At 35.2% G+C, this 72,089-nt stretch overlaps 1 protein-coding gene across 1 annotated transcript; it reads left to right on the top strand.

Moving 5' to 3' along the window:
- Positions 1 to 37,211: 37,211 nt before the first annotated feature.
- LOC143613281 (WUSCHEL-related homeobox 9-like) lies at positions 37,212 to 39,658 on the top strand. The gene is made up of 3 exons (XM_077087035.1): positions 37,212 to 38,189; positions 38,406 to 39,200; positions 39,312 to 39,658. The coding sequence occupies exons 1-3, from the start codon at positions 38,069 to 38,071 to the stop codon at positions 39,632 to 39,634; spliced, it is 1,239 nt and encodes a 412-aa protein (XP_076943150.1). The 5' UTR covers positions 37,212 to 38,068; the 3' UTR covers positions 39,635 to 39,658.
- The last annotated feature ends 32,431 nt before the right edge of the window (positions 39,659 to 72,089 follow it).

The following is a 72,089-nucleotide window of genomic DNA, read 5'->3' as shown; positions in this document are numbered from 1 at the left end:
GTGTACGAGAAGGAGTTCATGCTTAAAGATGAAGATACAAGATTGTTCAAGATTACAAGACACGTGTTTGAAGATAAAGATATGAAGCTACTGCCAAGGGGGAGTCTGTTGGTGCATGATGTCAGTAGTTCAGTATATAGTGTATGTAATCGAGTCGTTTGGATTAGTATTTTGTATTAAGCGAAGTTAGCTAACAAGTTCGCTGATATAGGCGAACTTGTTAGATAAGCGAAGTTAGTAACAACTTCGCCTGAACATGCCAGGCGAAGTTGTCGTGTTATATATAGATTAGGTTACGGCTGAGTTAATGAGTTAATCATTGTATCGAGTTTACGAGTCCTGTAATCGGTGATTGATATCACGTGTTTCCAGTTGCAATACAACGTGTCTTTGTTCATTGTAACGTGTGTTTAATCGTGTTAGCTCGTATCGTCTTCTACACTCGTAACGTCTTACGTAGGGATTCCGCACCTACGTAGAACGAGATATTCCGTGTAGATCCGGCTGGGAACCTACAGATCCGAGTTAAGGTATTAATCGTATTAACACAGATCCGAGATCTGTTATAGTTATAGATTGATTACAAGTGTTCTAACAAGTGGTATCAGAGCTTTTTGGGATCAATTACACTTGATTTGTTGGTTAATTTAGAGTATTGAACGTTTAATTGGTATTGGATATTGATAGTGTTCTGTTTGGGTGAATTTGGATCAATTTGAGGTGAATTGATTGAATTATGGTAGGTTTGGACTGGATTTGAGTTGGTTAAGGTATTGGAAAGGTATTGTGAATCGGAATTGATGTGTGGTTTGGTATTGGTTTGGTTTGTGGCAGAAACAGGGTTTGGGTTTTGGTATAATTGGACTGATATTCGGGGTTAATTGGTTACGAGTTTAGGTGTATCGGATTCGCGATCGAATTACGAGTCTTTTGGTAGGTTATTTGTACGTTTTGATTAAGAATTGATAGTGTATTACGGATTTTAAGTTTCTGGGTTTCTGGGTTTCATGTTCTTTATTTCCTGAAAATCTGGAAGTCTTCTTTGAAGATTTGAAGATGAACATGATTCGCTATCTTGTTCACTTTGATTCGTTATCTAAGTTATTCAATTCGTTATAAATTTCAAGTAATTCGTTAACCAGTTCGCTTCAATATTTGATTCGTGTTACCTAATTTATTATTTGGGTCAACAGATTCGTGTGACACGCGTTTACTTTGGGATTTGTGTCATAACAACCTTTGCCACGTGGCAAAGGCATCAGAGTTTGTTACAAACCGTTGTAACAACCTGATTCGCTATTAGTTGATTCGCTATCAACTGTAGCTGGTTCGTCATCTATTTCGCTAAGTCTTTCTTAGCGATTCGTTACTGAAAAACTTTCTAATTCGCTAAAGTTACACTTCGCAATTTGCTAGGTTGAATTATTGTTTCTAATTCTGATTCGTTGACTACGTGATTCGTTGGATTGATTCGTTAATATCAATCTTGATTCGCTATCTGATCAATCTTAGCTTCTTTAAGATTTGATTTGTTAATTTACTGTTCACAGTTCGCTACAACTGTTTACAGTTCGTTACATTCACTGTTCACAGTTCGTTATTTTCACAATACACCCTTGAATTTTTGAAACTTGTCAAAAATAGCCGGCATGTATTCATTAGCTTCTCAAAACATGTTGATGCAACAAATGTTACAACTTGATACCGAGATAGGTTCACATTCGAAGTGTCCTAGGTTGATGAAATTTAGCGATTTTGCTAAATGGGAACCTCGGTTTCGTGCTCATTTGGGTTCTGTTCATCCTGATTGCTCATATTGTCTAGATGAGGTTTATATGGCACCAATGATTGGTGATGATACTATTGGGTATACTCCTAAATCCGTTTCTCAATACTCGCAAGAAGAGAAGAAAGCTTTAGAAATCGAGATAAAAGCTTATTCTACCCTTACTGTGGCATTACCCAAAAATATCTTTCATCAAGTGGGTAGCATAAAGAGATGTGCTTCTTTATTTCAACATCTACGTATGAGAAGTATGGGAAACACAGCTGAGAGTAAGAAAGTGACGCTCAAGTTTCAGTTTTGAAATTTTAATCTATTGAAGGGAGAAACAGTTGAAGAGATGATTACACGGTTTAATCATTTATTTGCTGAAATGGACAAAATGTAATTGGAAATTTCTGAGGCTGATAAAATTGACACTATTAAGAGTGTGCTTCCAAGTTCTTACTCGACATTTCTAATGGTTTTGAAAGAGAATGACTATTTCTTAAATGAAGACTTGACTGCACTTGAATTTTTACAAAAGATTGAAGCCAGATAATATGATCATAAGTGTCAAAAATCCTCCAAGGAAAGTCAAGATCCTGCTTTCTATGGTGGAAGTATGCCTCTCGGTTCAACGATCTCTCCAATAAATTCTTTTCTTACTCAAGCTGCAAGTGAAAAAGAATCAACTATTTTTAATGATCCAAAAGTATGTTTTTACTCTGCCGGTAATTCTGGATTGTCTGGTGGTTCTGGAAGTTCAACTACTACTAATACTTTTGCTTCACCACCTAATGTTAATATGAAGGAAGCTGAGCAAAACTTTGCTTTTCTGACAGCTTTCATGTCTTCATATGAAAACTTGGTGAGTAGTAAGATTGCCACAAGTGATTTAAATGATGAGGACTATGATCAGATAGATCCAGATGATTTGGAAATCATGGATTTAAAGTGGAACATGGCTATGATTGTCCGTAAAGTTAAAAGATTCATGCAGAGAACTGGAAAAGATCTTCCGGCTTTAAACAAGAAATTGGGTTTTAACAACTTGAAAGTAAAATGCTATAATTGTCAAGAATTTGGGCATTTTGCAAAAGAATGTGACAAACCAAAGAAAGAATACACTGGTTCTCATGGTTAACATCAAAATTCTTCTACACCACAAGGTAGTGATGCTGAAAGAAACCTTCTACTTCTACATCACAAGCAATGTTGGCAGATGGAAATGATTGGTCACAACGATTACTATGTAATGATGCTCAAGCAAATTTGGCTATGTTTGTGTTACATAAAAATTGTCAAGATGCAAGTGGAAGTGAGATGTCTTCTGATAATGATTCTGGATCTGATTCTGACGACTCTTGCGACAAGCCTCCAACAGTATTTGCTTGCATGGCCAAGATCAATGAGGTTAGTCATTCTATTTCTGCTACTTCATCTGTTAAAGTATCATGCGTTGATTGTGAATCTAACAAACCTAAGTTACAAGCCTTGAAAAATCACAATGATAATCTTGTAAGAGAAATTGCTTCTCTGAAGGATACTTAACGACAATCTCTTGAATCTCAAATGAGATCTAGAGAAAAGATTGAAGCATTATTGACAAGTAACCACGATCTCAAAGCTGAGTTATCTGTAAAATAACGATTAATGACCAAAAGTTTCAAGAAATTCTGAAACATCGTTCAAAGATAACCGAACTTGAGAATGAGGTTCTTGAGTTGAAGAACAAACTGGGAAAGTTTAGAAATTCTTCTTTTCTGTTGAATGAAATTATTGAAGTATCTGGTAAACAAAAGGATTCAAAGAAAGGGATCGGTTTTGTTGAAATTCCGCCACCTTTTCACAATGATTACAAAATTAATCCTTTTGCTAGAAAAGAAGGGGATTTGATTGAAAAAGAATCTGTGATTTCTGAAAAATCTAAACCAGCTGTTAAGCCCCAAGTTGCTCCTCAAAAACCTCATGTTCAAAGTAACAAAGTCTTTGTTGAGAACGTTGACAAAGTAATTATCGAGGACGTGTTTGAACCTGAGATAATACACAATAATAAGAACATCCCAAGTTCTAATCATATTCTTTGCGAACCTCAAGAATTTGAGGAAGCTGTGTATGGTTCATTCAAGCCTCAAATGAAAAAGGAAGAACCTATGAAAACTAAACCAGTAAAGGCAAAGAAGTCAGATAAACCAAAGATTTCTGATAAGGACTTAATGCGGTTTGTTAATCCTCCTAGTTCTAAGCCTTCATCTGTTAGTGTTTTCAAGTTGAAAGGAATTGACACAATGTTTTCTGAGAAAGACATTCCAATTAGTATTATTAAACCAGAACTGATTGAGAGTGTGTTTCAAAATGAAACATCACAGATTCAAGAGCTTGAACGTCTTTATGCTCAAGCAAAAACATCAGATTCTTCTGATCCATTGACCAAGGCCAAGCAAGTGTTATCACATGCTAAAAAAGTTAAATTTGTAAAGTCAACGGGAACAGATACTCTTAAAAGTTTTTCAAATTGCTCTAACTTAGATTTTTATTTGAAAAAGAAATCTGAATTAGCTGATGAGTTTGCTAAGAGCATGACCAAAAATGTGAGCCATCATCAATCTTCTGCATACTCTGCTTCAACTAATTCTCAACATCATCGTCTAGACATGCGAAATTGTTTTGTTTGCGGTCAGCATGGTCATGTAGTGAGAAATTGTAGTCAGAAGAACTATCAGAATCTTCATCCTTTTATCAAAGACCATTCCAAACCGGTTCCGTTGGTAAAGGAGTCTGAAACGACCTGTGTCGTATGCTGATGATACTCATATTATGTTCTCTAATGTAAATCCTCGAAAGGTTATTCATGTTAATGAGACACATGGTCAGGTTAAACCAAAGTTTGATCCATATGAGCCAATTTGTAGGAACACGAATTCAAACATTGTTCAAGCGGATTACTTAAGACAAAAATCTAGAAAGCCGGTAACTTATTCACAAGTGGCTGAACAAAAGTTGAAGTCTGTTCAAGTTAATGATCAAAGAGAAAACCAAAAGGTGCCCAAGACTGAGGCCTGGGCTGCCTTTTTGAACTAATCATCGTTACTTTGTGTGTAGGGTTCATCCAAGAATGTGTCTGGTGAAAACTGGATAATGGATAGTGGATGTTCTTATCATATCACTGGGAATCTCAATCTATTAACCAACGTGAGAAATATTCAAGGGGGTTATGTGGCATTTGCTGGGAATTATGGGGGTATGATCACACAAGAGGGTGAAGTTTCAAATGGTCATATTACTTTTGAGAAAGTAAATTATTGTGACAAGGTGGATCATAACTTATTAAGTCTGTCGCAGATTTGTGATAAAAAGTACACAACGATATTTACTGACAAAGAATGTCTTATCTTGAAACCAGGTTACGTTATTCCCGAGGACATGGTTGTCATGCGATCACCACGATCGAATGATATTTATGTCTTAAACATGAGCTCTAAAGTATCCACATCGATCGAAACATGTTTTGTCTCGAAGGCAACCGAGAAAGATTCGATTCTATGGCATCGTAGAATGGGTCACATACATGTCAGAAAAATGAATTATTTGATGGCTAATGATTTAGTGGAAGGTGTCTCTTTGAAGAATTTTAAATTATCCGATCACTGCGTTGCATGCAAAAAGGGCAAGCAGAAGAAGAAGACACATCCTTCTAAGTTATTGAATTCCATTAATACTCCTCTTGAACGACTTCATATGGATTTGTTTGGTCCTGTGAATCGTGCGAGTATTTCTGGGGATTGGTATTGTCTTGTGGTGACTGATGATTATTCAAGATACTCATGGGTGTTATTTATGAGTTCGAAAGATCAAACACCGGTTTTGGTACAAAACCTTATCACCAAGATGGAATCACTATACAAACAAAAGGTGAGGAGAATCCGAAGTGATAATGGTACTGAATTCAAAAACACTGTATTGGATTTCTTTTGCGTTCAAAAAGGAATTCATCGATAATACAGTGCACCTTATGTACCTCAACAAAATGGTGTTGCTAAACGAAAGAATCGAACCTTGATTGAAGCTGCACGTACAATGCTCGCTAATTCTAAGTTTCCCGTCCAATTCTGGAATGAGGCGGTGAATACAGCTTGCTATACTCTTAATCGGGTTCTAACCATTAAAATACTCAAAAAGACAAGTTATGAGTTGTTGAATAATCGAAAACCTAATTTAGAGTATCTGGAACCGTTTGGGTGTCCGTGTACAATGTTGAAGAAGGATGCGGGTAAATTTGAAGAAAAAGCTATCGAAGGGTATTTCTTGGGATATGCATCTCTAAAGAAAAGGGTATTCAACTTTACATCTGGTTGCGTTGAAGAATGGTACCATGTGGATTGTCAAAAGTACACAACTCCTCCTCAAGGGAAAGGTCCCGACTGGATGTTTGACTATGATAGTTTATTTAATTCATTTACTCCATCAACTGAACACATAGACGAAGACCTGGTTCGAGCATACTTTGAAGATCATTTGGCAATTCCAAAATTTTCAAGTTCTAATGATGTTGAAGCACCACCTATTGCTCCAACTGAGGAACCTCATGTTGCTTCCCCAGCTTCCTTTGATAATGTATCCACTTCTTCTGATGATGATCAAGCTGAAGATCAAGTTATTGAACTTGACAGTGATAATATTTCATCTCCTGAACTTGGTGAACATTACACTAATTTATTTGATAATGTTGTTGATCCCGAGGATCCTACTCTTCGGATTCATGGATATCATCCACAGGAAAACATCATTGGAGAACTTGATGTGGGCGTTCGTACACGTCATCAAGTTGCTTCGTCAAGTGATAATAACGTATTGTGTGCATATGCCGATTTACATTCATCGGGAATTGTAAATCTTGAAAAATTCACTTGCTTTCTATCTCAAGTTGAGCCAACGACGGCTCGTAAGGCACTTGAAGATCCTTCTTGGGTAGAAGCTATGCAAGAAGAATTACAACAATTTGCACGTTTGGGTTTTTGGGATTTAATTGACAAACCTGCTAGAGTCAAGAAAGCGATTCCGACTAAGTGGGTATTTAAGTGTAAGAAAGACGATCGAGGGGAGATTGTCAGAAACAAAGAACGTCTAGTGGTGCAAGGTTTTCATCAGCAAGAGGGTATTGATTACACAGAAGTATATGCTCCAGTTGCAAGATTAGAGTCGATTCGAATCTTCCTGTCATATGTTGCTTATAAGAATATCAAGGTCTATCAAATGGATGTTAAAAGTGATTTTCTCAATGGTGAACTACACGAGCAAGTGTTTGTTTTACAGCCTCCTAGTTTTGAAGATCCTGATTATCCGGACCGAGTTTACCGATTAAACAAGGCCCTGTATGGTCTACATCAAGCCCCGAGAGCTTGGTATGGCACGCTCGCCGACCATCTAACTGATAACGGCTTCAAACGAGGAACTGTCGACTGCACTTTATTTCATAAAACTGTTGGTGATGATCTTCTCCTAGTTCAGACTTATGTCGACGTCATTATATTTGGGTCTACAAACGACACGTTGTGTAAGGAGTTCGAGAATCCATGCAAACAAAGTTCGAGATGAGTTCGATGGGAGAGATGAATTTCTTCTTAGGGTTGCAGGTTCACCAGTCTGCTAATTGATTCTTTATTCACCAGACCAAGTATGTGAACGACGTCTTGAGCCGATTCAAGATATCTGCCGGAAAAATCACTTCTACTCCTCTTCCCGTGGGTCACAATTTATCACCGGATGAATTGGAGGATACCGTTGATCCTACCCTCTATCGTGCCATGATTGGTTCTTTAATGTATCTAACGACTTCTCGCCCTGACATTATGTTTGCTGTTTGACTTTGTGCTAGGTTTCAAGCAAGTCCACGAGTGACTCACCTAGCTGCGGTTAAGAGAATACTTCAGTATTTGAGGGGAAATCCAGACATCGGGTTGTGGTACCCCAAGGATTATACTTTTGATTTTACTGCTTACTCAGACTCAGACTATGGAGGTTACAAGATCAACTTCAAATCAACGACTGCAGGATGTCAATTTTTAGGAAACCGGCTTGTTTCCTGACAGTGTAAGAAGCAGACAACGGTCTCCACTTCAATCGCCGAAGCTGAGTATGTTGCAGCCTCGAGTTGCTGTTCCCAGGTTTTGTGGATACAACAAATCTTCGCGACTACGGTTTGAAGTTTCTTACTACTCCTATTTTGATTGATAATTCTGCTGCAATTTCTATCACAAAGAATCCCGTACAACATTCGAAAACAAAACATATCGAAATTCGATATCACTTTATATGGGATTGCTTTGAGAAAAAGTTGATTGTCCTTGAGAAAGTACATACTGACTTTCAGAAAGCCAATATGTTTACCAAAGCTTTTGACAAAACGCGTTTTCAATTTTTGTTTGGTTTAAACGGATTGAAGACCCTCGCTGATATTCTTAAACAAGGATGACTATCGTTATTTTCTGGCTTTTTCTTTTAAAATTTATTTTGGTTTTAGGGGGTGAAAATTTAGAAAATACAAAAAGATTGTGCTTTTCGTTTGTATAGATAAAATCCAAAAACATTTGAAAATTTAGAAAATTCAAAAATATTATGATTTCTTTTCTTAATGTTTTCCTTTAAATATTTTGAAATATCAAAAACATTTTAAAGTTTGAAAAGAAAAAAAGATTGTAATTTAAGTTTGTACAGAAAAATCCGAAAATCCAGAAAGACTATGAAGTTTATTTTGTTTATAAGAAAAGTGAAAAAGACAAAAATATAGTGTTTCTAAAGTATATATAGAGAAAAACCAAAAAGATTTTTTTTTGCATGCGTTTGCTGAAAATTATGTCAATTATCTACATTTGAAGGACATGTACGTGTATATGTTTGGTCCTGACATTTACTTGTAAATGATCAGGTTAGCCATTCACCTAATAATGGAAAATAGTTGGGGCATTCGTTATGCGGTTTTAGATTATTTTCTCGCTGAAAATTATGTCGTTTATTTAAGTTTGTGAAGCATGCTTACATGTCTTGGTCCTATTATTCACTTGTTGAATTGATAGAATAGCCATTTATTTATAGACTTAAGTTAACTGGGGCGATTAAATTTATCTTTATTTTGTTTTATGCTCCTCAAAATTATTGAGTTTTTGAAGCAAAAAGAGAAAATGATAGTACATTGACTATCTTGACTCCAAATCCAGCAAGAAGTAAGCCTAAAAGACTGTGTGCTTAATTGCATTGGTGCATTGGTAGGTCTTAAAACAAACAAGTAAAGTAAAGTATGTGATATAAACATAAAGAAACGCCAAATTGAAAGGGGTGTTAGTTTCTAGAAAAAGTCTCGGTGAGGATGGCAGAAATGTAATAACCTGTCATACTCAAGCCTTATATTTGTTTGATCAACCAAAAATAAAATAAAGCAAATAACAAGCTTTGAGTTTCTGGACACTGTGAGTCTTTATGCGGCTTAATCATCTGGGTATTCATATGCATGAATATTTTATTCGCTTTTAGAGCAAACCCAAAGTCATTAAACTTGATCACTGCTGTACTTCATACAAATTTCCAAATTACTGACTTGATCAAAATTCGCTGTTAGTCATACATTGTTCCTCCCCTGCGCGCGTCTTAATACCATTAAGAAATGGACCCCAGGGGATACAATGTATGTAAGCCGACAGATGGACTCGTGCATATTCACTCATAGTAAAAGAAAATCAATGCATTGCTCATAAACTTCTATAAAAACAAATTTTGATCAACAATATAATGGTTTAAGTCAAGTTGGGGTGATATGGCAAAAATCAAATAAGCTTGAACCGAGATTAGAGGCTGATAGTTTCTGATATTCTGTGCTATAATTGAACCAATTAATTATATCACAAAAACACTTGAAAGTTTGTTATTAGGTTTAAGTGGATAACAATACCAATGACCGACTTAACGCCAGTCATAATATCGCTGAAATATAAAACTGTGATGGAATGGCAATGTTGGTGCATAATGTCAGTAGTTCATAGTCTAGTGTCTGTAATCGAGTCTGTAATGTTAATTATGTTTTATATATGTCTTAAGCGAAGTTACTGACAAGTTTGCTGTTTAGGCGAACTTGTTAGTCAAGCGAAGTTATGGACAACTTCGCCTAAACATGCCAGGCGAAGTTGTCGTGTATTTATATACCTAGGTTACGGCTTGGTTTAGTGTCGAGTTCCAGTTAGTTGTTCGTGTTAGTTTGTTCGAGTTGTTACGAGAGCTGTAACGTGAGTCTGTAATAGTGATATTGTATCACGTGTTTGAGTTATAATATAACGTGTTCGTTTATCGTATCGTGTGTTCGTGTGATTCGTGTTCAAGAGCTTGAACGTCTTTATGCTCAAGCAAAAACATCAGATTCTTCTGATCCATTGACCAAGGCCAAGCAAGTGTTATCACATGCTAAAAAAGTTAAATTTGTAAAGTCAACGGGAACAGATACTCTTAAAAGTTTTTCAAATTGCTCTAACTTAGATTTTTATTTGAAAAAGAAATCTGAATTAGCTGATGAGTTTGCTAAGAGCATGACCAAAAATGTGAGCCATCATCAATCTTCTGCATACTCTGCTTCAACTAATTCTCAACATCATCGTCTAGACATGCGAAATTGTTTTGTTTGCGGTCAGCATGGTCATGTAGTGAGAAATTGTAGTCAGAAGAACTATCAGAATCTTCATCCTTTTATCAAAGACCATTCCAAACCGGTTCCGTTGGTAAAGGAGTCTGAAACGACCTGTGTCGTATGCTGATGATACTCATATTATGTTCTCTAATGTAAATCCTCGAAAGGTTATTCATGTTAATGAGACACATGGTCAGGTTAAACCAAAGTTTGATCCATATGAGCCAATTTGTAGGAACACGAATTCAAACATTGTTCAAGCGGATTACTTAAGACAAAAATCTAGAAAGCCGGTAACTTATTCACAAGTGGCTGAACAAAAGTTGAAGTCTGTTCAAGTTAATGATCAAAGAGAAAACCAAAAGGTGCCCAAGACTGAGGCCTGGGCTGCCTTTTTGAACTAATCATCGTTACTTTGTGTGTAGGGTTCATCCAAGAATGTGTCTGGTGAAAACTGGATAATGGATAGTGGATGTTCTTATCATATCACTGGGAATCTCAATCTATTAACCAACGTGAGAAATATTCAAGGGGGTTATGTGGCATTTGCTGGGAATTATGGGGGTATGATCACACAAGAGGGTGAAGTTTCAAATGGTCATATTACTTTTGAGAAAGTAAATTATTGTGACAAGGTGGATCATAACTTATTAAGTCTGTCGCAGATTTGTGATAAAAAGTACACAACGATATTTACTGACAAAGAATGTCTTATCTTGAAACCAGGTTACGTTATTCCCGAGGACATGGTTGTCATGCGATCACCACGATCGAATGATATTTATGTCTTAAACATGAGCTCTAAAGTATCCACATCGATCGAAACATGTTTTGTCTCGAAGGCAACCGAGAAAGATTCGATTCTATGGCATCGTAGAATGGGTCACATACATGTCAGAAAAATGAATTATTTGATGGCTAATGATTTAGTGGAAGGTGTCTCTTTGAAGAATTTTAAATTATCCGATCACTGCGTTGCATGCAAAAAGGGCAAGCAGAAGAAGAAGACACATCCTTCTAAGTTATTGAATTCCATTAATACTCCTCTTGAACGACTTCATATGGATTTGTTTGGTCCTGTGAATCGTGCGAGTATTTCTGGGGATTGGTATTGTCTTGTGGTGACTGATGATTATTCAAGATACTCATGGGTGTTATTTATGAGTTCGAAAGATCAAACACCGGTTTTGGTACAAAACCTTATCACCAAGATGGAATCACTATACAAACAAAAGGTGAGGAGAATCCGAAGTGATAATGGTACTGAATTCAAAAACACTGTATTGGATTTCTTTTGCGTTCAAAAAGGAATTCATCGATAATACAGTGCACCTTATGTACCTCAACAAAATGGTGTTGCTAAACGAAAGAATCGAACCTTGATTGAAGCTGCACGTACAATGCTCGCTAATTCTAAGTTTCCCGTCCAATTCTGGAATGAGGCGGTGAATACAGCTTGCTATACTCTTAATCGGGTTCTAACCATTAAAATACTCAAAAAGACAAGTTATGAGTTGTTGAATAATCGAAAACCTAATTTAGAGTATCTGGAACCGTTTGGGTGTCCGTGTACAATGTTGAAGAAGGATGCGGGTAAATTTGAAGAAAAAGCTATCGAAGGGTATTTCTTGGGATATGCATCTCTAAAGAAAAGGGTATTCAACTTTACATCTGGTTGCGTTGAAGAATGGTACCATGTGGATTGTCAAAAGTACACAACTCCTCCTCAAGGGAAAGGTCCCGACTGGATGTTTGACTATGATAGTTTATTTAATTCATTTACTCCATCAACTGAACACATAGACGAAGACCTGGTTCGAGCATACTTTGAAGATCATTTGGCAATTCCAAAATTTTCAAGTTCTAATGATGTTGAAGCACCACCTATTGCTCCAACTGAGGAACCTCATGTTGCTTCCCCAGCTTCCTTTGATAATGTATCCACTTCTTCTGATGATGATCAAGCTGAAGATCAAGTTATTGAACTTGACAGTGATAATATTTCATCTCCTGAACTTGGTGAACATTACACTAATTTATTTGATAATGTTGTTGATCCCGAGGATCCTACTCTTCGGATTCATGGATATCATCCACAGGAAAACATCATTGGAGAACTTGATGTGGGCGTTCGTACACGTCATCAAGTTGCTTCGTCAAGTGATAATAACGTATTGTGTGCATATGCCGATTTACATTCATCGGGAATTGTAAATCTTGAAAAATTCACTTGCTTTCTATCTCAAGTTGAGCCAACGACGGCTCGTAAGGCACTTGAAGATCCTTCTTGGGTAGAAGCTATGCAAGAAGAATTACAACAATTTGCACGTTTGGGTTTTTGGGATTTAATTGACAAACCTGCTAGAGTCAAGAAAGCGATTCCGACTAAGTGGGTATTTAAGTGTAAGAAAGACGATCGAGGGGTGATTGTCAGAAACAAAGAACGTCTAGTGGTGCAAGGTTTTCATCAGCAAGAGGGTATTGATTACACAGAAGTATATGCTCCAGTTGCAAGATTAGAGTCGATTCGAATCTTCCTGTCATATGTTGCTTATAAGAATATCAAGGTCTATCAAATGGATGTTAAAAGTGATTTTCTCAATGGTGAACTACACGAGCAAGTGTTTGTTTTACAGCCTCCTAGTTTTGAAGATCCTGATTATCCGGACCGAGTTTACCGATTAAACAAGGCCCTGTATGGTCTACATCAAGCCCCGAGAGCTTGGTATGGCACGCTCGCCGACCATCTAACTGATAACGGCTTCAAACGAGGAACTGTCGACTGCACTTTATTTCATAAAACTGTTGGTGATGATCTTCTCCTAGTTCAGACTTATGTCGACGTCATTATATTTGGGTCTACAAACGACACGTTGTGTAAGGAGTTCGAGAAGTCCATGCAAACAAAGTTCGAGATGAGTTCGATGGGAGAGATGAATTTCTTCTTAGGGTTGCAGGTTCACCAGTTTGCTAACTGATTCTTTATTCACCAGACCAAGTATGTGAACGACGTCTTGAGCCGATTCAAGATATCTGCCGGAAAAATCACTTCTACTCCTCTTCCCGTGGGTCACAATTTATCACCGGATGAATTGGAGGATACCGTTGATCCTACCCTCTATCGTGCCATGATTGGTTCTTTAATGTATCTAACGACTTCTCGCCCTGACATTATGTTTGCTGTTTGACTTTGTGCTAGGTTTCAAGCAAGTCCACGAGTGACTCACCTAGCTGCGGTTAAGAGAATACTTCAGTATTTGAGGGGAAATCCAGACATCGGGTTGTGGTACCCCAAGGATTATACTTTTGATTTTACTGCTTACTCAGACTCAGACTATGGAGGTTACAAGATCAACTTCAAATCAACGACTGCAGGATGTCAATTTTTAGGAAACCGGCTTGTTTCCTGACAGTGTAAGAAGCAGACAACGGTCTCCACTTCAATCGCCGAAGCTGAGTATGTTGCAGCCTCGAGTTGCTGTTCCCAGGTTTTGTGGATACAACAAATCTTCGCGACTACGGTTTGAAGTTTCTTACTACTCCTATTTTGATTGATAATTCTGCTGCAATTTCTATCACAAAGAATCCCGTACAACATTCGAAAACAAAACATATCGAAATTCGATATCACTTTATATGGGATTGCTTTGAGAAAAAGTTGATTGTCCTTGAGAAAGTACATACTGACTTTCAGAAAGCCAATATGTTTACCAAAGCTTTTGACAAAACGCGTTTTCAATTTTTGTTTGGTTTAAACGGATTGAAGACCCTCGCTGATATTCTTAAACAAGGATGACTATCGTTATTTTCTGGCTTTTTCTTTTAAAATTTATTTTGGTTTTAGGGGGTGAAAATTTAGAAAATACAAAAAGATTGTGCTTTTCGTTTGTATAGATAAAATCCAAAAACATTTGAAAATTTAGAAAATTCAAAAATATTATGATTTCTTTTCTTAATGTTTTCCTTTAAATATTTTGAAATATCAAAAACATTTTAAAGTTTGAAAAGAAAAAAAGATTGTAATTTAAGTTTGTACAGAAAAATCCGAAAATCCAGAAAGACTATGAAGTTTATTTTGTTTATAAGAAAAGTGAAAAAGACAAAAATATAGTGTTTCTAAAGTATATATAGAGAAAAACCAAAAAGATTTTTTTTTGCATGCGTTTGCTGAAAATTATGTCAATTATCTACATTTGAAGGACATGTACGTGTATATGTTTGGTCCTGACATTTACTTGTAAATGATCAGGTTAGCCATTCACCTAATAATGGAAAATAGTTGGGGCATTCGTTATGCGGTTTTAGATTATTTCTCGCTGAAAATTATGTCGTTTATTTAAGTTTGTGAAGCATGCTTACATGTCTTGGTCCTATTATTCACTTGTTGAACTGATAGAATAGCCATTTATTTATAGACTTAAGTTAACTGGGGCGATTAAATTTATCTTTATTTTGTTTTATGCTCCTCAAAATTATTGAGTTTTTGAAGCAAAAAGAGAAAATGATAGTATATTGACTATCTTGACTCCAAATCCAGCAAGAAGTAAGCCTAAAAGACTGTGTGCTTAATTGCATTGGTGCATTGGTAGGTCTTAAAACAAACAAGTAAAGTAAAGTATGTGATATAAACATAAAGAAACGCCAAATTGAAAGGGGTGTTAGTTTCTAGAAAAAGTCTCGGTGAGGATGGCAGAAATGTAATAACCTGTCATACTCAAGCCTTATATTTGTTTGATCAACCAAAAATAAAATAAAGCAAATAACAAGCTTTGAGTTTCTGGACACTGTGAGTCTTTATGCGGCTTAATCATCTGGGTATTCATATGCATGAATATTTTATTCGCTTTTAGAGCAAACCCAAAGTCATTAAACTTGATCACTGCTGTACTTCATACAAATTTCCAAATTACTGACTTGATCAAAATTCGCTGTTAGTCATACATTGTTCCTCCCCTGCGCGCGTCTTAATACCATTAAGAAATGGACCCCAGGGGATACAATGTATGTAAGCCGACAGATGGACTCGTGCATATTCACTCATAGTAAAAGAAAATCAATGCATTGCTCATAAACTTCTATAAAAACAAATTTTGATCAACAATATAATGGTTTAAGTCAAGTTGGGGTGATATGGCAAAAATCAAATAAGCTTGAACCGAGATTAGAGGCTGATAGTTTCTGATATTCTGTGCTATAATTGAACCAATTAATTATATCACAAAAACACTTGAAAGTTTGTTATTAGGTTTAAGTGGATAACAATACCAATGACCGACTTAACGCCAGTCATAATATCGCTGAAATATAAAACTGTGATGGAATGGCAATGTTGGTGCATAATGTCAGTAGTTCATAGTCTAGTATCTGTAATCGAGTCTGTAATGTTAATTATGTTTTATATATGTCTTAAGCGAAGTTACTGACAAGTTTGCTGTTTAGGCGAACTTGTTAGTCAAGCGAAGTTATGGACAACTTCGCCTGAACATGCCAGGCGAAGTTGTCGTGTATTTATATACCTAGGTTACGGCTTGGTTTAGTGTCGAGTTCCAGTTAGTTGTTCGTGTTAGTTTGTTCGAGTTGTTACGAGAGCTGTAACGTGTGTCTGTAATAGTGATATTGTATCACGTGTTTGAGTTATAATATAACGTGTTCGTTTATCGTATCGTGTGTTCGTGTGATTCGTGTTCTACGCTCGTAACGATCTACGCAGGGATTCCGCACCTGAGTTGATCGAGATATCTCGTGAGATCCGTCCAGGGAACCTACAGGCAATTTGGTTAATATGATTCTCTGCTCAAACTCAGCAAAAATACAAAAATATGTTCTACTTTTGAAAAATATATAAAAACACAAAAAGATTTTATTTGTTAAAGTTTCGGATATCTTTCTTGTATATACATTCTTTTATATTTATAAAATTCCAAAAATATTTTATTTTTCATTTTTATAAATTACTCAACCATTTTTTAAGTAATATTTCGAAAATGTGAAACGATTTTAAGGTATTCGAATATCGGGATAAAAGGTTTCGGTAATTCCTTTAAGTTAATCATTCATTTATTTTATTCATTTAATTATTTAAAGTTAAAATTAAATAAATCTTAATTCGCTACGTATGGATAACGAATTAGATGGTTTCACTAGCGAACTACGTTCCAATTCGCTATTCTATTTCACTTCCGCACTCTGTAACGAACCAGTTCTAAGTCGTTATACATATATAACGAATCAAGACATAATCTGAAATTAATTCGTTAAATCACAATAACGAATTGGGTGATTCGTTATTTAAATTTTTTTCAAACGAATCTTTTGATTCGTACATAGGGTACATTGGGTAGCGTGTAAGGCTACATAGAAACAAATTACACGAACCGTCCTTTCACTATTCACCATCTTCCTTATACCTAAAGCAACCTTTTCAAATTTTTCTCTGAATTTTCGACCTTCAAATTTCGACTTTTCAAGACTATCATTGTGTTGCTAAGGTATAGATGATCACATCTATGTGATTTTTGTCAAAAATGATGTTGTATTAATAGACTAATTGTGTATTTTTCTAGTCTAAGGGTTTTCCGAATGTAAGACCATGATTTATGTATGCTTTAGTGTGTTAATGTAGCTTATTTATGATTCATTGTAACCGGTATGTAATTCCGAGACCTTGGGTAGACTTTAATCAACGATCGATTATCGTTTGCTGGTTTGATTGAACGATGATACTGTTGGGATTTTAGACTCTGTTTAACTTACCGAGTATTATTATTTATGTCACGGTGTTAAGCCTCAATCTTAATACCATGTGCTTCGTATTGCGATTCCGAGTTGGATAAACCTGTGGTTTTGATTACTCAACGATAAGCATGAGCTAATTGAACCTGGTTTTGTCCTGTTGACCGTCGGTGTTCATATTTTTTTTGACTTTGACTATGAGAGTCAAACATTCAGTCTAAATTATTGGCCATTCGTTAACCTTAGCGAACTGGAACTGCTTCGTGTCCAATTCGTTAAGGATACATACGAATTAGATCAGCGAATCATTTTATCAGCGAGTCAAATGAGGATTCATTAAATTTGAAACGAACTGGGATTTAGTTCGACAATATTTATAGTTAATTCGATTAGTCTAATTCGTTAACTTATTTACATGATAGCGAATCACTTGATTCGTTACAGATTGGTAACAAATCAGGGTGATTATCATACGAATGACATTACCTTATTGATTTAATTAAAATTAATTACCTTTTGAAATTTAATAACTCATTCCAACCGTCTAAACGCGTTAATATATTAATTACACACGTCATATAAAATTAAACATAACATCTAAAAATAAACATATATATATATATATATATATATAAATGTTAACTATATATTATATCTACACATTACTTATGCTCGTTTAAATTCTAATCAGTTAAATGGCCGATCAAATGGATCAAGATCCACCCGTTGCTCCTCAAGAACAAGATCAGGAACAACCCCAAGATCAAGAACAACCTCAGGACCAGGAGGAAGTTCAATTGTTGTCTTTTGACAAGAAGCACAACATATGTGCCTATGTTGATTCAGACGTTGCTGATGAAGCTCTGTTTGGGGCTATGTTAGCTTTTCTACGTCGTTCGGTGATACATTATGCTATAACTGCCAAACCTGAGGTTTATCTGAGCATTATTAGGCAGTTTTGGGATACTGCTGAGTATGTTGAGATGGAGAATCACATTCGAGCCATGATCAATCAAACTGTTATTACAATTGATGTGGAAGTGATTCGCCGTGTGCTTCATTTTGGTGACAATGATAACTACCCAAGTGACTTTGACAAGCAGCTAATAAAGGGTTTGTTTACTCGTTTACGTTATGGTAGGGGTATTGATGAATCAATGTTGAACAAGAATGGCTTATGCCCACCATACAAGTATCTTCTACATGTCTTGATTCATTGTATGAGTGGTCGTTGTGATGGATTTGACCAATGCAGAAGCAGTGTGCAATCGGCTTTTGTTGCACTTATTCTCAACAATTCATTTAACTATTCTGAGTTAGTCTTCGATCATCTGAAAGAACAAGTTCAGCAAACGAATCAGAAGAAGAAATTTCTAATGTATCCGCGATTTCTACAACTGATCATTCAAGAATTGATACCCAATTTAGTTATTGATCAAACACTGGTCAATGATGTGCTTTCTATGGAACACATGACGGCTGACACTATACGTCGAATGACAATTTACCGTAAGGCAAGACCTCAGGACAAGCGAATGATTGGTCATATCCTTAATCCGGATTATGTATGTCCTCCCGAGGATCGCTGGATCCATGATGACTCGGATTCCGAGCGTGAGGGAGGAGAAGGTGGGAACGATGGGGATGATGATGATGATGATAATGGTGATGGAGGTAATGGTGATGCAGCTCTTAGAGAGCAATAGGCTGCAGTTGAAGCTGCGTTAGCTGCCACTATTGCAGCTCAACGAGAAAGGAAGAGAAAAGGAAAAGAAGTGGCAACTGGCGAACCTTCAAAGAAGAGACATGTTTCAGCTGGGGCTGGTGTAATCATTGGTGTGCCACTATCTCGTCCTGCAACTCCTCAACGCCCGGTAGTGCTTCTTACAACTAGCACTCCGGAGATGACTTTGACAACGACGATGGTTCCACATGAGTAGTTGGGTATGATTCCCCAATCAGCTTTAACTGAATACCTTTGCCGACTGCTACAGTGTCTACAGTTGCTCCAGCAACGTCTATGAGGCATCCTCCTCCTAGTGATCTCTAATTTATGAGAATTACAAGGCCTCAGGGACCAATCCAACCTGTCCATCCATCCTTGTATGCTATGCCACCAAATCGTCAGACAGACATGCTTTTAAATCTTCTGCATTTGTATGAGAACCAAATGTCTGCTGACCGTCAGAATCAAGAACGTTTATTAGAGAATCAAAGACGGATGATGAGTTATATTTTGTTTTGTCAAAAGGAGACTAAAGAGCTACGTGCGATTGTTGAGTCTCAGGGGGTGAAAATGAAGGAGCAAGAGGATCTATTTTTGCAGTTGACTTGCAAAGAGGATGCCTTAAAGAAACTCAAGAATGATGATCAAGATCCTGACGAATCTGGTGCAGGAGGTGAGCCTAAACAAATGCACGGCTCATCTTCTGGTACTGGTACAAGTGGCGGTGATGATTCGAGCAAACAGATTATTGAGTATCAGGATTCAACTGCTGTTAAGCCAATTGAAATAATTGAAGCCAACACTGTGATATTTATTGATGGATCGGGGGTTGTTAGAAGTGTGGTGAACAGAAATGAGATTGAGGTTGGTGAGTTTGTTGATAGGTCGCTGACACGAGAGCAGATTGCGATCTTGCTTGGGCTAAATGAAGATGAGATGACCGTGTTAGAGACTGAGCCTGATGCTGAGGTAATAAATGATGATGAGATCCTGAATGATCCTATGGTGGAGTTGAGGACAAATTTTATTTATGAGAACGAGGAAGTTGAGATGGAAGATGTGACTGCTGAGGATTACCCTGATCTGTTTCAACACACCAATGTTGATCAGGGTGCTCCTGTATTTAATGAGAAGATTGAGAAAGAAGCAGAAGATCATATTGAGAAAATGTCCAAAGGGAAGAAAGTTGTTGATACTAGATTTGATTTGACTGAGAATCCAACTGATGAAGATATTGCCAGCTGGTTTAGACACAAGCAAGCATGCAAGATTATCAAAGCATACAGATTTGTTGATCAAGAACAGAAAGATGAAGCTATTACACGAGCCAAGGCAAATCAGAAGACTTCATTTAAAGCTGTATCAAAGATGCAAGGTAATATTATTTCTTGGATGTTTGAATATGAACTTAAAGTATGCATTGTCAAATGGGAGAAAGTCGTCCAGCACTATGAAAGGATGTCCGATGTTCTTTCATTACATAGGTGGGACGTACGTACTCTGGCGTATCGTCCTTTCATTAATAGAAGTGGGAATAAACATGCAAGTTGGTTCCATCAACACTTGTTGTTTGAAGTGAACCACGAGTTCAAATTTTTTAAACCACAGATTCCAATCCGCAAGCGTCTCAATGAGATTGACCCAAAGACAGGATGGAAAAAGTTGGTTCACCGCCAAAGACAATGAAGCGAGTGCCAGTGAAGACATTGAACCAACACATGTCTCTATCCTTCAACCGTTGGTACTACGATAATCATACTGGTGAGGCCGTCATTGTGCTGGGTAAGGGTTTGAAGACTGAGCTGATTAAGATTATCGACCCAATGTGGTTGGTAAATTTAACCAAGACCGACAATGATATGCTACACAAGAACAGGATTTTGATTGAGCGCCACGAAGACTATGACCTGGCTATGTAATTCCAACGCGTTGTGCGTGTTTTCTATGAAAACGGAATTCATAGTTGCAGAGACTGGCAGTCCAAGCGCTTCAAGTAATTTAAAGACAAAGAGCTCAAGACGAGGAGGTGTCTGTTAGTGCACGGTCTTGCGTCTCGAGTCTTTGTATTTATCCTTAACGTATTTGTCGTTTTGATTAATGTAATAAACATTTATTTATCTAGTTATTTCGTTATGTATGGTCTAGTTCGCTAATGTGGTTTAGCGAATCTAAGACTTAAGTTATTCCCTCCTGATTCGTTAGGGGATGTTAATGAATCAGGGGGTGATTCGCTATTGTTATTGAACTTTAATGTATGTAACGAGTTGGGTGTTAGTTCGTTAGGGGATGTTAACGAACTAACCCCATCCTCTATTTATAGTGAACCCTGTTCACGTTTAATGGAAGTTTTTGAGATAATTAACGAAGTGCTGTCCAATTACTCTCTCTCAATCTTCATATACACTTTAATATTATAAACTATCAATACTAATAATATACATACACACATATATAGCATATAATCATACGTAATTATGAGCTAGATCCGAGTTAAGGTATTAATTGTATTAACACAGATCCGAGATCTGTTATAGTTATAGATTGATTACAAGTGTTCTAACATTCATCATACAACTTAACTTATGATCACTTAGTTCACGAGACAGATTATAACATGTACAAACTGATTTTATTCACTATAAAAAGATGTAGTATAAATTCTACAAAATTTACCATAGTAGAATATTTGAATTAGGTTTCTCATACAATTTTTATTATACTTTTCTCATGCATACAAAACTCATAATAATTCAAGAGTTAAAGATATGTACCAACAATTCAGCAGATTGCACAACAACACTTGTTTAATGGTTCTATCAACTCATTAATCCAAATTGTGCAAGACCAATTGGGTTGTCTTCAAAGCTCATAGTACTAATTTTCAGAACTGGAACCAACCCGTTTGGTTTTGTCATTAGGGAGTTACGGTGTCGGAAAGACAGACCAGAATATAACTCCCCAAATCAGCTTTGACCAGTGTTTTTGTAAAATTATAAAAACTATTCAAAACTCGTCCAAAAATTACAAACTTTACCTTTCTGGAAACTAGACTCATAGTAATATATCCTAGAATCAACAATCGTTCAATAATCATCGTTTAACATAAAGTTACATACCAATAAATAAACAAAAATGAAACTGTCAGCAATGAAAGAAGATGTACTAAGCTTCAATTACAAGTAAAATACATACCTTTTTAGAGATGAAAGAAGATGTACTAAGCCTCAATTATAAGAAATAACACTTAAAATTGAAAATCCCCAAACTTAGTTCTTAGGGTTCTTCACACTCAACACGAATCCGGCAAAAATCGAGATAGAATTGATGGAAACCGACACCATACGTGAATTCCTCTCGCAAAAATAATAAGATTAGAGCCCAGAATCAAAGGATTTGGTTAAAAATTGAGTGAGTTAGAGAATTAAAGATGAAAGATTGTGGGTGTAGAGAGATGAAGAAGAAGAAGAAGAATAAGAAGTAATGAAGAGAAAGAAAAAAAGGTAGATTAATTTGAAATTAAATTTAAGAATGAGAGGGTAATTCAAAATTTTTTAAAGAAAAGAGGGGGTGAATTTAATTTGAAATTTTGAGGGAAGTAAAATTAATAGAAAATAAATTGAATTAAATATTTTTATTTTTAATTAAAATAAAGAGTTGTTAGTGTATGTGTGTGTGTGTGTGTGTGTGTGTGTGTGTATAACAACTGATTAAACCTTAAATAATATAACAAATTGTATTTTAAATATAAAAACATATAGAATAAATACAAGTGATATTCATAGTTGCTCTAAAAGAGTTGTATAAGAGTGTAGTAATCTGTGTTAATGCCCACTAATAAACCATACGCTTATTAGTGGGTCATAGTAGTTCTTGATCGGTGTTAGTGCCTTATTATAGCATCTATCATGTCACGGTTGCATTAAAAGAGTTGTATAGGAGTGTCATTAGTCATGGTTAGGTGTTAACGCCCGAAACACACCATACTTTCGTCAATAGGCCTTATTTGGCTATCATTAGTCATAGACTCATAGTTAGATGTTAGTGTCCCTTGGTTACGTCATAGTTGCTTTAAGAAGTTTGTATATGACTATCATCTGTCATACTTAGATGTTAACGACCAAAACACGTCATACATTCATCAATGGGCCTTGAATGGTACTAGTGGCCATTATAGCATCTATCATGTCCCCGTTGCTACAAGAGGGTTGTATATGAGTGTAGCGAGCCATAGGCATAGCTGGTCGTCATACTTTGCATTAATGAGCCGTCTTGGGCCTTGATTGTTGTTAGTGACCCAGTGTAGTCTATATCATATCATAGTTGCTCTAAAAGGGTTGAATATGAGTTTAGTGAGTCATAGTTTGGTTAACACCCAACAAAATGTCTTACTTTCATCAATGGGCCTTATTGGACCTTAACTGGTGTTTGTGACCCATTATAGCCTTTATCACATCATAGTTTCTCTAAGAAGGTTGTATAGGAATTTCATTAGTCATAGTTAGATGTTAATGGCCGATAACATGTGATACTTTCATCATAGGTCTTATTGGGCCTTGTTGGTGTTAGTGGCTCATTATAGCCTTTTTCATGTCATACTCACTCTAACGGGTCATATTAGGGCTTTAAATCTCTTAGTGGTCTATTATGGCATGTGATATGTTACATTAGATATTTAAGGGTTATATCGTGTTATAGGGAGTCATATTAGACCATAATAGACAAAAACAACTCATACATGTCCAAATGGATCATATTGGGCCTTGAAATCTCTAATGGCCCATTATGCATATAATTTCAAACTGTGTCTTCAGAGGTGCAACTCGCATAACCCGTAAATATACATTAAACATAGGGGTGGAAAATGGGTTGGGTTGGGTCGAAACGGGTTATGGGTTGGAACGGGTTATGGGTCGAAACGGGTCAGGGTCGAAACGGGTCAATTAAAAAAAGGGGTTCTTATGATTCGGTTCGGAATGGTTCAGGGTTAAAAGGTTCGGGTCATAATGGGCTCGAGTCAAAATGGGTCAAGCTCGGAATGGGTTAAAACGGATTTCGGGTCGATTTTTTTTTTGAACAAGGACAACGGAGGAAATGTTTTAGTTTTTTTTACTTTTTCCGTTTTTTATTTATAATTTGACTTATGATTTTTTTATTATTATTTTTGAATATTTTTTTTTAAATTGTGTCTTAAGAGGTACAACTCGCCTAACCCGTCAATATAAATTAAACATAGGGGTGGCAAATGGGTTGGGTTGGGTCGAAATGGGTTGGGTTAGGTCGAAATGGGTTATGGGTCGGAACGGGTGAGGGTCGAAACAGGTCAGGGTCGGATCGACTCAATTAAAAAAATCGTTCGTGATAATAAGTAATGTCAACAGTACCAAAAGTCCTAACATGTATCCACACATCACGTATAATATCCGAACATCACGTATAATATCCGTAGGAACTTGTCTTTTAATCAAAGATAGTACATAATTTTAAACTTATTCATAATTCATTATCAATATTAGAAACTTGCACTTTGATGTGTATTGGTATCCAAATCCGAGCACTTGATCTACAGCTTTTCGCTTCCATTTGTGGGCTTCGCCTAAAGCAATCCAATACCAAATATTAGTTATTTCCAATATTTAGATATTATATATAAATAAAATATTAAACTCGGAGTAACATTAGTTAAAATATTATGCCAAACCAGGTCCAGCGTAGTCTATGCCGGCTACCGTTATGCAACTCCAAAGATTCAATTTATTATGTATCTTAACTCGCCCGCTTGATCATAAGCTTCGCGTACCTGTTTCTAATCAGCATGATTATAATCCATCAACATAATTACAACCTATTTAAATTAATCTTAATGCTATTTCACATCTCAACTAAAATTCAACTTTAGAAATGGTTACAACTTTTCAACATATTATTTACGACCCGTCTAAACAACTTAACGAATCATTTCTCTAATTAAATCATGCTACTAATTTAATATTCACCAACGAGTCAAATCTTCATCTAGTTACTATATTATTATTATAATCGACAAGTTGGTCCGAAACCCAAATCAGACCGTACTACACAATGCTAGTACTATTTATATTCTAGACACGAGTAATTCCCACTTAGACATTTGGTAGGGTAAACTTCAAACTGTAACGAGTTAAAACAACCAGTACGCTCTAAGTGTAGTCAAAAGAATCAACTTTCAATTAATGGGTCAATGCGGCCCGTATCCATTTGATATTCCTAATAAATCAAAACATACGAATAAGACTTGTAACTTCTTAAACTAAATGTAAGATAAACTTACCTTTGTTCGTAGGAGCTTGATTACACGTCGTCCATTTGACTCGTTGGCTTCCAAGCTTCAACATACCTAGCTTGTTAAAGTCAACTTTCAACAAGTTTGAATACATAATGTGGACACTCGGCATTAGTATTCTTTATATTTTCATACCACTCTCATTCATACCAAATAATTAACAAGCCAAGAATCATCAATGTGTTCATCAAGTTATCAGTTAAACCTTTTCAAGTCATTTATCCACTTCCCCCGTTTTAACGGTTAACTCAGTACATATACGACTAGGCTCTACTTAGAAACTTCATACATTATGGCATTATTTTACATTAAAGCAGTTATGTCATAATCTCTTCTAAACAAGTGCACACATAATTTATTATTATGAAAAAAAACAATTTTCAGTGGTGCACCTTTTGTGCAGCACCTATTCACCTAAACTTTTGACCAGTTAAAAGTCAGAACTAACTTAATATGCTCAAAAGTAAAATGTAGTAAACTCACATAGGTTTCCAAGCATATAAAGTTCATCTTTATCGGAGCTACAGTTTATTATATGTGATTTTTAGCAAAACAGGTCAGCAACCTATTTTCTGTCAAAACAGTATGCTGAATCTGCTGTATTGCTCCAGAAACTAACTTTTTTGACCAATATTTCATCCGTAACAGCTTTTCATGTTCACATATAAAACGTAGTAGACTCAAGGAGATTTTCAAGAATATAAAATACATCTTTCTCGGATTTTTATACTATTTTATATGATTATTCAAAGAACATGACAACAACATAATTTAACTTCAAACAGCATGCTGTCATCATTTTTATCTACTGTTTTGATCCGTTTTTAGTCTGAATTAGCTTATATTGTTTAAAGATGACACCTAGTACATCAAAAGAGGTTTTCAAGCATGTATAATATACATTCACCCGATTTTTCTATGATTTTATACGAACTTTATTGACAACAATAATATGAATTTCACATTTTAACAACTCTTTTAATTCCTTTTTGGTTGAGACATTTTCACAAACACCTTGTGTGCATTCATTTGAAATCATTACTTTAAATCTCTATGCACGATCTGAAATGCCTATTTGCTCACACATTTTAGCAATAACCTCTTATGTTTGATGCATTACAACAATCGACTTATGTGTACAGATTATAATCATATAACCACATCCATAAAAGATCTCTAATTTATCAATTGTGTTCATCAAATATGGTATACTCTTGAACACGGTTTGACACTACTATGATAGAATCAACAATTATAACTAGTAATATATCACATAATCAGTATTATCATTATCAGTTCATCAATAATCACATAAAACACGTACTAGATTATCATGCTTGAAGAGTAGATAACAAAGCCCCAACTTTAGGGTTAGAAAAACTTACCCAATAATCGATCTGCTATACGATGATTATGTATTTTCTAATGCTCGATTTGATAATCGATTTGAGAAGTGAAATCATCTGTTCTCTTTCTTGCTCGTTCTCTTCTTCTTGCTCATTTTCTTCTTCTATCCACACACACATCCTGAACATCCAAAAATATACACCACCCACCCTATTGTTTTATTTCCTCTCTTTGACCCCTCTTTGGTTTAATTTCAAGTTTAACACCCTTAACTTATTAAAATCCATATTTATAAAAATCTTGAAATTTGGGATGTTACATAATCGTTGTTTAACATCGAGTTACAGACCAATCAATAAACGAGAACGAATCTGTCAACCAACCGATCTCAACAAACTCAAACCCTAACATTTTTTGACATCTCTAGGGTTCTAATTAATCATGTTGAAAACCCCCGTTAGATTTGATCGCAGGATGGTTGATGAAGTTTGGAGCAAGAATCAAAGTGATGAAGAAGAGTAATGAGCTTCAATCGATGTTTATGGATTAGGTTTGTAATTGGGAGGAGGTGAAGGTGATGGTCACATGAAGCATAAAGTGTTATAAGGCCCCGTACCCGGTAGCCCTACTTTGGACGTTGGATTTACTCATAAACACAGTTCTTACAAATCAGAGTTTATTAAAAACTTTCGCGGAAACGTTAAGTTAAATCATTCATTACAAAACATCAAATCTTTTCTTCAAAACCATGATAATAAACATCATATTTAAAACACCATTTCTTTCATCTTCAGATGCCAGCCGCTCAATCAGTGCCACGTGCCAACTTCATGCTAGCTCTTTAATCATATTCACCTGCGTGCATACTAAAAGTCTGCTACGCTGAGTGAGTTCTAGTTAATCAGGCGACATACAATGCATACACATATCTTACATACATACATATCTTAACCTTGTATAAATATCCATAAGAGGAACGTCACATAATATCTATTAAAAGAACCATGGCTATTGCCCATGCTATATATATATTTTCCATAGAAGGATACTCAGTATAAATTCTTCATAGAAGGACGCATATACTTCCATAGAAGGAACATCCTATATATTTCCATAGAAGGAACACTATGCTTTCCATTAAGGAACACTATGCTTTCCATTAAAGGAACACTGTACTTTCCATTAAAGGAACACTATGTTTTCCATTAAAGGCACTATACTTTCCATTAAAGGAACACTATACTTTCCATTAAAGGAACACTCAATATATATTATCCGTAAAAGGAACTATGTACATAATTTATTATTTAATATCCATATAAGGAGACAATCACTATAGTTGGTAATACATGCAATATCCGAAGATCGTTCACGTACCGACAAGCCCTCATCTTTACATTACATACAATATTCATATCTATTTTATTAACCTGACAGTACGTGCAATATCCGAAGATTGTTCACGTATTGACAAGCTTTCATTCTCATTCCAGACATATATAGATAACATATAAATCATACATGGCATACACTTACCAATTTAGGGTAAGTGTATTAACTATCACATCGAGTATGCACACAGCCTCGAAAACATAACAAGGAATGGGGCTAGAAACTCACCTGAACTCGGTTACGTTCACTGTTGATGGTTACTCCTTCCGTGAGGTGTGTACGGCTAACTGTATAACAATTACACGTAACGATTAACTATCACTACCCATATCACGTTTCTAGTCTAACTATAGCCCACAACGAACGGGGGGTCCGGGGGCAGCGCCCCTGGCAGCGGGGTTCTAGGGGCGGCAGCCCCTAGCGGGGTCCAAGGGGCGGAGCCCCTGGCTGGGGTTAAGCTGACCTGGTCAACCAAATCTTAGATCTGCAATTAAATCCTCGTTTCTTAACAAAACATCACGATTTTGGTATCATTGGATTCGGAATTACAGCGCCTACAAACTCTAACCCTTTGTTCGTCCAAATAATCATGTTTAAGGGATACGATTTGGGCATATAGGTTACGGGTTCTTCATACTAACAATTAACCTATCAAACTGTAATCAATTTCAGCAAGTTTAGCTTCGTTGGATTCGTTTTTACCATACTAACACAGATCTATGACTTCTAGATGAATCCGAACCTAAATAAATGATTTCCGATCCTAAACGTACCTTAAACGAGTCGAACAACGAACACGGATGTTGTCTTGGTTCTTCACGACGATCTAGCACCAACAAGCTCCGGTTTTCACCTTTGGATTTCGGATCGGGTTTTAGGATAGTGTTTGTGTGTGTTTAAAAAGGTGTAGTGATAAAAATGGAAAGGATTAGGGTTTAAGGGTATTTATACTCCCTTAAGCCCATGGACCTAAGGCTCATCTTTCCCTTTTGGTCCACCTTTAATTCTATTAACCAAGCCCGCTATTCCTTAAGCATTATTATTATAATATTATTATTATTCCACTAACTCAGTTAATTCACCCGACGCAAATATTATATTAAATATTATTCTAGAATTTTCGGGATGTTACAAGTGTGGTCATTAACTAATAATAGTCACATTTGTTGTTTTGCTGTCACTATTAGTTAGGAAAAATAACTTAGGAAAAATGAAGCGTTTTAGCCATATAAAACTAAACTACTCTTTGGTCGCACAACCTCGTATAAGTGGCCATATATTTTAAGCGTTTTAGCCACATTACTAATAAATACAATGGTTGTTCGTCATATTTCGCCATATTATTAAAAATGTGGCTAACAAATGTGACATTAGATCACACAACGTAATATAAGTGACTATATTTTTTACTTTTTAGACACATCTCTTATCAATACAGTAGCCGTTTGTCACATTTGGCCACATTATTAAAACATGTGGCTAGTTAAATGTCACAGTTTGTGGCTAATGCATGTGTTTTTGGTCACATGTATCAAAGATCAAACAAACTATGAAGATGATGACGAATGTCTCCAAAATCGTCCAAGATGGCTGTGGTATGAAGGATCATTGTACTAGGGTTTAATCCGACTTAAATATGGAATAAAACTAATAAAAAACAACTTTCCTGTCAGCCCTAGCCATAAGCTACAACCTGGGAATCGCAGCTTATGGTTGCTCGGTAGTCTACGAACTGAGGTCTCTGCCATCGTCTAGGGTTTAACCCGACTTACATATGGAAGTAAACTCATAAAAAATGACTTTCCCATTAGCCTAATCCTAAGCTACGACTTGGGAACCATAGCTTATGGTGGCTCAGTAGGCTACGGCCAGAGGTCTCTGCCTTACGATAGTTTTTCTTTCATCATCATACTCGTCTCGTCGAGAAACCCAAAATTCGCATATTATGGGTCCCACAACTCATTTTTTAGCCCCTGATATGCCCGTTTTACTTTTGAAAACGCGCGCGAATCACTTTGAACTCCCCCGATTGCTTCCTTTTTACTGTCACTTGATTCCTCACCATCCTTAAAGCTGCAAATTAGTCCTTTTAAGCTCCGAGCACCTGCAAACATAAAACACTCAAAGTACTTGTGTTCGAGATATATAAACAATTAAAACACAAAGTATTAAACGTTATAAGTGCATCATTCACCCACACATTAATCCTTCATGGAATTTTGTTCATGTACGACATTTGTCACCGTCAAGTTAGCGACGTGTATAGAAAAATGTAATACGTTTTGGGATTTGACATACTTGTCATTGACCCAATGATTAATATTTGAAAGAAAATAATAAAAAGATTGGTATTTAACTAGCCCGACATTGTTTTGTTGTTCCATCAGTATTATCTTCGTTTTTGAAACTCAATTTTCTAGTAGTAATGTTCTAAGCTCTAACACATATTTCATATAAACATTTCACAAACTTATGCATCTGTTACCTGGAGATGTACTTCTATAAGGGCCGGCTATGCAAACACTATCGGACATCTAATCTCGCGTTGTTTCAAACAGTTGTCCGGATAAAGGTGGGATGGCCGTTTCAACCAAAATTTTAAAAGTTTGACCATCTATAGTTAGAGTGATCGTCCAAATGACAGTCCTGATCTGTAATTTTCAAATTTTAATCCCTGGTCACAATCGTCCAGTTACTGTGCAAATGACGATTCTGGCCAGTAATTTTTAATTTGACTTCTTTTTTAATGTCAAAACAGTCGTCCGAGTATTTTGATAACAGTAGTTTAATGATATTAAATAAAACAAGGTGGTGTAGCTAAGCTGAAGTATGACCCATTTCAACTTATAATTTCAAACTTGCGTGTGCATAGTCAATGCAATTTTCTTTTCTTCTTTATATAACGAGGTGACATAAATACTTGAATTTGATCAAAATAACATAATCAATAAAGTGAGTTGTACATTTCTTGTGCCAGAAACACATACATACCATACTCATATACCTTAATCCTAGTTTAGACTTGAATCCTCATATACCATTCAATGATAAACTAAAAGATATCAAATGATGAATATTTTTTACCACTATAATATATGAATTGTTATGAATCACCACCGACAACCTTGCCGACAATATTGTATGACACCAAATTTCAAAGGCCATATAAACGTGTAAGAAAAGAAACATCCATGTGAATGGATGAACATTTTCAACACAAATTTAATGCATATGTTTCCTAAATAGTAAAAGTAGTTGTATATATATGAACCTTATGTAACAAAGGAAGTAGCAACCATCAAAAGTTACTGAATCATATATTTGCTTATCCTCTTGTTTTGTTATCTTCAACTTCTCATATTACACTAATAATATTGTTATAGTTAGAGCTAATATTATAACACGTTATCAGCACCAGCCGCTTATATCCTAACCAAGAAAGGTAATAGACACAAAGGTATCTACATAAGCATCATAAACACTTCTTTAATTATGTACATTAGATATATATCTATGCATATACATATACTAACTAATATACTGAGTAATAGCAATAATATGTATAAACATTGTTATTAAAATTTGATAACTATTCTAACTTTTATTTATATATGCACACTAATATCTCATTTAGAAGTTAGATTTATTTACACTAACAATTCTATTCTTATTATTGTGCATACTAATTATATATATTTTATAAAATAAACTGTATTTAATATCTTATTTACTATCTTACCTTAAAATAATTAATATTATATATTATATATATACACACACACAAACGGTAATGTTACCGTTATAAACGGTAATATAACCGTTATAAAAGGGTTACAAATTTTCACTATAAATAACCAATCATTAACCCCATTTCATTTACAACAAACATTCTTCTTATTAAATTTATCCAAGATAAAATTCTCAAAATGATTCACCCGGTTTTGATGTTGGTCACTATAATGATTATACTACTTCTCATTCTAATTTTTAATCTCCCATTTGAAGATTTCGGCATTTTCTTTTTCTTTTATATGTTTATAGCTCTACCAATGTATTGTATCTCATTGTTGATTGATATATAAGGATTCTAATATTTATCTTATTATTTGCTCTATTATGTTTAGCAACAAAATGTCAAATATAGCAAAACTCGAATTCCCTGCACTCAACATTTCTGGAGAAAATTATATGTCTTGGACAGCAAATGTCAAAAGACATTTAAAATCTATGGATGTGTTAGACGCAATCCAAGAATACAATGATTGCTCTGACCAGGATAAAGCAAGAGCTGATGTTTTCATCCATAAACATATTGATGAATTACTACAGCATGAGTATTTTAATTATGATAACCCATATATGATATGGGAAGATTTGAAAAGCAGATTCGGTCATCTAAAGGAAGTTTTACTTCCTACTTCTAGAGATGAATGGAACAGTCTTAGGTTCCAAGATTTTAAGAGGGTAAATGATTACACCTCTGCGTTATACCGAATTTGTTCAAAGCTAGAATTTTGTGGGTATCCCGTAACAGAGGAAGAAAAGTTAGAGAAAACTTTCTCCACGTTTCATGCATCAAATATAAACTTGCAAACACATTATCGTTTGCAGAATTTTAAGAGATACTCTGATCTAAATGCATTACTCCTTGTAGCAGAGAAAAATAATGAGTTATTGATGAAAAATCATCAATCTCGTCCCACGGGTTCATTAGCAATACCAGAAGCACATGTTGCTCACAAAAGTTCTCATAAAAATTCTGATCATAAATGGGAACAAAGTCGAGGACGAGGCCGTGGACGTGGACGTGGTCATTTTGACAAAAGGCATTTTAATGATCGTAAGCATCCATTCAAATGGAACAATAACTCTTACGGTCGTGGTCGTGGCCGTGGTCGTGGTCGTAACCAGAGAGCCAATAATTATCATGTCCCACACAATACCAATTCCTACCACCAAAATAAATGGAATGAAGCTGGTAGGTCCGAAAACAATGACACTTCATGTTTTAGATGTGGACGTACAAACCACTGGGCAAAGGCTTGTCGCACAGCTCCACATCTGTGTGAACTGTACCAAGCCTCTCTAAAAGGAAAAGAGAAAGAAGTGAACCATGTTGATAATTTTAATAATATCAATGCTGAGCTGAGCGTTGAAGACTTTGGGGTAGAACTTTGAAACAAAGTTGCTTGACCACTATAATTAGATGCAGTTATTAAGTGTGTTCTCATTATCTTTAATTATGTTGTTCCTCTTTCATGTACTACTTGTGTTTCAATTAAATAAAGTTCTTATTAAAATATCATATGTCATCGTTATACACTTATTTTTTTTCTTAATATTTTTCAAGATTTAAAATGAAAATCACCGGAGCACAAGATCAAACAAATGAAGAAGATATATGTATAGCGGATAGTGGAGCCACGCATACTATACTTAGATCTAAAAAATATTTTTATAAACTGAAACCAACAAAAGGGATCATCAATACAATATCAGGTCCTACAAACTTGATAGAAGGAGTGGGAAAAGCTAATTTAGCATTACCAAATGGTACAAAGCTCAAAATAGAAAATGCTTTATTTTCCCCAAAATCAACAAGAAATTTGTTGAGTTTCAGAAACATATATCATAATGGATATGATACTCAGTCAAGGACTGTTAGTAATGAAAAATATTTGCATATCATAAGCAAAGATCAAATATTGGAAAAATTGCCAATGCTCCATTCTGGTTTGCATTATACATATATAAATGTGCCTCAAGCACATATGGCAGTAAAAGAAAATTGTTGCGATTCTGGTATCATAAACTTATGGCATGACATATTAGGCCATCCAGGATCCACAATGATGAAAAGGATCATTGAAAATACACATGGGCATTCACTGAAAGGTCAAAAGATCCACAAAATAGATAAAATGCCTCAATGTACATCTTGTTCTCTTGGAAAATTAATTACAAGGCCTTCGCCATTAAAAGTCGATAAAGAAACACCAATGTTTCTTGAAAGAATTCAAGGTGACATATGTGGACCAATTCATCCACCATGTGGACCATTTAGATACTTCATGGTCTTAATAGATGCATCCAGCAGATGGTCTAATATCTCTTTATTATCGACTCGTAATGTTGCTTTTGCAAAATTTCTTGCTCAAATTATCAAATTACGTGCACATTTTCCGGATTATACCATTAAAAGAGTAAGGCTTGATAATGCGGGAGAATTTACATCACATGCTTTTGATGATTATTGCATGTCTGTGGGGATTGTTGTAGAACACCCTGTTGCTCATGTACACACACAAAATGGCTTAGCCGAGTCGTTGATCAAACGCCTACAGCTAATAGCTAGACCATTAATAATGAGGACAAAACTCCCTGTTTCTATTTGGGGTCATGCAATTATGCATGCTGGATCATTAATCCGCGTGAGACCAAGTGCAAATCATAAATACTCTCCCACACAACTTGTTTCTGGAAATGAGCCAAATATCTCTCATCTTAGAATTTTTGGTTGTGCTGTGTATGTTCCTATTGCATCACCACAACGCACAAAAATGGGTCCCCAAAGAAGGTTGGGAATATATGTTGGATATGAAACATCTTCCATCATAAGATACCTTGAACCTTAACAGGTGATGTATTTACAGCACGTTTTGCTGATTGTCATTTTAACGAGACAATGTTCCCAGCATTAGGGGGAGAAATGAAAAAGCAAGAAAGAGATATATCATGGTGTGTACCATCATTGTTACACCTAGACCCAAGATCAAAACAAAGTGAGACAGAGGTTCAAAAAATAATACATCTACAAGAAATTGCAAATCAGTTACCTGATGCATTTACTGATATAAACAGGGTTACTAAATCTCATATACCAGCTGCTAATGCTCCAGCTCGAGTTGAGATTCCAAGCAAGCAAAATAATAATAATGCACCTCATGAATCCCAAATACGTTTAAAACGTGGAAGGCCAATCGGTTCAAAGGATAAAAATCCTCGAAAAAGAAAGGGTTCTGAGAAGGATACTGACCCTAAGGAAGGAATGATTGACAAAACCTTCCCTCAGGAAATAATAAATGATATAACATTTCCTCAGGAAGAAATAAATGATTCCAAAAAAGAATTGTCAATAAACTATGGTAAATCACATATAATGTGGGATCGAGATGAAATGGAAAATATTGATGATATATTTTCTTATTCTGTGGCAAGCGATATCATGGAAGAAAATAATGACCCTGAACCAAAATCTGTAGATGATTGTAAAAATCGACAAGATTGGAACAAATGGAAAGATGCTATGCAAGCTGAATTAAACTCACTAAACAATCGAAAGGTTTTTGGACCTATTGTCATTACACCAAAGTCAATGAAACCTGTAGGATATAAATGGGTTTTTGTGAGAAAACGAAATGAGAAAAATAAAGTTACAAGATATAAAGCAAGACTTGTAGCTCAAGGTTTTTCTCAGAGGCCAGGAATTGACTATGAAGAAACGTATTCTCCTGTCATGGATGCTATTACGTTTAGATATTTAATCAGCTTAGCAGTCTCTAAAAATTTAGAGATGCGCCTTATGGATGTTGTCACAGCTTACTTGTATGGATCACTAGATAGTGACATCTATATGAAAATTACAAAGATCCTTGTATGGACTGAAACAATCTGGAAGGATGTGGTACAATCGTTTGAGTGATTATTTGATAAGCAAAGGATACACAAATAATCTTATTTGTCCATGTGTCTTCATCAAGAAGACAACATCAGGATATGTGATCATAGCTATGTATGTTGACGATCTAAATTTAATTGGGACACAAAAAGAAATTAATGAAGCAATTGCTCTTTTAAAGAAAGAATTCGAAATGAAAGATCTTGGAAAAACCAAATATTGTCTTGGTTTACAAATTGAGCATATGCATAATGGGATACTTGTGCATCAGTCAACTTATACTGAGAAACTCTTAAAACGTTTCAATATGGACAAAGCAAATCCTTTAAGCACACTGATGGTTGTTAGATCACTCAATGTTGACAATGATCCATTTCGTCCTTGCGAAGATAATGAAGAGATTCTTGGTCCCGAAGTACCATACCTCAGTGCAATTGGAGCACTTATGTATCTTACTAACTGTACAAGACCTGACATTTCTTTTGCAGTTAATTTATTGGCAAGATTCAGTTCATCCCCTACTAAAAGACATTGGAATGGCATTAAACATATTTTTCGGTATTTAAAAGGAACTGTTGATTTAGGTTTATTTTATCCTAACTATTCAAAAGAAGGGTTAGTTGGTTATGCAGATGCAGGTTATTTATCTGATCCCCATAAAGCAAAATCTCAAACTGGATATGTATTTAAGAATGGAGGAACTGCGATTTCATGGCGTTCTCAGAAACAAACACTCATTGCAACATTTTCAAATCATGCTGAAGTCATTGCATTGCATGAAGCTTCAAGAGAATGTGTATGGTTAAGATCTATGTCACGACACATATTGATTTCTTGTGGACTAGAGAAAGATCGAATTCCAACTCCTATCTATGAAGATAATGCAGCTTGTGTCTCGCAAATGAAGGAAGGATATATCAAAAGTGACAGAACAAAGCATATACCACCAAGATACTTTGAGTATACTCGAGACCTTATTAAAGACAATCAGGTTGAAATGAGATATGTCCAGTCCAGCAACAACTCAGCTGATCTTTTCACAAAAGCACTTCCCACAGCAACATTCAGGAAACATGTTCATGATATTGGCATGCGCCATGTACGAACAATGTAACGACCTGCGATTTGAGGGGGAGCTATATACTGCACTCTTTTTCCCTTAGCTAAAGTTTTTTTCCCATTGGGTTTTCCTTTAGCAAGGTTTTTAATGAGGCAGTACTTCAAGACCCCGAAGTTTTGAAATGGTGTCATCCAAGGGGGAGTGTTATGAATCACCACCGACAACCTTGCCGACAATATTGTATGACACCAAATTTCAAAGGCCATATAAACGTGTAAGAAAAGAAACATCCATGTGAATGGATGAACATTTTCAACACAAATTTAATGCATATGTTTCCTAAATAGTAAAAGTAGTTGTATATATATGAACCTTATGTAACAAAGGAAATAGCAACCATCAAAAGTTACTGAATCATATATTTGCTTATCCTCTTGTTTTGTTATCTTCAACTTCTCATATTACACTAATAATATTGTTATAGTTAGAGCTAATATTATAACATGAATTCATTTTTATCTTTCAAAAGAATTTTACTCCAGTTTTCATCCATGTGAATTAGCTTTTATCCCTCATTGAAAGATGGAATGGGAAATAAATTGCCCTCGAGTCAATCCAAGTAGAACCCATGTTATAACTTTCCCTGAAATAACCCAAACTTGCAATAAATCCACCACCACCACTACTTTCCCACTCCAACCCTTACATGCCTTCTTGGCTAGCTTTCAATTGCCCCCTATTTATTCTTGCCTGCAACACCAACCCTTTTGCCATAGAATATTCTTGGTAATTTTAGAATACCTTGTTACCTTTCTTTCTTATACGATTACTAATTTCGTATACACGAAAAATACACTACTCGAAAAGTTGTCCAACGATTTAAAATACGAAACCAACATCTTAACGCTTTTCTCCATCTCCTTTCATCAAGTTATTATTATTATTCTAGGGTATGCCCCATAACATGATTAATTTTTCACTAATATTGATTTTCAAGCTAGTATATATATATAGTTCTTTTTTTTTTTTTGCTAGAAGTAAGCAATGATGCTAAGTTGACATAGTTCTCATTTTATAAACTATACATATTATTTGTAGACTAGCCGAGTATATTTTTTTGTTATTGGATATATAATTAATTGTACAACTGAACTTAAATGCAGGAGTAGGTGAGAAGTCTATGGCTATAAGAAGAGATGTTATGTTTGTCAAGACTTTTCATTCCTCTTCAGTAAACCAAAAAAACAGCCAAAACACAAAGAGGGTACTATAGAAGGAGATAACTTTTTTGTCTGACTTTAACTGTGTGAAAAGAAGTTCATTCATCATCAGTCATCATAAACATCACACACATTCATACCTAGCAATTTAATTAATTAAGATGGCTTCATCAAATAGACACTGGCCTAATATGTTCAAGTCTAAGTCCACTTACACCACTCATCAAGATCACCAATGGCAGTCTTCCCATCTCTCCAACAGATCATCTCCTTACTCTTCTGGTATATTATATATTCATTCATCTAATTAACTAAATGTTTTGACACTTCATTAATTGTATTTGGAACCGTTCCTGATTATCTTGAACATATGTAAGTTACTGTTTTTATATTGTTATGCACAAATCCTGAAAAAGAGTTAAGGATGTTACATACGTTACAAAATGCAATCTTATTATATATACTTTCATTAAAATAAAGGTGTTGAAACAATGGCAGGATGTGAAGAAAGAACACCTGAGCCAAAACCAAGGTGGAACCCTAAACCTGAACAAATTCGGATCCTTGAATCCATTTTCAACTCAGGTTTAGTGAACCCTCCAAGAGATGAAATACGAAGAATCCGAGCTCGACTTCAAGAATTCGGTCAAGTCGGTGATGCTAATGTGTTCTACTGGTTCCAGAACCGGAAATCTAGAAGCAAACAGAAGAACCGCCACCTCCAAAAGTCGCAAAACCATCAACCACCCGGGGACTGTGCCGCGGATGGCAAGACAATAACCACTTCTTCCTCGTCCTCATCCGACAAGTCGACCAAGTCAATTGAGTTCTTTCTAAACTCGCCTAGTTCTGTGTCGGTTAACCAACCGGCACAGACCTATTTAGGCACTGGTGGGACGAGTTCCAACTCGTCCCACCAGCACCATGGGGAGTTCTTTCAAGAACCTTTCTTTTTCCCCGCGGTGCAACACAAACCGCCACCCGCTCCCACCGCCACGAGCTTCACACAAGGTTTGTGCTTTCCAGAGCTCCTTACAATGGTTGATCAAGATAATCAACATAAGATTAATGATCAAACGGTGGTGACTAGCTCTGGGGTGTTGCTAACTGATTTGATGATGAATCATCAATATGGAATCCCACATCAGAGTTCTAGCAACAAGGAGGTTGAAGAAGATAATATTATTAAAATGTTTAGCCGTAGTACACCACCACCACCACCACCACCACCACCACCGGCACTGGTAGCACCTCCTACTACAACTATTGTTGAATCAACTACTAATTTCCAAGGTTTCCATTTATTATTATTTCCTTAAAATTTTGTGTAAACTTAACATTTTATTTATGGGAATATTCACGTGTCTATGTAATTATGTATATGTTAATATGTTATATATGCAGGTCATGTACTTGAGGAAGTTGAAACTGGGAAATTACCCATAGTGTTTATCAATGATGTGGCGTTCGAGGTGGCGGTTGGACCGTTTAATGTGAAGGAGGCGTTTGGTGGCGATGCGGTGCTCATCGATTCATCCGGGCAGGCTGTATTAACTAATGAGTGGGGGGTTACACTCCAGTCGCTGGAGCATGGTTCGTTTTATTACTTGGTGCGGTCATTCACATATGACCATGCTGGCACCGGTGATTTGGTACATTTTCATCCCTTTGACATTGTTAATTTTGTTAAAGTATTATTATCATATGATCAATTTCAGGATGAATAATCACAACATTGTACATATATAGTGGCTAGCATCACTATTTCTTCACGGGTAAATAATTCAATAAAATTGATAAAAACAATATATAGGTATATAGATTGTGCTATATATTAATCATGTGAGAACTACGTACACCATTTTGTTAAAAGAAAAGTAAATAAATTGGATTCATATATATTATTTGCATTATTCAACTTAAATGAAACACTTGTTTAGTATAAATTATGCATGTTAATTAATAGCCTTTTTTGTGATTTAATTAACAGATTTAAAAGCTAAATGAAGCACAAGGACTGGAGATGCAATATTATTTTACTTCTATATCTTGCAATTATTTTCTTTTTTACTGTTGTTGCACTCTTTCGGTTAAGTTGGTATAAGTAGTATGTAGTATGGGATCAGTTTATCAACCATTAGTTAAGATTATGTAAGAACTTGTTTTGTATATTTCAAGCATCAACGAAGAATCTATCGAACCGAAAGCTTGTGATTAGTAACGCGTCAAGCTTCAGTTCCTTTGTGTTTTTAAGCTGTGTAATTCAGTTTTATTATGTTGCAAATGTGGAATGGACAATGCAATTGCATGTTTTCCACAAGTTATGGTATGCTGTGAGGTAACCCACATGAGAAACACATATATGTTTAAAACTTATATCATCACATATACATATGACGCATGTATGGTGGACAGAAAGTTGTTAATACATGCAAAGATACATTGAAAGGTTTGGATGATATCATCTTCTTCCTAGCTTTTGCCTGCTTTTAGGGTTTGTGTTTCTGGTCAAGGGGACAATATGTATATATCAAAACAAGTGGAACGACCAAAGTTCTATCCTATTTTTGAACAAATTTTATTATACTTACGCTTGAAGTTATAGCATGGTTTAACATTGCTAAAATTTAATCCAACTAGTCCAGTTTACCTGTCACTTCAATGTAATTGTTTGAATTATATATTAAAATGAATCAAACAAAGGAATGTTGGGTGGAAAATTAAGGTCCGATAGAACTTTTATGACCTTTTTTATTTTAACAAGTATTTTTGCAAAATTAAATCAAATCAATATTTGAAGCTATCGGAAATATGTCAGAATTTAGTTTGAGGTATAAAAAAAGATTGATTCCGTCAGAAATGTGGTTGATTTCCGATGTATTTCTGAAAGAGATTAAAAGAATTAAGTTTCTACATAATTACGTAGACACATACTCTCACATACATACAACTCTATATATTGTATAAATAGACAGTAAAATCACAAATGGAGACATGGAGTCAGAAATTTTTCAACCAGATCACTCATATTTTCCTTCTTAAATTCTAATTAACGTGAAAAAACTATAATATAGCAGCATGTAACCGGTCAACAAGTTACGTCACAACCTTTTCTTAGATAAGTTTTAATTTGATTTTTGAAATTTTTGTTGTTTAGTGTTCATTTTTCTAAAACTTATATTACATCTTCAACAAAAACATATCTAATTAAGCAACTTTTTCGATGTAGAAAATGCAACAATCTTTCAAATGGCGTCACCAATCTAATTACACAAATCTAATTACGCATCTATCTATTATAATAAACACTAATCATTCTTGTCACTTGTCAATCTTATAGTTGTTTTCACCTTTTTTTCAACTTATTTCAATACTATGTTAGTAACCTCTGTTACACACGGGTGAAAAAACAAATAAACAAAACACCTCATTCAACCAACACAATCCTTTGAAATAAGTTTTTAACCAAAAGGTTAAATATATATATCGTATGCATACTAGAATATCATAGTTAAATTCGATTACATATCATAGTTATGCTTAATATTCATAACATAACATACTTAAAGTTGATTAAATATGTTAATCGTGTGTGAATATCAAATAGAAGTTTGAAATAATTAATTAATCAAATTCCATATTAAATCTTATTTAAATTTCATATAAATATTGAGTTTGAATATGGTATGAATATTATGGTATCTTGATATGAAATTTGAAATATAAATATTTAACCAAGATCAACATTATTAATTGTTTTGACTCATTTGGAATATAAATATATATTTAAAATATTTAATTTGTTTTTTAACAGAAAATTCAGTAATAAAGCTAGAGAGTAATTCATGTAAAAAGAACATTGTAAAAAAGCAGTTCAAATACATATTAACAATTGATAGAAATTTTCAACAACATTCAAGCATGTTAATAGTCAAAACAAAATTTGTTCATATAAAAAGACATTAATTTACATGAATTATGTAAGTTATATAAATAAATTTGTCATCTTTATTAGTCTTTAGTATATTGGGAAACATTGATTAAAATTTTTTACTGAATATAAAAAATATTCAAAATAAAATTAATAAATAAAAATAATTCCATTAATACCTAATCGATAACGAACCAGAATGACCTTTTTAGGCCCAGTTCCATCTATTTTTGTGGAGGAAATTCTTACTTGTTCGTCGGCATTTAGGTTATTCAACACATTTTATAATAACAAATTATTATTGTAGTAATGTTTATGTTCTTATGCTTTTCATGATCATACTTAATATTATAACAGAAATAATAAACATGGCTAAGGAAAGTAATGAAATTTTGAACATACAAAAAAAAACACCCATAAATTTGCCCTGACTTGATTATGTTTTTAAAAGTTTGCTCCATTTAATTTTCATGTATGTTATCATATAATATGAAAAGCCATATACATATATTGGTGTATGGAATATCAAACACCTAAAATACATGGTGTTTGAACATCATAACAACTAGGGTATAGCCCGTGTTACACACGAGTAGAAAAACATGTCAACAAACATAATATATTTAAACAACAAATTAAAGCAACACAAAACTTCTTCAAACTTTCGGACCAAAACGTTAACCATTTACATTGTCTAGATATTAAAAGTTAAAAGTTACAATAAGTTAATGTAGATCGAACAACCAAAAAAACATCAACAAAAGACATAAACATGTTCTTTCATATTAAACCACCGTCAACTACTTCAAATATTCTACCAAAAGAAACTCATTTTGCTTCACCACATGAAAATATAATAAAACAATAACATCCAAATTAAATATACCATAATGACATATTTAATAATGAGTAACATTTGAACATTAATAAAGTTGTTTTTATTAAATTGTTGTTTTCATTAAAACAAAATAACATATAACAACAAACAAAGTAAAATGACAACATAAAACATCTTTCTAACTTAAACCTTTAAACCAAAAAGATATATCAATAAAAACCTTTTTTGGTCGTCATTTTACACCTAACAAATTTGATACTCTTTTAAAACAACCCGTTTTGAAATATTTTCAAAATAGTTACAAAATATAAAAAAATTGGAATTAGTTAACTTCAAAAAATTATGAAATTTTTTTTTTGATTTTTGGTCAATCTTACAACAAACTTTTAAATCACTGACATTAATATTTTGTTAAACTTGCAAAACTTAAAAACGTTTTACAATAAATGAATTTTCAAATAACTTTGAAAAGATTAAAGAAAATTATGTTGACTTTGGAAAGATTAACTTTATCATAAAATCGGTTGCTAAATAAGTATATATATACGTGTGTATGTGTGTGTGTGTGTGTGTGTTCAAAGGGAAATCAAACCCGAGCTGACCCATTATAAAAATATGTATTTAACTCTAAAAAGTTTTGAAATATAATTTGTTATTATGGAAATGTTAAATCCGTTTTAAACTAATTATTGACTGCTTAATAAAAATAGTTTGTAAAAACAATCAAGGATTTAATTTGTTCTTATTTGAAATTCAAAATTTTGACCACAAATTAATACATAGTAGGATTAGATAATATTAATTTTGTTAAACGTATTATGTATAGAAACTTTCTAAACACAAGTTTTAATATAATAAATCGGTTTATTGTAAGTAATTATCTCCAAAAATAACATATTGATTATAAAAAAAATACTATTATTAGAATAATTATACATTGAATTTTATAAATTAAAAAAAATAAATTATATTCAAATAATCATGTCCAAAAATAACCGATTGATTATAAAAAAATTATTATTAGAATGTATTATATTCTAATATTTAGTATTTCCATATTTAAGGTTTTTCAAAAATCAGTTAATATTTAATAATAATACATTGAGTAATTTAGGAATCAAATAATAAAAATAATAAAAACATAAATTATTTCCTTAGTTATCGTTTTTATAGTCAAAACTTTAAATATAATTTGAATTTCAAAATATAGTAAACAGGTCAACTAATAACGGATTAAGTTAATGTACATTTATATTTTTAGAAAATTCTAGAATAAATTATATTTGGAAGATCAATATTATACTTTAATATGTATTTTAAATATCAATATTATAAACACAGTTCTAAATATCAGAGTTAATTAAAACATTCGCGGAATATTAAAAACTTTCATAAACATTACAATTAATCCATAACTTTGTCTTTAACTAACATATTGTCTTTCAAATCAAAAACATAAATTAAAAATGTCTTAGGTCTTCAGATGCCAGACTCTTATTCTTCTGTCATGTGCCCCCGCTCAAGCCGCTGTCTCATTCTACTCACATGCATGCATACTAAAAGTCAGCTATGCTGAGTGAGTTCTAGTTAATCATACCACATGCAACATATTCATAACTACATACTCTCGTACATACTTCATACTTTCATACTTGCAAAACCATACCTTACGTTTTAAAGAGCATTACGCCCTATAACCTTTGCATATATTATTAGGGTATGCAGCCCTTTAACATTCGCATATATTATTAGGGTGTGCAACCCTTTAACCTTCGCACATATTATTAGGGTATGCAACCCTTTAACCTTCGCATATATTATTAGGGTATGCAACCCTTTAACATTCGCATATATTATTAGGGTATACAACCCTTTAACCTTCGCATATATTATTAGGTTATGCAACCCTTTAACCTTACCTTACCTTTCTTTATCATATCCATGAATTTAATACCATAGATAACATAGTCGTACATACTTCCTTATTCACATACACATATCATACATACTACACTATACTTGCCTTAACAACACGTGCAATACCCGAAGGTCGTTCACGTACTGTCAAGCGTACATACATAACTATCACAATCGTTATTAAGACATACACGTACCATTTAAGGTAAGTGTATTAACACTCACATCGAGTATGCACACAGCCCCGAAAACTTAACAAGGAAATGGGGCTAGAAACTCACCTGAATGCGGTTACGTTCACCGTTAATAGTTATTCCCTTCTTGAGCTGTGCACGGGTAACTGTATAATATATGCATGTATCAGTTAACTATTACTACTCATATAGTATTTCTATCTTTATATAACCCACAACGAACGGGGGTCCGGGGGCAGCGCCTCTGGCAGGGGGTTCTAGGGGTGGCAGCCCCTAGCTGGGGTTAAGCTGCCAGGTCATCTTGGAAAAATTTTATTTTCATTAAATTCCTTAACACATTTTCCATTAGGATTTTAATTTATTTTCTAATTCGCTAACTCATTCTCCATAACGAATTACGCCTAATTCGTTAACTAATTCGTTACTTTCATAATCTAGTTCGTTAACTGATTCGTCATCTGATCATTATCTGATTCGTCATTCCAGTTCGTTATCTAAAAAAGCCCTGATTCGTTACCTTATTCTTAACGAATTGGCGAGTAACGAATCACCTGATTCGTTATATGGTTCGTTGTCTAATTCGTTATTTGGGCATAACGAATGGGTGAACTGATTCGTTGTCTGGACATAACGAATTGGCGAACTGATTCGTTATCTTGCCTTAACGAATTGTTTAGTTGATTCGTTACCTTACACCAACCTCATCCAGAGTCAAAGTCAAAATTAATATGAACACAATTGGTCAACAAACCCCCAGATCTGCAATTAACCTTCAAATCTCAACGAAATATCACGAATTTGGTATCAATCTCGGAATTCCAGTGCCAACAAACCCCAACCATCAAACCTTTCAAATATTACGTTTTTAATGGTCCGATTTAAGCATATATACCTACGGCCTATTTACCCTCGATTAACCTATCAAATGTTGATGAATTTCAGTGAGGATTGCTTCGTTGAATTCGTTTTTATCATAATCGTATAGATCTAGGATTTACTTAAACAAACCCGAACCCAAGGAACAAGTTCTAGATATAAACGTACCTTAAACGAGTCGAACTATGAACACGAGCTTGTCCTTGATGTAGGTTCGGTTCGTCTCAATGTTCTAGCACCAATAATCTCGTGTTTTCGCCTTCGGATCTTGACTCGGGTTATAGGATAGTGTTTGTGTGTGTTTTTGATGGTGTAGGCTATGGTGTAGAGATGGATAAAAATGGAAAGTTTTAGGGTTTAATGGGTATTTATACTCCCTTAAGCCCATGGACCTAAGGCCCATTTCATTTCTTATTTCATCTTCTAAAGTCCAAGCCCACCTTCTATTAGTTTATTTATTTAAACCGATACACGACACATTATAATATAAATGAAATTTATTTTTTTAATTCTTATCAAAAGTAGGATGTTACAAGTCTTCCCTCCTTAAATAGGTTTCGTCCCCGAAACCTAACTATTACATAAACAAATTCGGGTAAAACTTGCGCATCTCATCCTCAGCTTCCCAAGTAACATTTGAACCCTTGCGATGCTTCCATATCACTTTTACTAAGGGTATAACCTTGTGACGATGTTGCTTCTCCTTGCGGTCAACTTTCTCGACCGGTTGCTCGATGTAATTCAACCGTTCATCAACCTCAATGTCCATTAATGGCACAATAAACGTGTCATCCGCTAGACATTTCCTCAGATGAGAGATATGGAAGGATAAATGAATTCATTCTAACTCTTCTAGCAAATCCAGCTTATAAGCCATTTCACCCATACGATGTATAATCTTAAACGGTCCAATGTACCTCGGACTCAACTTTCCCCTCTTTCTAAAACGAATGATCCCTTTCCAATGAGAGACCTTGAGCATCACGTTGCCACCAACGTTAAACTCAATCGGTCGTCGCCGCTTATCAGCATACGACTTTTGTCTGTCTTGAGCAGCTTTCATTCTTGCTTTGATCTGATCAAACTTTGAAGATGTTTCTTGAACCACTTCTAAACTTCCCATCTCCTTCTGACCAATCTCGTCTCAATGTTCCCATCTCCTTTGAAGATGTATCTACATCGTTTACCGTAAAGCATCTCAAACGGTGGCATACCAATGCTTGAATGGTAACTGTTGTTATAGGAGAACTCTGCTAGATCCAGATGATCATCCCAACTTCCTCCAAAATCTAGAACGCAAGCACGTAGCATATCCTCAAGGTTTTGGATCGTCCTTTCAGACTGTCCATCTGTTTGAGGATGATACGCCGTGCTGATGTTCAATCTCGTTCCCATAGCTTCATGGAACTTCTTCCAAAACCTCGAAGTGAACCGAGTATCTCTATCAGACGCGATCGATAACGGTACTCCATGCTTAGACACAACCTCTTGAATGAACAAACTTGCTAACGTTTCTGACGAGATAGCCTCTCGTATAGGCAGAAAGTGAGCACTCTTGGTCAATCGGTCCATAATCACCCAGATGGTATCATGATGCTTAGCTGTACGAGGTAGCTTAGTTATGAAATCCACGGTGATGTGTTCCCATTTCCACTCTGGTATCTCCAGCGGTTGCATCTTCCCATAAGGTTTTTGGTGCTCTTCTTTGACTTGTAAACAAGTTAAGCACTTACTGACATAATCTACTACATCATTCTTCATTCCCGACCACCAATAATCTCTTCTCAAATCTTGGTACATCTTAGTAGCTCTTGGATGAATCGAATATCTTGACTTATGAGCTTCATCTAAGATTCGACCTCTGAGATCTCCATGGTGTGGAATCCACATACGGTCAAACCTAGTCTTAACACCATGAGTGTTTTCCATCAACTCGTCTTGCTGACTGAAAATCCTTTCTTTCTTCACTAGCTCTTCATCTACCAGCACCTCTAACTGCACTTTGATAATTTCTTCAAAAAGCCTTGAATTCATAATCAACTTGTATGACTTTACTATTGCAAGGACTTCCTCATTCTTACGGCTTAGTGCGTCGGCGACCACATTAGCTTTCCCAGGGTAGTACTTAATGTCGCAGTCGTAATCCTTTATCAATTCTAACCACCTTCTCTGCCTTATGTTCAATTCCTTCTGCTCGAAGAAATACTTTAAACTTTTATGATCTGTGTAAATGGTACACTTAGTACCATACAGATAATGCCTCCATATCTTGAGAGCATGCACTACTGCTGCTAGCTCTAGATCATGCGTCGGATAAGTACTCTCATGGACTTTCAACTGTCTAGACGCATAAGCTATCACCTTTCCTCGTTGCATCAACACGCAACCTAACCCACGATGCGAAGCATCAGTACAAACAACCAAATCCTCGTCACCATCGGGTAAAGCAAGAATTTGGAGCTTGCGTGAGCCTCTTCTTTGTCTCCTGAAAAGCCTCTTCTTGAAACTTGCCCCAATTGAATACTATCGACTTTCGGGTCAAACATCAGAACTTTTACCTTAGTATGGTTTGGTATTGACCCATAGATGTTTCCACATTTGGGACAAACATCAGAACTTTTACCCCACTTACACTCACCACCATGCATCTTTCTGCAGGTCTTACACGACCTTTTTTCCCAATCTCTTGGCTGCTTGTTCTTGGGGTTCCATAACTGAGTACCAGGTCGTTTGGCAGGAGCGACCCACTTCTTCTCCTTCTTCTCTTTCATAGCCACCTCATATGTCAAGTCCTCATAAACCGTTTCCGCAAGTCCCACAACAGAATCAAAAGTACCTGGTCTACCAGCCTTGACCAGAACGTGAACATTCGGTGGCAGTCCCCTAAGGTAACATTTGATCCGCTTGGCCTCGGTGTCCACCATATCTGGCACCAACCTTGATAGACGGTTGAACTCGGTGAGATATTCGCGGTGTGTCATCTTACCCGCCTTCAGACTCAAGAACTTCATTTCAACCTTCTCTACCTCTGCATTAGCACAGAATCATTTCATCACTAACTCCTTCAGATCATCCCATCTCAAGACCTTGATCTCTTCTCGACTCTTCCTCTGCTCAACTGACTCCCACCAGTACATCGCCTCCTCACCGAATGATTGGGTAGCATACCCCACAGCTTGGTCGGGACGGCCTGCGCTAATTCGGATAATTTTGTCCATCGCGGTAATCCATTGGAGAGTAGCGATTGCGTCTCCCAAGCCGGTTAGCTTTGGTGGATCACAGCCTTTGAAAGACTTATAGTTGCATCCACCTCGGCCCCTTTTCTTGTCATCAACCTTCACTGACTTAACCACGCTTGATTCTTCCCCCTCCCCTTCATCATTTTTCTTACCATCTCCTTCTGCCCTTTCACCTGTTCTTTCACGGCCTCCAGCAGACCCTTCAGCATTCCAGTTCTTCACAGCAGCTGCTATCGCTTGAGCAATGGCAGCTTGAACAGCAGGGTCAAGTTGATACCCCTCATTGTTACTCGGATTCCCACCGGATGCACTTCCTTCTCCCTCAGCGTTAGTAGTAGCTCCTACTGACGGTTCTCAAACAACGCGTGGCCTACCCAGACGTCCCGTACGTCCTATTCTTCCAGCAACTATCTTAGCTCCATCCATTCGTATTCTATAAGGAAACACAAACATCATCACTTAAGGAACCATTTAGTACAAGGATAGTAAGGCTAACAGGTAATAACAGTGGCCAGCTGTGATTAGCTGCTCGCGTGACCTTACGTGTCCTATACACTTCCTCTTATGAGTCTATTTGTGCTAGTTCTACTTCTAACAGTTAGACACTCAAACAGTTCATATCATCACATACTCCTATCCCTAGCCATTAAGCTAGCATTCATACATTCTTTATTTAGCAATTACACAAACATCCAGTCATCATTCTACTTTACACGTGAATTTAATCACATACTTTACCTTTACTTAGCTTGCTTGAGTGACACATGGCATTCTCGTACTGGCATCTTCTTTCTTTCCTTACTTTTATCCCATTCTTTGTTCGAGTCTAAGCATGTAGGATGCTTAAATCTCTCGAACTTTGCTTTGATGCCAACTTGTAAGGCCTTGTTACCGGTGCTTACTTTAGACGTTGGATTTACTCATAAACACAGTTCATAATATCAGAGTTAATAAAAAAATTCGCGGAATATTAAAACATTCAAACCATTATATTACATAACCATCCTTTCTTGTCTTAATGGACATTCAAATTATTTAAACATAAAACATTGTCTTTAAAATAACATAACATTTCTTGAGATGCCAGCTTCTTCAAGTTCATGCTATGTGCTTCCTCTTATGCAAGCTGCCTCAATTTACTCACATGCGTGCATACTAAAAGTCAGCTACACTGAGTGTGTTCTAGTTAATCATACAACATACAGTCTTTTCTCATACTTGCACACGTGCCCAAAAGGGTGTAAATTATTCATACTTACTCTTCATATATAACTATCCATCCTATTTAAAGAGTCTTCCGCCCTATAACCTCACAGATATTATAAGGGTCTGGTCCCTAACATCACAGATATTATAAAGGGTCTGGTCACCAACATCATAGATATCATTAGGGTCTGGTCCCTACCATCACAGATATTATTAGGGTCTGGTCCCTACCATCACAGATATTATTAGGGTCTGGTCCCTACCGTCACAGATATTATTAGGGCCTGGTCCCTTTGTTTCATGCAACTGTAACGTACCTGTTCTTACATACTTTCCTTGACAATACGTGTAATCTCCGAAGAGCGTTCACGTACCATCAACATATCATACATACATTATGCATACATCATATATTCATACATACATAATATCTTACATCATACATATCAATCATATCTTTAACTACCACGGTACATGCAATATCCGAAGATCGTTCACGCACCGTAAAGCAATCATCATACAAGGCATACACTTACCACTTAAGGTAAGTGTATTAACTATCACATCGATTATGCACACAGCCCCGAAAACATAACAAGGAAGTGGGGCTAGAAACTCACCTCAACGCAATTACGTTCACCGTTTATAGTTAATCCCTCCCTGAGCTGGGCACGACTAACTGTATAACAATTACGCATATTAATTACTATCACTATCCATATCGTATTTCTATTCCAATTATAACCCTCAATGAACGGGGGTCCGGGGTAGCGCCCCTGGTAGCGAGGTCTAGGGGCGGAAGCCCCTAGCAGGGTCCAAGGGGCAGAGCCCCTGGCTGAGTTCGAGCTGTCAGGTCAGCTTGGAAAAATTTTATTTCCATTAACTGTCTTATTACATTTTCCATTAGAATTTTGAATCATTAATTAATTTGCTACTAAACGTTCAAGGGTTTGTTTGTAATTAAATCATTCTTTTTCTAAGTCCAGGGACTGTTCTTGTCATTTCGTTAAACTTCTAATTCGTTACTGGTTCATAACGAATTGGCTTATCCTAGCGAACTGGTTCCTTTAACGAATTGAACTTCTTTAACGAACTGGACTCCTTAACAAATCAGACCATAGCGAACCAGTCCATATAACGAATTAATCCATCTAATTCGTTATCTCTTCTAACGAATTGGCTATAACGAATCAAGGGTAATTCGTTACCCTTTTCCCCCAACGAATCTGAGACGAACTAGAGCTAGTTCGTTGTGCTCCCTTATGCGAATCAACTAACGAATCACCTTCCAATTCGTTAAGTTCCCATAGAGAACTAGGGTTAGGTCAGGGAAGGTCAGAACATTCCCCGACATTCTCTACCTCGTATTAAGTTTCCGGCGCCGCCGCCGGAAAGCCGCTGGAAAACCGCGGATTCGCCGGAAAAACGGGTTTTAACTCGTTTTTCACCGTTTTTCATCTCGTTCGATCCAGATCTGAGCTAGGGTGACCCCTAAGCTCAACATAGGTTCGGTTTATACCCGATTCCACCCGGATCTCGTGACTTAAACGATTTAACGGTGTTGGCTCGTCGTTTCGTGATTATATCTAACGGGTTTAAGCTCATACAATATCATACTATCATTACCTTGTATCGGTGGTTGGTTTCCTTCTTTATTTCGGCTAGGATAAGGAGAGACTAGAGAGAAGGCTTAAGTGTGTGTTTTTGTGGTGTATGGAGTATGTGTAAAATGAATTAAATGGGGGATTACTGGTTTATATAATTATTGATCATGGGCTTAAGCCCATGGTCTTTCCTTCCTTCTTTCATAGCCCAAATCCATAACCCATATCCATTTACCCAATACTAGCCCGACTCATAATAGCTCATGTTTCGTTTATTAACCGAAATCATAAAACGGGATGTTACAAGGTCCATGGGCTTTATGGGATATAAATACCCCCTTAAACCATCCTAAAACCCTAATCCTCATTCCATCTTTCCATATTTTCCTACACACTCAAAAACACACACATATCACTATACATATATACGGCCGAGAGAGTAGAGCGAGAATCTAGATCAAGTGGACGCTAGTTCGTGTAGATCCTTATTATACAAGCCTTATACAAGATCTAGAGTTCATAAACAAGTTAAACGAGATCCAAACAAACACAAAAGGTATGTTCTTGACCTTTAAAGTTTACGCTTTTATAAGCGTTTAGTCTTGAAACTTGAACCTAGAGTAGATCAGGTATAAATGAGTGTTAAAGTAGCAAACTTGACGTTAAAACCAACCTAACGAACTTATAACCATGAACGACTCGTTTAAAAGACCCCTAAGATCTAGTTTTGAATGTTAAAGGTCCAAACTTTATAAATTTTCGGGTCGCGTTTATCCAAAAAATAGCCAGGGGAACGATTTACGGGAGATATTAATATCATATCCCATAATTTCACGATGAAACGGAGATGATTATGGGAGGTTAAGATCAAACAGTGGCTGTTGTTGGGCAACTTCGCCCGCAGCTAAGTTCGCTGCATAAGTTCGCCCTTGGTTAACTTCGCTTTAAGCAAGTTCGCCTGTGGTTAACTTCGCTACAAGCAAGTTCTCATGTGGTTAACTTCGCTGCTACAAGTTCGCCACTGATAAGTTCGCTTAAGTTAAGTTCGCTTAACATGTATGTTGGCTTACATTTATGTCCGCTCATAAAGATAAGATAACAAATCAGATAGCGAATCAGGCTTAATTCGTTATGAGGAATGAGTTAACGAATTAGAAAATAAATTAAAATCCTAATAGAAAATGTGTTAAGACAGTTAATGAAAATAAAAGTTTTCCAAGCTGACCTGGCAGCTTAACCCCAGCCAGGGGCTCTGCCCCTTGGACCCCGCCGCCCCTAGAGCCCCGCTGCTAGGGGCGCTGCCCCCGGACCCCCGTTCGTTGTGGGTTAAAATTAATATAGAAATACGATATGAGTAGTAATAGTTAATTGATACATGTAATTATTATACAGTTATCCGTGCACAGCTCAAGAAATGAATAATTATTAATGGTGAACGTAACCGCATTCAGGTGAGTTTCTAGCCCCACTTCCTTGTTACGTTTTCGGGGCTGTGTGCATACTCGATGTGATAGTTAATACACTTACCTTAAATGGTAAGTGTATGCCATGTATGACTTATATGTTAATTATCTATATCTTGAATGTGAGTGAAAGTTTGTCGGTACTTGAACGATCTTCGGATATTGCACGTATTAACAAGGGAGGTATGTACGTAATGGATTAATGTAGATGATAGCTATATGTACAATATATGAATGTGTATGTTATGAGTATGTAAAGACAGAATGTACGAAGATGAAGAAGTAAGGGATCAGACCCTAATAATATCTGAGATAGAGAAGTATATAGGGATCAGACCCTACTAATATCTGAGATAGACAAGAAAGGGATCAGACCCTAATAATATCTGAGATAGAAAAGGAAGGGATCAGACCCTATAATATCTGAGATATAATGGACAGTAAATATAAAGTATGAAAGTAATAAAGTATGTACGTATGTATGAAAGTATGAAATGAAAGTAAATTAGTAAAGTAATTATTATGTATCTTCGGATGCATTATTGAAGGTAAGTGTATGTATTGTATGATGTATGATTAACTAGAACTCACTCAGCGTAGCTGAATTTTAGTATGCGCACAGGTGAGTAGGATGAGACAGCTGGCTTGAGCGGGGACACATGGTAGAAGAATAAGAGTCTGGCATCGAAAGACGCAAGCTGTTTTATGTTTTATGTTTTAATATTTAAAGACAAAGAATGTTTTAAGACATGTTTATGATTTGATATGTAATTTTTTATGAAAGTTTTATATTCCGCGTAAAGTTTTAATTAACTCTGACATTTAGAACTGTGTTTATGAGTAAATCCAACATCAAATGTAGGGCCCCGGTAACGGGGCCTTACAATGTACAAGAATGGATTGTTAACTACCTTTAATATATTCATCGGATAATCGATCTGTTATAATCATCAGTAATTGACCAAAAAAAACCTTATAACATCTCCTCTGAGAAACGATCAATTGAACGGAATCGAACCGATTGGAGACATCAATAACCTTGGAAGTGAAGAAAAACATGGTAGATTAAACAATTGTTGGTAAATACTGTAGACGTTCGATGTTGGATCTGAGCGGCGAAATTAGGGTTCATATGTTCGTGAAGAGGTTAAAGAGAAAAATGAGTGGTGGAATTGGTTGTAGGTTATGAAAAATATTCCAAATATAAGTTTTTCGGGTGTTTGGTAAACATGACACGTGGCAGCATAATAGACAATATGAGAATGGAAATTTGGTGACTTGGATGCATATGTGGACAAGCTAGTAGAAGGACATGTGTAGAATTGGTTTTGCTTTAGTAGATTAGTAAGATAGTTATGATGAGGGAAATGTGAAGATATAATTCTTGACATCTATCTTATATAGTAAATAATAGTTTTTTTTATTTTTGTAAAACGATGTAAAAATAGAAAGATTGTTAATTTTGTAATAATGATAAGAAAAATAAAATTCATAAGTTACGAAGATAAGGAGGTCAATCTGTTGCTATTTTTAGGATTGAATTTGAAAAAAAATCATAATCATTATGGTATCTAAATGATAATTTTGAAAATCAAGATTGGTCAAATTCAAAATTTGAAAAGGATTTAAATATGTATATTTTATTTTTGAATTTTTAGATTAATTAGAAAATAGTCAAATATTAAAATTGAAAACGTTATTGACATTGGAGAGTATCAAAACATTTAAAACTTTCCAAAAACAATGGTGAAAATCGGCTTTTAAAATAGCTATTAAATAGTTTATCAAAATTAATAAAAAATAATGGGTATTAAATAAAGACAGAAACACATAAATATGTATTCTTTTAAAATTTAAAGTCCGATAATATTTGAAACTATAAAAATGTTTGAAATTTCGTTGACATTGGTTATTTAATTGCATATGATAGTAATTTTAAATTAGAAATATGGAACATACAAAATAGAATTTGACCAATAGCGATAATCAGTGAAATATATTAAACGATTTTGAAAATGAATCAAATTCATGGAAATATATTAAATGGAATTTGACCAACAACAATATAAGATTGAATATATAAAAAAATCAATTAAGTTACATGAATTCTGAAAAATACATAAATACATTATTAATAAAATAAATATACATCCAATCTTGTACAAAAAGTAAGACTTTTTTGTAGCAAATACTCCATCCATGACATTAGCTATTGCGGGGCATAAGCTAAAATGATAAATTCACAATAAGTGTTAAACAACATATTATTTGGAATAAACGGAACTTTGGTTATTAACCGGAATTATCATAATTAAATACAATAAAAATTAATATCACATAATAATTGAATTATTAATTATGGAAGATTTGAATTATGTGAACAGATGTAAAATTGATATTATAATGTATAACCGGAATAATTACCAATAGTCGGAAAAATTGATTTTGCAATAACTATCATCTGAATAATTAACAATAACATAAATCATTTAATTCCAAATGGATGTAACAGGAATAATAAATATAATAAAATCAATAATTGAAAGGGCAAATAAAATGAATGGACAATGAAATAATGAACAATATGAGAATCAAGCATTTGAGTATCAAAAAGCTCTTAAGATATTATAAGAAAATTATATAATAATTAATATCAATACAAACAAAAACGGAAAAGAAAAGAATCGTCAATGAAATAATGAATAACATGAAAATCGACCATTAGCTATTGGGGGCATAAGCTAAAATGATAAATTTAAATGAGTGTTAAACAACATATTATTTGGAATAAACGGAACTTTGGTTATTAACCGGAATTATCATAATTAAATACAATGACAATTAATATCACATAATAATTGAATTACCAATTATGGAAGATTTGAATTATGTGAACAAATGTAAAAATTGATATTATAATGTATAACTGGAATAATTACCAATAGTCAGAAAAATTGATTTGTAATAACTATAGCCTGAATAATTAACAATAACAAAATTCATTTAATTCCAAATGGATGTAACAGGAATAAGAAAAATAATAAAACCAATAATTGAAAGGGCAAAGAAAATGAATGAACAATAATGTAAGGCCGCGGGACCGGTGCCTCACTTTGGACGTTGGATTTACTCATAAACACAGTTCTAAATATCAGAGTTGGATAAAACTTTCGCGGAATAATAATAATAATAATAATAATAATAGTCAACCATTCATTACAAACATTCGTAACTTGTCTTTTAATAACATAACATAAATGATAATATCAAAACATCATGACAATCCTCAGATGCCAGCCTCCTCGGATCCTGCCATGTGTCTCTCTCAAGTTAGCTGTCTCAGAAGATTAACCTGCGTGCATACTAAAAGTCAACTACGCTGAATGAGTTCTAGTTAATCAAATGACATACGATGCATTCACATATTTACATATGCACCCGAAGGTACATACCTTCGTATTTACTTACACACTTACATACATACGTACTTTCATTCTTTCTTTCATACTTACATACATACTTTCATTCATACATATACGTTTTAAAGAACATTCCGCCCTATAACCTTCGCCGATATTATTAGGGTCGGTTCCCAATATTCGCCGATATTATTAGGGTCGGTTCCCTACATTCGCCGACATTATTAGGGTCGGTTCCCTTTTCTAACTATACCTTCCATACCTTTCTATACATTCATAATTATAACTTTCATACGTTCATACATCATTTATATATCATATACATATCAATCATATCTTTAAACTATCCCTTGACGTGCATGAAATATCCAAAGATCGTTTATGCATCGTCAAGCGTTCATTCATACATAAATCATTTAAGACATACACTTACCCCTTAAGGTAAGTGTGTTAACTAATCACATCGAGTATGCACACAGCCCCGAAAACATAACAAGGAATGAGGCTAGAAACTCACCTGAATGCGGTTACGTTCACCGTTAATAGTTATTCCCTTCTATAGTTGTGCACGACTAACTGTATAACAACTACACGTATCAATTAACTATCACTACCCATATCGCGTTTCTAGTTTAACTATGGCCCTCAACGAGCGGGGGTCTGGGGCAGCGCCCCTGGCAGCGGGGTTCTAGGGGGCGGCAGCCCCTAGCAGGGTCCAAGGGGCAGAGCCCTAGCTGGGGTTGAGCTGTGACTTTAACGCATTTTTCATTAGAATTCTGAATTATTATTTATTTGCTAACTTAAAAAGTTCGAGGGCTTCTTTGTAATTACTCCATTAAATTCTAAGTCCAGGGACCTTTCTTTCATTCTTTCAAATTTCCAATTCATCCCAGTCCCTTAACGAATGGGGTTCATAACGAATGAGTCCATTCGTTACTTCATAACGAATCTGCCCTCTTGACGAATCCGCTATTATAACGAATTGGAACTTATAACGAATTGGTCATCATAACGAATTGGAAGTTAACGAATGGGGATAGTTCGTCATTCTTTCTTTAACGAATTACTCACGAATTAAGGCTAGTTCGTTAAACTCCCGCTAACGAATTAAGATCTGTTCATTAAGTTCCCATTAACGAATTGGTTTAGGTCAGAGAATGTCAAGACATTCTCTGACATTACCCTAACCTCGTACCCACTTTCCGGCGTCGGCGTCGCCGGAAAACCGGGATCTCGCCGGAAAAGCGAGATCTTGCTTGTTTTCCACTGTTTTTCGTCTCCTTCGATCCAAATCTGAGCTAGGGTGACCCCCTAGGCTCATCTTTTGCTCGGTTCATACCCGATTCCACTCGGATCCCGTGACTTTAACTTTTTAAAGGTGTCGGCTCGTCGTTTCGCGACTAGATCTAGCGGGTTTAGATATATACAATATCATACTATCATTACCTCGGGTTAATGCTCGGGTTTCTTGGTGATTTCGGCTAGAGAGAGAAAGTAGGATGAGAGAGAGCTAAGTGTGTGTTTTTTATGGTGTATGGAATTAGTAAAAATGAATGGATTAATTCATAAGCATGGTTTATATACTATGGGTCATGGGCTTAAGCCCATGGTCTTTTCTTACTTCCTTTTTAATCCATGTCTATAACCCATATCTATTTAACCCAACACTAGCTCGACTCATAATAACTCATACTTTATTTTATTAACCGAAACGAGAAAACGGGATATAAAATAATGAATAATATGAGAATCGAGCATTTGAGTATCAAAATACCCTTAAGAGATTATAAGAATATTAAATAATAATTAATATCAGTACAAAAGAAACGGAAAAGAAAAAGAATTGTCAATGAAATATTGAATAATATAAGAATCGGACATTACAGTATCAAATAAAACCCTACCGGAAAACCGTAATAGTTCAACATCTCCATTGAATATTCGATTTTGATATAGAACCTAAAGAGATTATAAGAAAGTTATATAATAATTAAATCAATACAAACAAAAACAGAAAAGAAAGATATTTGTCAATGAAATAATGAATAATATGAGAATCAGCCATTAGAGTATCAAATAAAATCTTACCGGAAAATGATTAATCTCCCTTATCGGAATAGGCGATGGTGGAGGTAGTAATGCAGAAACACACACACACAGAGAGAGATATTGAAACGATTACGGTTTCTAATCTTAAAGTTTATATATTGTGAATGAGATGATTTGGTAAGTTTTTGAATTCTAATAATAATTAGAATAATTAATATCATAATTAAATTAATAAGTTACAATAATATAAAAGTCAATATCATTGATTTAATATTTAATTACATTAATAAGTTACAAAAATATAAAATTCAATATCATTGATCTATAATTTATTATGAATATCTGGAAATTATAAGTATAAAAGGTGGATGATATGAATGCCTATGTAGATAGCCTAGGAGAAGAACATGTAGACAACATGATATTGCTTTAATAGATTAGTTAGATATGGTCATTATCTTTCAAGTCATTTCAATATATAAATTCAATATTTTTATTAAATGTAAATCCTAACCAATTCATTCATTAATATTAATAGGGAAATAAAAAAATAAGGAAATATTAAAAATTGATTTTGCAGGCCTGTAAAAACAAAATTTTAAAGTCACAGGTAATTGAAAATTAAAGAAAATAAAGGTGAATTTTGATTTTTATGGTAAACTACAAAATGTGTTTAAACTTGTATTCAAGCAATAGTGCATAATTGTTTTTATATAATATTGGTTTCAAATCTGGATTTAAAATTTTCTGATATACAATTAAACTCGGGAAAATATGTATTTTCTTAATTTTTCTCCAAAAATTTTGTATGAATATTGCAAACATGTAGAATACCTATTATATATATCTTGGTGTATAGCATTAAATCATTAAAGTTAAATATTATAATTATATTTCATATGTATAACTATTTGTTATATGAACTATATGTCATTTATATATATATAATTTTTTGTGTAGTATAAAAGGTTTTAGCAATAAGAAGATCAATATTTAGTTTTCAAAATTTTATTCCATAACTCAAACCAAGATGCTTTAGAAGCATATATTTTATGATTTTGATTTATACTTTTTTATACATTGAAATACATTTAATTTACATGTCTTATAAAACATATTACTTAATTAAAAGTATTCAAAATTTTAAACCAAAAAATATGTTACAATCTAATTCCACTATTATCACTTTCCAAAAATCATTTAGGATATTGAAACCTAGAATATCATTTTTATCAATTATTTACATAATTTCAAGATTATAGTAACTTATTAATTTTATTTTTATAAAAATACAATGAACTGGGATTGTGTTAGCGTTACTTGTTGGTTAATACCTAATTAAAGTGTTTATTATGGATTATATTGAAATAATAAAGCTATATACAAATTTTTTTAAAAGAAAATTGCAGTTATAACATTTATTAATAAAATATGTTATAAAAATTCATTTAAGATTCACACTTTAATTATAATGTAACTTAATAGAAATATTTATTACTTTTATTTTTATTTTTTATAATTTGTAACTTAATCATGCTCCTCATTACATTTCAAGGGTATTTCAATTTCACATTATTTTTAAAAAAAATAGTTAATTCGGTCAAAAGTCATTTGCCATGCTCCCATATAAAATCCGAAATCTTTGCTTCCTTTTTTCGATTAATTTGTTAAAAAAAAGGGTTAATAGGTTTATAAGTTGTTAATATGTATATCGATTAATTAATATTTTAACAACTTCCCATAATATTAACAAATAACACATGATTAGTATTCAAAATTTTGACACTCATAACCAATACTTTTAACTATTATAAATAAGAATCACTATATTCACTTTATGCAACTTTAACTCTTCTAATATTTTGCTAACTCGTTGTTATTTGAAGATGGCTTTCATGTTAGTATGTCTTTGTCATTTTCATGTCAATTACATTCATACAAAATGAAGCAAATCACTTTGTTATATATTAATTTTTGGTTTTATGTGTTGCTTGATTATTCAATTGTTAATTGTAAAATATAAAATGAATTAAAAATTTCTCATACACAGAATATTAGTGAAAACAAATTTATCATGATCAATCAATTTATATTCTAAAGGTTCTAAGGATGATTAAATCATCACAGGTCAGGTAATCTGGTTTTTAGAATAATCATGTTTTTGGAGTAATCTAGTTTTCGATTTGGTTTTGGGAATGGATTGGCTATCTGAGTTTGAGGCTCAAATAGTGTACAAGAGTAGTTTGATAAGATTAAGGTCCTTGGATGGTGGTACGGTGACGGTTTATGGTGATAAAGAAAGTTCAGGGCTTAATGTCATTTCGATGATAAAAGCCAAAGGATTGTTAAGGCGAGGGTGCGGTGCTTACCTAACGTATGTTGTCAAAGCTACGACCGAGGCGAAATAAGTGAAAGGTGTTCCTGTTGTGTGCGACTATCCATAATTGTTCCATGAGGACCTTCCAGGGTTGCCACCGTAGCGTGAGATAGAATTTCAGATAGACTTAATACCAGGAGCCCAACCCGTCGCAAAAGCACATTACCGCCCGGCGCCGTCCGAGATGAAAGAATTAATGTCCCAACTGCAAGAACTCCTCGATAAAGATTTTATAAGACCAAGCGTTTCCCCGTGGGGTTAAAAAGAAGGAGTGTTGTTTGTTAAAAAGAAGGATGGAAGTATGAGGATGTGTATAGACTATCGTGAGTTGAACAAGCTTACGGTGAAGGATAGATATATGTTGCCACGAATTGATGATTTGTTTGATCAACTACAAGGTTAGAGTTGGTTCTCACAAATAGACCTTAGATCAGTCTATCATCAGGTGAAGGCAAAGGAGGCAGACATCCCTAAGATAGCATTTTGGATGCGGTATGAACACTACGAGTTCCTCGTGGTGTCGTTTGGTCTAACGAATGATCCCGCAGCGTTTATGGACATGATGACTAGGGTGTGTAGGCTGATGTTAGATAAATCAGTTATCGTCTTCATTGACGATATATTGATTTATTTCAAGAGAGAGTCTGACCATGCTGAGCATTTAAGAGAAGTATTAGAGGTTTTGAAGGAAGAGAAGTTGTACGCTAAGTTTTCGAAATGCATTCTATTTGCGAGAAGTGCAGTTTCTTGGTCACGTGATTAATAATGAAGGGATTAGCGTGGACCCGACTAAGATTGAGGCGATAACAAACTGGAAGACTCCGCAAACCTGACTAATATTCGAAGCTTTTTAGGGTTGGCTGTCTATTATAGGAGATTCATTGAGGGCTTCTCCAAGATAGCCGCATCATTAACCGGAATGACCCGAAAGACAGTAGTATTTAATTGGGGTAAGCTTCAAGAAGAAGATTTTGAGGAATTGAAAAGAAGACTCACACAAGCTCCAATCCTTGCTCTACCCGATGGTGACGAGAATCTGGTTGTTTGTACTAATGCCTCGTATCGTGGGTTAGGTTGTGTATTGATGCAACGAGGAAAAGTGATAGCCTATGCGTCCAGACAGTTGAAAGTTCACGAGAGTACTTATCCGACGCATGATTTAGAGCTAGCAGCAGTAGTTCATGCTCTCAAGATACGGAGACATTATTTATATGGTACAAAGTGTACTAACTATACCGATCATAAGAGTTTGAATTATTTCTTTGAGCAGAAGGAGCTGAATATGAGATAGAGAAGCTGCTTGGAGTTGATAAAGGACTATGATTGTGATATCAAGTACTAATTTTGTAAAGCTAATGTGGTCGCCGATGCGCTAAGCCGTAATAATGAAGAAGTCATTACAACCATGAAGTCATATAAGTTAATTGTTAACTCAGATCTCTTTGGAGAAATCATCAAGGCGCAGTCTGAGGTGCTTGCGGATGAAGGATTAATGAAGAAGGAAAGAATTTTTGGGCAACAAGACGAGCTGATGGAAAACACTCATGGTGTTAAGACTAGGTTTGACCGTATGTGGATTCCACGCCATGGAAATCTTAGAGGCCGAATCTTAGATGAAGCTCACAAGTCAAGATACTCGATTCTTCCGAGATCCACCAAGATGTATCAAGACCTGAAGAGAGATTATTGGTGGCCGGGGATGAAAAATGATGTAGTAGACTATGTTAGTAAGTGCTTACCTTGTTTACAAGTCAAGGCTGAACACCAGAAGCCTTATGGGAAGATAAATCCCATGGAGATACCTGAATGGAAATGGGAACACATCACCATGGATTTCATAACTAAGCTACCCCGTACAGCTAAACATCATGATACCATTTGAGTGATTGTGGACCGTTTGACGAAAAGTGCTCACTTTCTTCCTATACGAGAAGCCATCTCGTTAGAGGTATTAGCAAATGTGTTCATAAAGGAAGTTGTGGCTAAGAATGGAGTGCCATTATCAATCGTGTCTGGTATAGATACTAGTTTCACTTCAAGATTCTGGAAGAAGTTCCATGAAGTTATGGGAACAAGACTGAACATCAGCACGGCGTATCATCCTCAAATAGATGGGCAGTCTGAAAGGACTATCAAACCCTTGAGGATATGCTATGTGCTTGTGTTTTAGACTTTAGAGGAAGTTGGGATGACCATATGCATCTAGCAGAATTCTCATATAACAACAGCTACCACTCGAGTATTGGTATGCCGTCATTTGAGATGCGGTATGGTAGACGTTGTAGAACTCCTGTATGTTGGGGAGAGATTGGTCAGAAAGAGATTGGAATCCTAGAAGTTGTGCAAGAAACCTCGTCAAGGTTCGATAAAATCAAGGCAAGAATGAAAGTTGCTCAAGATCGTCAAAAGTCGTTTGCTGATAAGCGGAGACGACCAATCGAGTTTAACATTGGTGACAATGTGATGCTCAAGGTCTCGCCCTGGAAGGGAACTATACGTTTTAGGAAGAGAGGAAAGCTAAGTCCAAGGTACATTGGACCTTTTACGATTGTTGATCATGTAGGTGAAGTGGCTTACAAACTAGATTTACCCGAAGAGTTGGATGGAATTTATTCAACTTTTCATGTTTCCCATCTAAGAAAATGTCTAGCTGATGACATATCACATGTTCCATTAGTAGACAATGAAGTTGATGCTGTTAAACTATATCGAGTAGCCTGTGGAGATCGTTGACCGCAAGGAAAAGTAGCTTCTTCATAAAGTTATCCCTTTGGTGAAAGTGATATGGAAGCATCGTAAGGGATCAGATGCTACTTGGGAAGTTGAAGAAGAGATGCGCAAGTTTTACCAATATATGTTTAAGTTATAGTTAGGTTTCGAGGACGAAACCTCTTTAAGTAGGGAAGACTTGTAACATCCTGCTTTTGAAGAGAATAAATAACATAAATTTTGTTTATTTAAAAGTGTGTCATTCATCGGTTTAGATAAATAAACTAATAGAAGGTGGACTTGGACATTTAAAATATGGAATAAGGGATAGAAAGGGCCTTAGATCCATGGACTTAAGGGAGTATAAATACCTCTTAAACCCTAATCCTTTCTATTTTTATCCATCTCTACACCATAGCCTACACCTTCAAAAACACAAACGCCCTCCTTTATCCCGACCCAAGATCCGAATGTGAGAACCCAAGCATGATAGTGTTAGAGCATCGTAACGAGCCAAAGCCGACATCAAGACTAGATCGCGTTCGTAAAACCGACTCATTTAAGGTACGTTCATTAATGAAAACTTGTTCGGATCATTTAGTGTTACTATATCTGTACATAAATGGTAAAAGCGAGGCAAACGCAATGATTCTCAACGAAATTCGTTAATGTTTGATAGGTTAATTGTTAATCTAAAGAACCGGGTATATAAATGGATCTATCGCACAATTAACAACCAACTGATTAACGGTTTAGTAGATTGGGGTTCGTAGGCGACATGTATACGAGTAGATTGATACCAATTTTGTGTTAATTCATCAAGATTTAAGGGTTAACCGCATATCTGATGCGTGTTGACCAATCGTGTTCTTGACGATTTTGACTTTGACCTCTGAGTCAAAGTTCTGGATAAAACTGATGCTCATTCTTCATGTTGAACGAATGGCTAATTATTCGTTAGACAGCCATAACGAATAAGTTACATTCGTATGTTCCGATAACGAATGAGCCTTCCATTCGTCCTAAGGAGTCACGAATGATCTTACTCATTCGTTATGATCAGACAGTGAATCAACCCATTCGTTAGAGATGCACTCGCGTGCTTCCGTAACGAATGAGTCTCTCATTCGTCTCAAGGATATCACGAATGGCCTTATTCATTCACTACTCATTCGTTCTTCTCGTTAAGGCACGAATCAGACCATTCGTTATAACGAATGAAGTCATTCGTCATAACGAATGAGATAGCGAGTAAGGCTTAACCAGAGACCATTCGTTATAACGAATGGGATAGCGAATAAAATAATAATTTAAGAATTCTATTGAAATTGTGTTGAGGCAGTTAATGAAAATAAAAGTTTTCCAAGCTGACCTGGCAGCTTAACCCCAGCCAGGGGCTCTGCCCCTTGGACCCCGCTAGGGTTTGCCGCCCCTAGAACCCCGCTACCAGGGGCGCTGCCCCCGAACCCCCGTTCGTTGAGGGTTATAATAAACTAGAAATATGATATGGGTAGTGATAGTTAATTGATACATGTAATTGTTATACAGTTAGCCGCGCCCAATTAAAGAAATGAGTTACCATTAACTCTGAGAGGAACCGAGTTCAAGTGAGTTTCTAGCCTCATTTCCTTGTTATGTTTTTTGGGCTTGTGTGCATACTCAATTTGATTAGTTAATACACTTACCCTAAGTGGTAAGTGTATGCCTTATATGATTTACGTGATAGTGATTGAGGTTATGAACGAATGCTTGTAGGTACGTGAACGGTCTTCGGATATTGCACGTATCGCCAGGGAAGGTGAATTTTCTAACAGATGTATGAATGATACATGAATGATTACGAGTATGTATGAAATTATATAATTAAATGTATGTGCAAAGAAGTATATGTATGGTTGTATGGAAAGAAAGGACCAGACCCTACTAATATCTGAGATAGAAGGGACCAGGCCCTAATAATATCTGAGATAGAAGGGACCAAACCCTAATAATATCTGAGATAGAAAAAAAAGGCACCAGACCCTACTAATATATGAGATGGTAAAGATAGTTATGAATGTAGTATGAAAGTTTAAAAGTGTGATGGTATGAAAGATTGTATTTATGAATGTATGAATGTACGAAAGAAAGGTAACAGGTAAAGTGTATAATATGTATCTTCGGATGCGTATATGAAAGTGAGTGTATAAATGTATGTTGCCTGGTTAACTAGAACTCACTCAGCGTAGCTGACTTTTAGTATGCACGCATGTGAGTAGGATGAGACAGCTGGCATGAAGGAGGACACATGGCAGTTGAATAAAGAAGTTGGCATCTGAAGACTTAGTTGTTAATGATTGAACTAAAAAAGACATGTTTTATATTATTTTAATTTGAGACTTATGTAGTGAATGGTTGACTTTTAATATTATTCCGCGAAAGTTTTAATTAACTCTGATATTTAGAACTGTGTTTATGAGTAAATCCAACGTCCAAGTAAGGCACCGGGATCTGGACCTTACAACCTTATTTGTCACAAGGAAGGGTTATAAGCATACATATATGTTACCTTATCAAGAGTTATAAGCATACATATATATGTTACATCATCGAAACCTAAATCCATTGTGAGTCTTATAGATTTCATATTTAATTCCTATTGTCAATCTTACCTAGGAATCCTTGTCGGTAAATCTCGAAAAGCTTGAACGTTTCATTCTCTTTGTACCTTTTGTTCATTTGATAAGGTGAGTAATCACTCCCCAAGTAAGGCACCGGGATCTGGACCTTACAACCTTATTTGTCACAAGGAAGGGTTATAAGCATACATATATGTTACCTTATCAAGAGTTATAAGCATACATATATATGTTACATCATCGAAACCTAAATCCATTGTGAGTCTTATAGATTTCATATTTAATTCCTATTATCAATCTTACCTAGGAATCCTTGTCGGTAAATCTCGAAAAGCTTGAACGTTTCATTCTCTTTGTACCTTTCGTTCATTTGATAAGGTGAGTAATCACTCCCCTAATTTTACTTGTTTTAAATCTTTTGGGGACTTATGCGTACTATAAATTGTTTACCTAATATCTAGTATTCTCATTAACAAACTGTGAATCTTTGTGTGTATAACAATTAAATGTCTTATTGCTATATGTCTATTTGTTTTATTTGATCGCATTCGGAGAGATCCATCATAATCACATTATAGTATGATCATACGACCGTCGTAGAAGCCAAAGCCCGATTCGTTAGGCAATGGTTTTACCGAAAACCTTTATTTGCTCATGGTTTGATTACTTCACAAAAGACAATTTTTCATTTATAATATTTATATTGTATTCAAATACTAGTGAATTTCTCACTCAACCTCGTGTTGACAAATATATGTATTTTGTACGCATTCACAGGTTTTAAACACATAGAGATGTTCTTAAGCTTTAAAAGTTATTACAAGACAATTTGCTTTTTAATTTGGGATTTGTTTTGTTATTCCTTAAAAGATGATGTACTTGGATGATGATTTGGATATTTGTTTATTTAAATTTATTAAATAGATATTGTCACCTTTTAATATTGCATGATAGTACCTTGTGATCTGTGAACTAACAGTTCGTGCCCCGACGTTTCTACCTTAGGTTGAAGTGTGACGCCATTGATGCCATGCAATGGGGCTAATTTTTAATCACTAAAACTACTATCTAGGACTAGGAATAGGGGACTTACTTGAGACTGAAAAAATCAGTCGTTGATGACCATTAGGGACTGATTTTTATGTATCAGTGACTGATTTTTCAGTCCTATATACTATCTTTTTTGTAGCATATTCTTAAGCATTCGAATTTATATTTAGTATGTTTATTACATCTTTTCAAATATAAAAGAAGATAATGAGACCAAGAAAAACAAACCAGCTATAAGTGCTATACTCACACTGTTTACACACTCGTGATGGATTGCATATATACAATTTAAACACTTGAATATCATTTCGTATTGAAGAGGTAAATAACACTTGTCACATTGACCATCCCTTGAACGAATACAAGAGGGTGTGGATGTGTTTTAGTATTCTCATATGTTCCCTCAAACTTCACATTTTCATACTTATAAACGGCTTTGTTATGGTAAGTACTCGTGTATGTTTCATACCGAAGCAACAGAGGAGCACAAGCTGTATGTATAGACTGCATACACTCATGACAGTGATAGAATGGATACTCAGGATTAAGTTCCTCCTCACAAACTTCACAAAAATTATCGCTCTTATGGTTCTCAATCGGAAACTAACTCAACTTCATAGGATGCATGTCACACTTGTGTGTATTTGTCTCAGGTATTAACAAAGCACACTTGGGGTGTAAATGAAAACGGAATTTATGACAATTGAATGAAAAGTTCATCCGCCAAATAGTATGCCAACACATATAACAACATTTTGGTTGTATATTATAAACGAGTGAAATGAAGTGATTCGGGTGAGAACTATGAGTAATTTCTTTAGGTAAGAAGGCACAATTAACGTCAATGCAATATTCACATTTCTCACAATAGAAGACAAATTCGTTGCAAAATAACCAACAAATGTCACAACGGAACACCCCGAAAAACTCACCAAGGATTTTTGAATGGAGAACAAGGGTATGATGTCGATGAGCGGGGTGGTCTTTCAGTTCAGTACGTAATCGGCTGCACAACTCATGGAGCACAAAGTTGCAATGCTCTTCATCATTATCACACATGTAAACCGGCCTAGTCACAATTGGTCTCAAGCATCCATTACACATCAGTTCAATTTTTTTCATTGGGTCATGGTAGGAAATTGATTTGTTTTCTTGAATATGAAGTGTGGCTTGGGATATCATCCTAAAAAATTAATGGATGTTGATGACTAATAAGTATTCTAGTGAGCTCATTAGTTTCAAGTGTACGTGATCCATTTTCCTTGAAAACACGTGTTTTAATATGCTATAAGATTGATCAGGAAACGAAAGTTGAAGTAGATCAGGATGTTAAGCGTCTTCAAAGTTTTTAAGACCTGTACATGATAAAAAGAACAACATTGAAGTTTTAAATTATCATAAATGTATAAACATATGTAGAAACAACTAGGGGTGTTCAATGGTTTGGCTAACGATTTTGTTCAATTTGATTTGTTTGATTATACAATTTTTTTATCTCTAATCGAAAATCAAACCTAACCGAATTCAGAAAGGGGATAACCGAACCGTAATCGATTTGAATTCAATTCAGTTTGATTTCGATTAAAATCAGTTCAAACCCGATTCAAACCGTATTAACCGCATTCAACAAAAAACAACAATTTTACCTCTATTTTTATTTGTGTTCCCGACAACCGTTTGGGTTCCGTACAAAATCAAAATATTCAAACAAACACAACATACACACACATATATATATATATAAAAGAAAAAAGAAAAGTTAAAGACCATAATAGAACCTTCAAACCGTTAAATAGTCTTTAAATATACAACCACAATAAAACCATCCAAATCGGAAAAGTCTTAAACATAATAAAACATCCAGCATGACAAGAAGCCTTAAAATACTAACGGAATTTAGTAATTTGGTCTCTAGATCTAACATTGATTATGGATATAGACTATAAATAAAACATAAGATTTAATAATATTGGGTTACTAAATGGTTAATATGTTAAATTATTAATATAGTCTAAATATTAATCGATTAATTCGATTAAGCCTAATAAATAAAATAATTCGCATTAAAAATCCATATCCGCAAATTGATCCAAAAATCGAATTCTGAATTCAGTTATAACCACACCGAAAATCGAATTATGAATTCGGATTCGATTTTTTGGTTATGTATACGATTCGCTTTTCGGTTTTTGTTTGTTATTTTTTATTAGTTTTTTTATTTTTGTAACACCCCTAGAAAGAGCTATAAACATAAATATTAGGATGCTTAAATCTCATTCTCTGTTCGAGTCTAAGCATGTAGGATGCTTAAATCTCTCGAACCTGGCTCTGATACCAACTTGTAAGGCCCCGTTACCAGTGCCCTACTTTGGACGTTGGATTTACTCATAAACACAGTTCATAATATCAGAGTTAATAAAAACATTCGCGGAACATTAAAACATTCAAACCATCATATTACAAAACCATACTTTGTTGTCTTAACGAGCATTCAAATTATTTAAAACATAAAACATTGTCTTTAGAATAACATAACATTTCTTGAGATGCCATCTTCTTCAAGTTCATGTCATGTGCTTCCTCTTATGCAAGCTGCCTCAATCTACTCACCTGCGTGCATACTAAAAGTCAGCTACGCTTAGTGAGTTCTAGTTAATCATAAACATACAATCTGTTCTCATACTTGTACACGTGCCCGAAGGGGTGTACCTTAATCATACTTACTCTTCATATATAACTATCCATCCTATTTAAAGAGCCTTCCGCCCTATAACCTCACAGATATTATAAGGGTCCGGTCCCTAACATCACAGATATTATAAGGGTCTGGTCCCTAACATCACAGATATTATTAGGGTCTGGTCCCTACCATCACAGATATTATTAGTGTCTGGTCCCTACCATCACAGATATTATTAGGGTCTGGTCCCTTTGTTTCATGCTACTGTACCATACCTGCTCTTACATAATTTCCTTGACAATACGTGCAATCTCCGAAGATCGTTCACGTACCATCAACATAACATACATACATTATGCATACATCATATATTCAAACATACATCATATCTTACATTATACGTATCAATCATATCTTTAACTACCACATAACGTTACATGCAATATCCGAAGATTGTTCACGCACCGTCAAGCAATCATCATACATAAATCATACAAGGCATACACTTACCACTTAAGGTAAGTGTATTAACTATCACATCAAGTATGCACACAGCCCCGAAAACATAACAAGAAAGTGGGGCTAGAAACTCACCTCAAGGCGGTTGCGTTCACCGTTTACGGTTATCCCCTTCTTTAGTTGTGCACGACTAACTGTATAATAATTATACGTATCAATAAACTATAACTACACATATCGTCTTTCTAGTTTAATTACTACCCTCAACGAACGGGGGTCCGGGGGCAGCACCCCTTGCAGCAGGGTTCTAGGGGCGGCAGCCCCTAGCGGGGTCCAAGGGGCAGAGCCCCTGGCTGGGGTCAGCTTGGAAAAATTTTATTTTCATTAACCGTCTTAACACATTTTTCATTAGGATTTTAAATTGTCTTCTAATTCGCTAACCCATTTCTTATAACGAATTAAACCTAATTCGCTAGCCAATTCGTTATCTTTTGAGATATGGTTCGCTAACTGATTCGTCATCTGATCAGCATCTGATTCGTCATCTGAATCTGACTTGATTCGTTAATCAGTTCGTTGTCCCAGTTCTTTAGCCCAATTCGCTATCTGACGTAGCGAACTAGATGAGCTAATTCGTTATCTCCTACTTAGCGAATCACCTGGCGAATTGCTTCTAATTCGCTAATTACTCCTTAGCAAACTAGGGTTAGGTCAAAATGTCAAGGAACATTCCCTGACATCCTTACCTCGTACATCTTTTCCAGCGCCGCCGCCGGAAGGCCGCCTGAAAAACGCGGATTCGCTGGAAAAACGAGTTTGGACTCGTTTTTCACCGTTTTTCGCCCCGTTCGATCCAGATCTGAGCTAGGGTGATCCCTAAGCTCATCTTAGGTTCAGTTTATACCCGAATCCACCCGAATCTCGTGACTTAAACGGTTTAACGGTGTCGGCTCGTCGTTTCGTGTTTATATCTAACGGGTTTAAGCTCATACAATATTACACTATCATTACCTCGGGTCGGTACTCGGTTTCCTTCTTGGTTTCGGTTTAGAGAAAGGAAGAACTAGAGAGAAAGCTTAAGTGTGTGTTTTGGATGGTGTATGGAATATGTGAAATAAATGATTAAGTGGTGATTATGGTTTATATATTTATGGGTCATGGGCTTAATCCCATGGTCCTTTCCTCTTTCTTTCATAGCCCAAGTCCATAACTCATCTCCATTTAACCAACACAAGCCCAACTCATATTCTATTTATCTAAACCGATAACGATCCACTATTAAATTGACGAAATTTATTTTATTATTATAAGTAGGATGTTACAAAACATCAGAAATCTTGTTTTGTAATTAAATCATCATCGTTCTCTTTATTTTCTTCTTTATCCTATTCATAATCTTTTAGTTCTTCCAACCGCAAATCTATGAGATATATTGGATGTTCGTGTTCAATGTTTATACATCTTGTTCTTATTATACTCATGAAGTAGTATGAAAATATAGACACTTAAGCTAAGATGAGAATTAGGAAGAGAGCACAATCGAAAAATGAAAA

This window comes from Bidens hawaiensis, unplaced genomic scaffold (genome assembly GCF_021521415.1).
Source record: "Bidens hawaiensis isolate Kalapana, Puna unplaced genomic scaffold, B.hawaiensis_p1.1 tig00037111_1, whole genome shotgun sequence".
NCBI lineage: Eukaryota > Viridiplantae > Streptophyta > Magnoliopsida > Asterales > Asteraceae > Bidens > Bidens hawaiensis.
Note: the sequence above shows the minus strand (reverse complement) of the source record. Positions and strands in the feature narration are given on the sequence as shown.

What these genes read in the sequence shown, in the direction of transcription:
- LOC143613281 (XM_077087035.1), top strand. Translation starts at nt 38,069, where the DNA reads ATGGCTTCATCAAATAGACACTGGCCTAATATGTTCAAGTCTAAGTCC. An exon ending in ATCATCTCCTTACTCTTCTG is followed by an intron (nt 38,190 to 38,405) that starts GTATATTATATA and finishes AAACAATGGCAG; the next exon opens with GATGTGAAGAAAGAACACCT. An exon ending in ATCAACTACTAATTTCCAAG is followed by an intron (nt 39,201 to 39,311) that starts GTTTCCATTTAT and finishes TTATATATGCAG; the next exon opens with GTCATGTACTTGAGGAAGTT.